This window comes from Copadichromis virginalis, linkage group LG19 (assembly GCF_057382275.1).
Source record: "Copadichromis virginalis isolate Kocher_CV1m ecotype Utaka linkage group LG19, C_Virginalis_male_GT1.1, whole genome shotgun sequence".
Taxonomy (NCBI): domain Eukaryota; kingdom Metazoa; phylum Chordata; class Actinopteri; order Cichliformes; family Cichlidae; genus Copadichromis; species Copadichromis virginalis.
Genome location: NC_140636.1, coordinates 10764205 through 10836293, shown reverse-complemented (window position 1 = coordinate 10836293; position 72089 = coordinate 10764205). Strand labels below are relative to the sequence as shown.

General features: G+C 39.9%; 2 protein-coding genes across 2 annotated transcripts; both read left to right on the top strand.

The window, feature by feature from the left end:
• Positions 1 to 19368: 19368 nt before the first annotated feature.
• LOC146685565 (uncharacterized) lies at positions 19369 to 46267 on the top strand. The gene is made up of 7 exons (XM_085441100.1): positions 19369 to 19668; positions 25406 to 25452; positions 27010 to 27120; positions 27856 to 27969; positions 28092 to 28245; positions 29253 to 29413; positions 29507 to 46267. The coding sequence occupies exons 1-7, from the start codon at positions 19611 to 19613 to the stop codon at positions 45335 to 45337; spliced, it is 16476 nt and encodes a 5491-aa protein (XP_085297226.1). The 5' UTR covers positions 19369 to 19610; the 3' UTR covers positions 45338 to 46267.
• Positions 46268 to 47759: 1492 nt separating this feature from the next.
• On the top strand, positions 47760 to 59563 carry LOC146685564 (protein LBH-like). Its single transcript, XM_085441614.1, has 4 exons — positions 47760 to 47971; positions 55345 to 55423; positions 57315 to 57489; positions 58511 to 59563. The coding sequence occupies exons 2-4, from the start codon at positions 55346 to 55348 to the stop codon at positions 58576 to 58578; spliced, it is 321 nt and encodes a 106-aa protein (XP_085297740.1). The 5' UTR covers positions 47760 to 47971; position 55345; the 3' UTR covers positions 58579 to 59563.
• Positions 59564 to 72089: the final 12526 nt, after the last annotated feature.

Below are 72089 nucleotides of genomic sequence, written 5' to 3'. Positions count from 1 at the left end.
CAGATATTTTTTCAGAAAGAATGCGGTGTCTAGCGGTACATTCCTCATATTGTAATTTTACAGACGTATTAGTCCTATATGTTTTCACTGACTGCACATGCTCACTCTAGCAGAATATTATTATGAAGCTAACTGACTGCTATTTTTACATCAAAGCTCATACACCAGATGATAACTTCAAAAGAAAAAAGTTCTCTATTCTACTTTGTGAATTATACTTTGTATCTAATATGTGAAAAAAGCTTTATTTTTCTCCAGGAGTCACATGGATCAGGACAATTTCAAATCATTTTATTTATACAGCACCCAATCACAACAACAGTCAAAGTGCTTTATATTGTAAGATAGACCCTACAATAATACGTACATAGAAAAACTCAACAATTATATGACCCCTATGAGCAAGCACTTTGGTGACAGTGGGAAGGAAAAACTCCCCTTTAACAGGAAAAAGCCTCCAGCAGAACCAGGCTCAGGTTCAGACAATATAGTAAACATAAAAATGAAATTTAACTCTTTACAGAAGAAATGTAGGCTATCAGTTCTAAATGACATAAGCTGTGAAACAAAAACACGTGTGCCTTGCATATAATTTGGCCCCAAAATTCTCATCAACCACACGTTCCCTCTGGGAATAAGTGAAATAACTAGCACGTATGCTGCATCAGTCCTCTGCACTCTTGTGCACCGTCACGTTCTTTTGCCTTCTCCTTGCTACACCACCGCACATGGTTATTCCCCTTACTCTTCCATCAGCAGACCACTCTTCCAGTTTTGGGGTTACACTTCCTCCTGCTGCTGTGACTACTGGGATCACTGGGACCGCCCACCTCTGCTTTTCTATTTTCTTGTGCTCCTTCTAACTAATGTTGGTATTCCCTGGGGTCTTCCTTGTCAACCACCACTATGTCTGGTTTGTTGGCCAGCAGCTGCTTGTTTGTCTGGAACTCTCTCATTGTGTCTCCCATTGGTACTTGGGACCTTCTAGTCTATTTCTACCACAGATGCACCTGTGCACTACCTCAGCCACTTGGTTGGTTCTTTTAGTGTGTACAGTCCTAGCTTGTATCTTACATCCTACTACTTTGTACTGCATAGTCTCTGGGGCACCAACTTGGGTCCTGTTGGCTGCGGTAGACTCCTGTCTCTATGGATCTGGGGCTTACGGCCTGTTCTTGTGCTTTCATGATCAGAGTCTCTGTGCTGTCCTTTATACTGGCCTCTAGCAACTTCCTATATCTGTTAAATGTACATCCCATGCAGGGGCTTGGTCATAATGATAATTCTTTAAGCTTCCGTGTTCTTGGAGGAGCTCATTTTGGTGGGAGGGGGGATCTGTTAATATTTTCTTGATAAATTTATTGTTTAAAGCATAAAATGCCAGGAAGCAGTGAAAACACTTTGTTTTGACTAATAAACATTCGTAAATCACGTAACTGAAAGCAAAACAGCTAACTCTTAAGAATGGATAATGGAAAATGGATAGTTCTTTTGTTTGCAAAGTGACTTAAACATCCATACACATATTCAAAGACACACAATATGCATGCTTACACATAACACTGCATATTCTTAAACATATTTTTATTTTGGGTAGGAATGTGGGGGATCAGAGTAAATAAGTGATTCGTGTGCTCTGCTTGAGCAATACTTGTTTTGATTCAGCCTTAGTGTTCAGCAGAAGGGACAGACCCAAGTAAGTAAAGTAGTTACACAGGCTAAAGACCAGCCTGCTAAAACTGTATCAAAAAGCTCTTTTATTCAGCTCTAAGGATGTAAAGTAGGTTTGTTAGTCAAAGAAAATATTAGTACAATATTACTACAGCAATTGTTAGCAACTATTAACATTTAGCTACAAGCACCATTGTGCTTACAAAATCAGAGATGTGTGTTACATTGTTAAACCCATTAATAATTATCTCTAAGCAGTTTCAGAGAGTCGGTACTGTTGAACTAACGACTACCTTTTTTCAATAAGACCTTGATTTGGCTCAATACTTAAAGGGATACAGCTGCACATTACACATCTCTACTGCTCAGTCTAATCAGTGCAATGCATTCCACTGAGCAGGAAATGAATTATTTCTTAATGCACACGACATGACTTCATTCTCCAAACACATAAAATCTTAACTGTGGAAAGAAACATGGTCAAACTCCTGCTGTGTCATGCATGATATGGATTGGTATGGCGGTGAAAAAAAGTCAGATGGTTTCCTTTAAGTATTGTTATTTATAATATGGTTTGTAATTAATTAGCAAATAGGATTTCTAGTATCTCAAAATATTATATATTGTCCTAATTTAGTATAATAATCAATGATTTAAAGTTCTATAATAGACTTTTAGCCAAGTCAACATTTTTATCTGTATCAAAGGTGAGCTGGCCACGACCATTTTATACAGATTTGCATTCTGAGAGCAGCATCTTAACTTTTCTAAAAGGAAAACAGTGACTGACATCTTTTTACTTGCCATTACCTCTGCAGGCGATTTGAAAAGGTTAAGCATTTTATGCCGTTATTGTTGACTGCATTCAGGTTTTATTGACAAAGAAAGCTAGACAGGTGCACAGAAAATGGTCCAAATAACTCTTTAACCGCCCCCTAAAGGGTGTAATGACTTCATTTTAACGAGTATAGTCTGAAAAATACTCAACCTGCAGTCACTTTTGTCACCATCTCTCACGTGCCTACTTTATGTTGGTCGGTGACACATGCTGGTAAAAACCCCCAAACATCTGTTATTTGAATGTGTCTCATCTACATGCGACCACTGGCAGACATGGTAATAGCTTCTACTCTGCCTTTAATTACCCACATTTATAATTCATTTGCAGCTAATTAAATTGAACTGAGTAGCGAGTAGCAGGCATGCATGCAGCACAGTATCACTCTTGTTCATAGACTTTGGTTGGTTTCCAGTCAAGACCTTCCATCTTCATCATTATTACTGTCATCATGTGAAAACCATGTAACTTGATTCTTATGGATTCTTATGTTGTAAATTTGAGAAATCCTACAGCTGTTGGTTTAATTAAAATTAAAATATCACAAGTTAAGCGGAAAACAAGTCAATTTAGAGCAAATAATCAAATAAGCGAGTCGCTGACTGAAAGAACATTAACTGGAAACTATTTAATTAACCCTTGAAAATACATCTTCAAACAAAATTACCCCAAATTTGCTTGATAATTTGATTTTTATTTTATTATTTTATAATTAAAAATGAAATAAAACAGCTGACTTGTGAGTTTGTAGTCTTGTAATCATGTTTGAACCTCAGGGCTTTCATGTTGTAGCAGATCCGACCCCATGGGTTCTCCAGGGTTAAATGTAAAACAAGTATAAGTATAATCACCTACAATTAACGTAAATAGTTGGGTAAATGTAAAACATCATAAACTGAAAATCCAACAATAAAGCTGTATTTCTTGATTTTTGTTTGTCGAAATGTAAATACTTTCTGGCAGGAGTCTTAGTGACTGACCGGGTCACTAACTTCTCCTTATTTCCCGCTTTTCAATTAGCTGGTCCACATGGTCTGAGGTCAAAACCTTTCCAAAAATGCCCTGTTACAAATCACCACAATCTGTGCTCTGTCTTACAGTCAGTATGTACTGGTAGTCTAGAAAAACAACATACCAGCAGCTAATTTGTTTCCCCGTGAAAAATGAATGGGGGTCTATTTATTGGGACGATACCCTTTCAAATGAATTTCTACTTAAACAGGAAAGGTCATGTTGCATCTTGGGCCTATGCTTGAATCAGCGCACTGTCCAGAGGACCTTGGCGAATAAGCAAACAAAGCGGAGTTTATCCTTCAGGGACATGAGGTTTGTGGACACATTCACATCGGTCTTCATCTGGAAAGAAGTCAAAAGTGAGGCATTACCAAGCGGGTCACAAGATTTCCGCTGTCACATACGGATACACTTGTTTCATCTCAGACTGGTCACCTGATTAGGTTTTAATGCTTTCCTGTTTTTGATTTTCTGTGATCGTTCAGTGAGTCGCTTTATTCATGTCACATTTGAAACCTTATGTATGTGTGTAAATGGATTTAAACCACATTTAAAAAAGAAAGTGGGGGAACGTTTCTTGAACAATGCATTTCAAAGGTACAGGTGCAAATAAAGGACAATGGGATGAAAACATCTGGAAAACTATTAGTCAATCAACAAACTAAAAGCAAACAAACAAACAAACTACTACATGTGATGCTGGCTTTCTCTGGTATCATCAGGTCTGCATTTCACACTAGCAACATGTTCTTCTCTGGGAACTGAAATGCACTCAGCTTTTCACAAAATTGCTCATTAACTGCATCAAATCCATAAGCACGGCTTCAAAACAAGAATTTGGCATCTTGAATGTGTCATGAGCCCAACAGAATGTGCTATTTTTATTTGTTTTAAATGTTTAAGATTCTAAAGTTGGTACATTTTCAACATTATTGCTTGAGTTTACTTGGAAATACTCTTTTAACTTGCACTTTAAAGCAGCCACAGTCATCAGCATATTAAGCTTATACTATACAAACAAATTTTGGGCCACTGTAACAAGGGCGGCTTTTTACGGCAGGATTTACAGTGAGGCATTTATTTGCCCATATAACTCTACAGCTATGACAATGACTCACACGTCAAGCCTTCTCACAGCACAAACAATCACTCCTTCTAATGACAATTGGCAGCCTTAAATACTCTCAGCTGTTAAGGACTAACCCATTATTTTACTGTCAGGTGAGTTCACCAAATTCTAACCTTCCACCAACATTCTACATCACACCATTTTATTAAATAAATATATACATGCACTTGACCATTTTCATATGATTAAATATTTTACATTTAAACTTACACCTTAACAATTATTTTAAAAACACCAACAACCCCATGCACAGAGATTCCCCCACACTCCCTTAACCCGTGGTTCTCCTGGAACCTTTAAATGGTGTCTGGATCCCTGGGGGGGAAGCATTTGCCCAAACACCCTGGAGAGGGCACAGAAACAACAGGTGAGTAATCACATTTCAACGGCCACTTCTTTGCACCACCTTTACCTCTCGACTTTGCACACTTTCTCCCTAATGGTAAACCTTATTTGCTCCCAGTGTGGAGGTAAGCATCAACGACACAGCTCTCAGTTCTCACTCCTTCTTTATTCGTCTCCAACATCAACTGCGCATATCGCGCCACAAAACACAGGAACACACTTCCTCTACACTGGGTGTGAGTGGAGCCCTCTAGTGGTCCACCACACATGCCCCCCCCCGAACACCCAGCAGAACTAGTCCAGGACCCGGGGCTTAAGCAAACGGCCGGAGCGGCTGAACTGGGGGGGTGGGGAACTGACAGAGGGCAACCCAGCCCGGGAGCGAGGCTGGCACTGGCGGTCAGAAAAAGCTGAAGACGACTCGGACTCCGTTGATTTTGGGTCGCTCCTGGGGGAAAAAACAGAATCCATCAGCCCGGTGGCAGGTGGGCGGCCGCGGCGAGGGGCCTGGGCCGGGACCACCTGATCCTCTTGCATAACATGTGCAGGCTTAAGTCTGTCAACAGAGACAACTTCCTGCCGACCGCCAAAGTCCAAAACGAAATGTTTGTTGCTTGGTTTAAGAACCCTGTATGGCCCGTCATATGGTGGACGCAGCGGAGTCCTATGGGCATCGTGCCTGACGAAAACGAAACGAGCAGAGTCCAATGAACTCGGAACAAAGGTGTCAGGCAGGCAGTGGTGCACAGGACCAGGAACAGGAAATGAGTTTCTTGGGGGGCGAAAAGGCAACAAAGAGGTATCGAAACATGGGGGAGGGCTCTCAGGTAAGAATTCCCCGGGGACCCGGAGAGGCTGGCCGAGGACCAGTTCAGCCGGGGAAACCCCGAGGTCTTCTTTAACCGCGCTACGCAAACCCAGCAAAACCCACGGAAGACGGTCGACCCAGTCGCCACTTGTCAAGGAAGCACGGAGCGCGGCCTTAAGTGACCGGTGAAACCGTTCGCACATCCCATTAGCTTGCGGGTGGTATGCTGTGGTGCGGTGGACCTTGACTCCCAGGCCGTCAGCCATAGCAGACCAAAGCTCGGAAACAAACTGGGGGCCCCTGTCCGAGGTAATGTCAGCAGGGGGGCCGAAACGTGAAACCCACGTTGACAAAAATGCCCTGGCCACCGTCGCCGCTGTCGTGGACGCCAGGGGTACCGCCTCCGGCCACCTGGTTGTGCGGTCCACCACAGTCAAAAGGTGCGTGAAACCCTGTGACTGCGGCAAGGGACCAACCAGGTCCACATGAACGTGATCGAAACGCCTACCCGGGACACGGAAAGGTTCGAGGGGTGCCTGTGTGTGCCAGTGGATTTTCAAGCGTTGGCATGGGATACAAACTGCCGCCCATTCTTTCACCGTCTTGCGAAGGCCCGGCCAAACAAACCTGGCGCTGACCAGCTTGACCGAGGCCCGGACGCCGGGATGAGAGAGGGCATGCACCGAGTCAAAAACACGACGACGCCATGAAAGGGGAACCACCGGGCGGGGGCGGCCGGTGGAAATGTCGCAAAGAAGGTGCGGACCGCCGTCCCACACAGGGGTGTCCTCCAGCACGAGGCCCGTTTTTGTTGACTGAAGGGCAAGGACGTCCGGGTCAGCACGTTGCTCGGCGGCCATGGCAGCGTAGTCGATGCCGACATACACTGGAGAAACCAACACACGTGAGAGACAGTCAGCGACGTGATTGGACTTACCAGCCACATGCTGAATGTCTGTGGTAAACTCAGAAATGGCCGCCAACTGGCGCTGCTGGCGTGCGCTCCATGGGTCAGAGACCTTGGACATCGCAAACGTCAAAGGTTTGTGGTCAACGTACGCAGCAAAGTTGCGACCCTCGAGGAAAAAACGAAAATGCCGTGTCGCGAGGTGCAGGGCCAGCAACTCCCTGTCAAAAACACTGTACTTGCGTTCAGCATCCCGGAGCGTACGACTGAAAAAGGCGAGCGGTTGCCAGAGACCTGAAACCCGCTGTTCCAACACTCCGCCCACTGCCACGTCCGAGGCGTCGGTGGTCAACGCGATCTCCGCCGACGGAAGCGGGTGGGCCAGCAGGGCGGCGTCAGCCAGCGCAGACTTGGCTGCGGAAAACGCACGGACGCGTTCAGGCAGCCAGTCAACCGGATCTTTGGCTGTTTTACCTTTTAAGGCAGCATAGAGTTGGCTGTAGCAGGTGGGCAGCTCTGGGGAGAAAGCGGTTGTAAAAATTTATCATCCCCAAGAACTCCTGCAACGCTTTAACCGACGTGGGACGCGGGAAAGCCGAAACGGCCTGGACTCTGTCGGGCAACGGAACCACACCTTCAGCGGAAATGCGGTGCCCGAGGAAATCCAGAACAGGCAACCCAAACTGGCACTTGGAAGGGTTGATGATCAGGCCGTGCGCTTCCAAACGCTGGAAAACCTGGCGCAGATGGGACTCGTGCTGGCTCACTGAGCAGCTGGCCACCAATATATCGTCCAGATAAACAAAAACGAACGGCAGCCCACGCAAAACGGAGTCGCTGAAAGGTCTGGGCGGCACCTTTCAGGCCAAACGGCATGCGCAAAAACTCGAACAAGCCGAAGGGGGTAATGACAGCAGTTTTAGGAACGTCTTCGGGGCGCACGGGAACCTGGTGATAACCCCGCACCAAGTCAATTGTAGAAAAAATCGACGTTACGGCGAGATTGGCAGAAAAATCCTGAATGTGGGGGATGGGGTAACGGTCATTCTCCGTGGCATTATTTAAACGGCGGAAATCTCCGCATGGCCGCCACCGACCGTCCGATTTGGGCACCATGTGAAGCGGAGAGGCCCATGCACTGTTCGAACGCTGTACAATGCCAAGGCGCTCCATGGCTGCAAACTCTTCCCGAGTGACGGACAGTTTCGTGGGGTCGAGGCGGCGCGCGCGTGCGCGAACACCGGGGGCCCGACCATGGGAATATAATGCTCAACCCCATGCTTCGTTACCGTGCTAGAGAAATTAGGGACAGACAGCGATGGAAACTCTAAAAGCAAACGCTGAAAAGCATCCCCGGAGGTCACTACATTAGCCCGAATCAGGGGCTCGGCGGCCCGAGTAAAACAGGGTAGCGAAGAAAACGAGAGAGCATCGATTAAACGTCTGTTAGCGACATCGACAAGTAGTCCATGAGCACACAGGAAATCAGCACCCAAAATAGGTACAGAGCTAGCAGCAACAACAAAGTTCCACTGGAAATCCTGGCCATGAAAACAAACAGTCACCAACCTTTCCCCAAACGTTTTGATGGGAGAGCCGTTAGCTGCAATGAGCTGCGGCCCACAGTTCGCTGCTAGTCCATCGGCAGCGGTAGGGGGAAGGAGGCTCTTCTGGGAGCCGGAGTCCACGAGAAAACGTCTCCCGGAGCGCGAGTCCTCTATGAAGAGCAGCCTTTCTGTATTGCCAGCGGTCGCGGCTGCTACGGCGCGCTGGCGGGTCCGTTTCCCTGGGCCGTGAAAGCGCAAGGCGGCAGGCAGCGACGCGCTCTGTCGCCAAAACGCTGATGGTAGAAACAGATGCTCTTTCCGCGGTGCCGGCGTGTAGCAATCCCTGCCGTCAGCAAGGGGGCGGATGCTCCGGGGGAGGCAGGTGGAGGCGTGGAAGGTGCCGCCGGCGTGTCCGTAGCCAGGGCGTGAACGTCGAAAGTGCGGCTAGCCAGGAGAATACGATCCGCTTCTTCAGCCAGGGAGCGATAATCCTTCGCAGGCAGAAGCGGAGAGTTCGCGAGGACAGCTCTCACGGCGGCCGGTAGTTGGCGAAGGAAGAGGTGCACGAAGAGGAAACCACCGTCATCCGGCCCGAGCAACGATAGCATGTTCTCCATGAGCTCGAGCGCGGTACCGCCACCCAAGCCTGACAGGTTGAGGAGCTTTTCGGCTCGTTCGGCGTCGGAGAGGGCATAGCGCCGAAGAAGCAGCTCTTTGAGGGCGGCGTATTTCCTTTGGGTGGGTGGGTCCCGGAGGAGCGCCATCGCGCGACGGGTGGCCAGCGGGTCGAGCGAGGCCACCAAGCTGTTAAGGTTCAAAATATTGGGGATGGAGACAAGATAAAAAAAACCCACAATAACAACACTGGTCCGGCCGGGTTGAGTCAAACGATGATTTTAATGAACACACGCGTGGGAGATGGACACTGATGCAGACAGCCTCAAAATCTCAAAATGGTGGAGCATTGCTCAAACTTTTATAGCCTCTGGTGCCTCCACCTTATCATACAAAGCCTAAACATTCACATGCTTTCTCTCACACAGCGCCTGAGCTACGACCTTGGCTCCCTGTTTATCTGCTCCTGCTGAAATGGGGCAGAAAACTCCAGCACACTCTGTTCTCTTCTACTCAGACAAATTAGATTTCTTATAACTCAGCAGTATAATGCATCATAAAACAATATTCATTCACAACAAGTCAGCAGTTTAATGTAATGCAAATCAGTTTAACTAATGTAATAGTTATCAGCTTCTTCTAATTCAGCCGAGATGCCGCGAAGGGCGAACTGAGCCTCCACGTGTACGAACCATGACGGGGGGTCATGGAGCCAAAAGTCCGGCAGTTTCAGCGCCACAGCGAACGTAGCTGCAACAGGAGGCGGAGGTCCGGCGGCCGCTGATGCATCCATAGCGGAGTGTGCGTTATCTACGGCCCGTTGCATGCTCGAGTCAGGGGTCACCAATGTGGAGGCTCAGTTCAGTTAACAATTCTTTCCTCCTCTCAGATGACCACCACATTTCTTGATGAGGAGCACCTGTGCAGGAACTGGAACTAAAGGCTACTTCCTAATTATTAAAATACTCAATAAATATGCAATAAACAATTAAACCTCTAGTGTGCAAATATTATTGATGTGCAAATCTATGCTTAAAGTGCAATGCTAAATAAGTGCTAGTTAAAGTGCTTTTAATAAAGTGCAAAGGTGCTCCTAAAGTGCTGTATAAGTTATAATACAAATAATAGTAGGTAAGGGAGTCCTCTTCCTTACATCACCTGCACATTACACCTGTGGGATCTGATTGGCCATGGAAACCCACACTATGAAGCTCCTGGTGCAGAGTTTTTGTGCTCTTCTGACACCATAGCTCCAAACTCTGACATTAACATCGTCAGAGTTTGGAGCTATGGTGTCAGAAGAGCATTGGTGACTCTGCCCACTATGCGCCTCAGCACTCGGTGATCATGCTCTGTAACTTTACGTGGTCTGTCACTTTGTGGCTCAGTTGCTGTGGTTCCTAAACACTTTAACATTCAGTAACACTACTTCAGTAAAACGTCTTATAAACACTCATCATATGTCTTTTTCTTTTTTTTTTTACAACTTAAGTATTTTTTTTTTTTGTAATATATAAAATACAGTATTTACATTATGTGATTGACCAGTAGCACCTAGACTGCTTATAGGTGTAAATGTGTCTCTCTACGTTTGAGTGACATCATGTCAGAATGCATCTCTTGTTAAAATGTAAGTTCCAGCTTTAACCACGACCTTCTAAAGGATAAGCAGGTGTTTATGTACGGATGACTACAAAATAAACCATCAAACTGCAGATTTATATTTCATTTTTGTCATTTGTGAACAAGGACTGGTAGTTTAGAGAAGTCCCAGTAAATGTAATTTGTTTTGCTTTTTTAAATGTATTTTTGCTGACCTACAGCTTCAGGCTGTTTACATAAAATCAATACTGAGTGTGAATGCTGAAGAGAATTCCAATAAAGTTGAATACTACAATCTGAGTGGTTCATCAGGTAGGGGTTCCTGCAGTTTGCCTGAACAGACAGTTAAACTGTACAGTGCGTAACAAATTTATTAGACTATAATCCAATAAAGCCACAGCTGCCCCAAATTAGCAGCACTGATAATTAGCAAAACCATGTTTATGCTTCTGTGATTATTAGTCCAGCAGTATGCATAAGGACTAAAATATATTCAGTGCTAAAGTATAACCATTGTTGTAATGCACTTATTTTAATAATAATAATAATGATAGTCATGACATTTACTTGCAGTCTTGAACAGGAAAAATAGTTTTAGTGGTCGGGCGTTATGGTTGATTAATTTATGACCAGTGTTGGTCAAGTTACTTGAAAAAAGTAATCAGTAACTAATTACTGATTACTTGAAAAAAGTAATCAGTAACTAATTAGTGATTACTTCCCCCAAAAAGTAATCCCGTTACTTTACTGATTACTTATTTTCAAAAGTAATTAATTACTTAGTTACTTAGTTACTTTTAAAAACACGATTTACAACCTGAGCAGGTGATAAAGCGATAGATCTTTCAGCCCAATTCTACTTTTTCTACATAATCCATCATACAAAATGTAATCAAATGGAAAAGTCTCTTTTTAAAACTTGTTTTATTAGTTTTAATCTTTTAACTTTATGCATCAAGCAAAAATTTAATTATATGCAACATTCTCTGAGTTGAATAAATTAGTTTAACATTTAAACCTATTTTCTGCACATTCCAGCACATAAAATAAAATATTTTTTGTCTTTACGCTCACTCTTTCAAATAGATGCAAGTAAAACACAGCAGAAAATAAATAAAGTCAAAGACTCAGCGGTCCTGTTGCTCTATTTTCACCTGTAAAGCAGGAGCAGGGTAGGCGGAGGTTTACCCTGGTGCAGGTGTGCCGCGGTCAGTTGAAGAATCCGCGAGTTTCTCTGTGAGTTTCCCATTACGTCCTCGGTGCTTGTTTGGAAGTTTAGGGTTTTTTTCGCTGTAAAAAGAAGTTTTCTTCCCACACACGATGGACGCTAATGTTTTTGTCACTTTTTATGGAATCAAACTCAAAGTAAGGTCAGTACTTCCACGCTTTAAACGCTGCACGCTCATACTCTCTCCCACAATCGATATATGATCCATTGTTGATCTGCACACAGCTGTTGTCACTAACGTCGCACTCGCTTACGTCACTGTCGTGAGACATTCTCACAAAAAAATCACGGTTTTAGTAACGTGGTAACGCAGCGTTCCTACGGGAAAGTAACGGTAATCTAATTACAGTTTTTGCAATAGTAATCCCTTACTTTACTCGTTACTCGAAAAAAGTAATCAGATTACGCGTTACTGCCCATCTCTGTTGTTGACTAATTTATCGTTCCGTCTTTTGCTGCTAAAACCTGGCTGTCCTGTTGACCCCTGAAGATGTGCTGTGGTATCAACACCAAGATGCTAGCAACAGATCCTTTAAGTCCTGTAAGTTGTGAGATGAGCCTCCGTGGATCAGACTTGTTTGTCCAGCACGTCCCACAGATGCTTGCTTGGACTGAGATTTGGGGAATTCAGAGACCAAGTCAACACCGTGATTCATCAGACCAGACAATGGTCTGATTCCCTTATATTGGGAGTCAGCTGAAAAAAATGCAACACAAAAAATCAGCTGGACCAGGAATCAATGAGTCCCCTTGTACATTATAATGTTATGCTTAAAATAAGAATTGGGATGAATTGTAAAGGTCTGATGTGTTATGTAAAAAATGACATGGTCTGACTCTCATCTTTATGTCTCATGTAGCATACTTGAGATGTATACTAATACATATCTAGAAAATAGACAATAATCCTGAATGTGGGGGCTCACTTTCAAATGACAAAGAAGACTGCAGCTGTTTAGCTTGTGGTGAAGTTTTTTTTTCATCTTCTCTGCAACCAGAAATTGATTTAGGTTTGGAAATGTTTTTTTGAACCTGAGCCAAAGCTAAATGCTGTGTCATTTTGGCTGCTCATAGCCAAGAACACAGAAAAGAGATGCAGAAAGATTATTCCTCTGTCTGAACTTGCCCTGACTCGACTGTAGATTCAGATTTAAAGAATAAAAAAAAAGATAAAATGATGAAATAAAAAGAAACCTAAGCTACAATCAGGAAAGGGGAACTGTATCAGATACTTCCCTATTAAATTAGTTTTAGTGACCAGTGCTAAGTGGGATAAATTAATGGCAATTATTGTTGCTCAATCGATTCATTGCCAGGTGAAGTAAATGCTTTCAAAGTGAGCAAAGATTAAGTCTGCACCTAAAAATATTTGTCCTGATACCTGATATCTTTGTTCCTTTGCTGGAGGAGACATGCCTATCCAGACCTGTAGACACTGGAAGCATGATCTGGAAAAATTACTGCAGTCTTCGTTTTCTACTTGTTTTTTCAAACTATTCCTTTTCAGCTATTTTGCACATATGTAAAGCTTTGGCAATGCACATGAAAAATCACATATCTGACACAGGACCCGGACAACCTAAGAAACCTGATACCTGCACTGCCAGTCACACAATAGTGCTGCCTTGCATTTCTGTAATATTGATCTGACTGCTTGTTCCAACAAGGCTAATGCACCACTACCTTCACTCTCAGGTCCAAATGTCACTTAGTGTTGACGATCAAGCACAAAAGCACCCAAGCAAGGGGTAAACGCAGAAGTCCTTTGGTCATATTTGTATGATACTGGCCAGCAGGCAGGTGAAACGTCCAAAGAGTCCTCGTAAAAACCTGATGCTGACACAGGGGATGTGTGCAAATTGAGGGATGTCAACCTCTGACGCACTACCTGGGAAAATATATGACCACATTAGCAACAACCTCCTTCTCCTAAGGGTAAGGATTTCTGGACAGCAGCCATGTCTTAATTGCCTCGTTTTAAAAAGCTCTTAACCTGTGTCTTCTACTGATGTAATATCTCAATCTCAGTCACAAAAGGGACTCCTGTTTCAGTCTATATCAGGGTGCGACTTTGTGCTCTAATGGTTAACTGAACATCTGTCCTATGCTACAACCCCTCCCCAAAACAATGCAACACTAGCAAAAAACCAGGAAGTGTTTCTGCTATCTGATTTGTTCTATACAGTGGATAAGTGACATTAAATAACATCTTCATTATTTATTAATCTGGTGATTGTTTTCCAAATTTAATGACATAAGATGGTATGAAAAAGTGATAATGCCAAACTTTCCTTCAGCCTAAGGTGATTTATTACAACCTGCTATGAGCCACCAATCCAACATTTTTCACCTCAAAAAATGAATTATACCAGCGATAAAAATGCCATGATAGCATAACATCACAAAGTTGTTTAATAGCAACTGTGGACAAAGTAAGCAACTTAAAATTCAAACTACAGTTAGTTTTGTAAGAGTGAGATGTTTTTATATTGTCATTGATGCTTAGAAACATATAATCATGAGGGTCCAGTATAAAACGCTGCAATTGAAAAAAGAGAAGGGAGGGAGAGCTTTGCCGTGCTTACAAGATTACTACTACGCCGCACAACTGAAGCCCCTGGTAAACTGGTGTTCCCCAAACTATGAAGCTAAATGGAAAAATATGGAAATTACACAATTAGACTTCCCATTACAGTCTCTTTTAGGAAATAAGAACCAAGCTGAAAAATTTTACAAAGATTTGAACCATTTGACCCGGTTCACCCTGAAACTATGGTTCAGGGTTGTGGGGAAACTACAAATAGAAAAGCAGGCTAAGACCTTGAATTGGATAGCTTATGACCCGGAGTTTGTACCTGCCAGGCTGGATGGGACCTTTAAACAGTGGACTCTGAGAGGAATTACTTCTTTTTGTTCACTAGCAACAAATGGGGGATTCCAAAGCTATAAAACCATCTCAGATACATACGGATTGGCAAAGCACGACTTCTTTAGATACTTGCAGGTCAGAGACTATTACAACAAGATGTTGCTAATCAGAGATGAAAACGAATACAACCTAATTCATATCTTTCAAGAGGCATACAAGAGAAATGACTCTAAAAAGATGGTCTCGAAAATATATGGTAGTATACAAACCATTTTCATGTCTTCTGGGCCTGCCCAAGGATTCAGCCATATTGGGGGGAGGTGGCCCTTGAGATAAACAAAATAATTGGGATTAAAATAGACTATTCATTTGATACGTTGTATCTTGGCAAATTGCCTACGGCACTCCCACATAAAGATATTTATTTATTGAAAATACTTTTGGCTGGCTGCATGAAGGCCATAACCCGTAGGTGGCTAAAGGCAGACCCTCCAACTCAGGCCCAATGGCGTGGGATAGTGGAAGAAATTTTTGGAATGGAAAGGCTTACCTTTGTCCTTAGACTCGAGCTCGAGAAATTTAAGAAGCTCTGGGAAAAATGGGTTGTGTACTCCCCTTTGTACTGAATAAATGAATATTACCATGATGTAAGTAGATGCTATTACTGGAACTGTGAATGTCTCCCATGCTGACCTTAAGTTTTGTATTCCCATACTGTAAAATGATAAATAAAAAGTTATAAAAAAAAGAAAAAAAGAAACATATAATCATTGATGCTTAGAAACATATAATCATTGATGCTTAGAAATATATAATCATCTGTATGCTGATAAAAAATCATATCCTTATTAGGTCTGATAAGATTCTGTGTGCACTTGTGTACCATGAGGTGAGAGGAAGCAGCCTCGACGTTATAATTTCCATTATAGCTTTAGGAAATACACTGCTCTGTTCTAAAAGCGCAGTTTCACAACATTAAATGTTCGACTGAGACATGACCTATTGCAAGTTCCTGTTCTTATCATTTAGCGAGACGCTTACTTCTGGTTTTCTGCATACCTCATACACACAGTTTAAGTTCATTGAAAGGTTGTATGTCTATGTATGGTATAGCTGGAAATACACACACACACATGCACCTGCACACACACCCCCGCACACAGAATATAGACACTGATGTTGTTCAGATATGCCTGCTTAAGAATGTCACATGTATTTGTAATTGCATATTGATGAATGATTGCTTGCTGACAATAAAAAGGGCTGTAGCGTAGGAATCAGTCGAAGTTGGCTAAGTACAGGTGAAGGCCTGGGCTGACTTCCCTCACGAGCCACAAAGCTCTTTGTCTTTGTGGCTCGCGAGGGAAGTCAGCCCGTGCAGTTATTGAGTGTCTCGTGTTCCAGCGGGGTTTGTGCCTAGATAAACCCAACAAGTTTCCTTCCTAATTTATGTAATTCTCATGCTTTTGCACTGTCATCCTTATAATTAATAATAGAGATGGCACAATACCACTTTTTTATGTCCGATACCGATACCGATATCATAAATTTGGATATCTGCCGATACCGATATGAATCCGATATAATGTTTTTTAATCAACAAAACTGTTTTTTAAATATCTTGCTGCATTTTGTATAAGTTCATACTCAAGTTTAAAACAACAACTACACTAAAGCTATTCTGTTATACCTATATGCAAAAAAAAAATATTTCATAGTTCAGCAATACTGATCAATCTAATAAACTTAAACCTACACCATCCTCCCTATTCTGGTATTTTAAAGAGTACTTAGCGTAAATATTAAGCAACCTAACTAATAGGGTTCCAACTCCCAGCAACAACAAAAATAAATAAATAAAAAATAGGGAACCACCCCTCACGCGCCACCTCATGATGCTTAATCAACGTAATCAACCTTAATTTGATGCATTAAAAGGTAGACATTTTAAATGAGAATAAGAAAGAAAAGTATGTCTTTGTGCCCCCTTTTCCCTGTTCATGCCCTATCGGCCCCCCTGGCTAAACTTTGCTAGATCCGCCCCTGCACAGTTACCAGCGTCAGCTACATAGAAAAAGATCCTGGTGTAGAAAGTAATATTAAATACATTCTAACAACAGCTGATCAAGCTTAAACGTGCTGCTGTTGTTCAGCCGCTGGTTTCCTCTTTCTGGTGCAAAGTGGGCCAAAAACAAACCAGAGAGACGGACTCGCGACAGAAAAGCCGATCAGCTGATCGTTAAGCAGTTTCATGATTGAAGTAGCAGCAAGAAGAGGCAGTCGCTCCATATATCGTTTGGTAAGCTTAACGCAGGAATGCTTTACAAACATTCAGAGATGGACTTACACACTTGCTTTACTTCTCTCGGGGATAACTTTGTCGGAGATGAAATGCCGGGTTGCTAGCGAAGCTCCAAATGCTATCCAGACCACCGACAGGTCCCGCATGCCACAGCTGCTCTATCACGTGATGCATACTGCTCCGATGTGCTAACGTTCTGAGGTGAGTTACGGTGTGTTGCAAGTTTTGTGAGGTGCTTTCGTGATATTTAATGGATCGGATTAAATTTTTTATTTTTCTCCGATATCCGATCCAGTAATTTAGGTCAGTATCGGACCGATACCGATACGTAATATCGGATCGGTCCATCTCTAATTAATAACATGACAAATGATAAAGGGGGGCTTTATATTTCCAGAGCTCACATTTTTCAATCTTAAAACATTTTAGAAACATCAATCAGAGGATGCTCAAAGTCCTCCAAGAACAAGTTTTACATTGGTAGTTATTTTGAAGCATGAACCTCATTAGGTGCAATTCCAGTAGTCACCAGGACATAAGCGCTGCATGTATAGCATCACCAGTCTGATAAGAACTGGTTCAAAGGTTTGCCAGTTTGGCTCAAGATAAGGTTTTAAAAAGGATTTTCTCCTTTCACTCTGCTTTTGTTTCCATGCATTTCAATTCCAGATTCTTACAGCCACATCTCATTCCTATCATTTCTGGAATGTGTGCTTAGTTATTATTATAAGTTGACTAGGGACTCGATGTTGTACAAAAATAAAATACAGAAAAGGTCTTGAGCCAATCCTTATTTATTTTCTAGAAAAATGGGAAACAGATGCAGCAGTTTATTGAAACGTGAAAATATACATGCAAATACAGTATGAAAGGCAAAAACAGAGTTTGTGAAATTCTAACGATCATGAAAGTGAATATTAGGTATGAGCAGCTTTATTTTTAGGCAGCTTTCTTGTCATTTCTTGTCATTTTCTTTTCAGCATGATACTTTTTTGCATTCATGATTTCATAAATTTTGACAAGATCCCAAACACCAAAATTTCAAGTTTGGATTTATCACTCCATAAGACCCGTTGTCACTGGTTTTCAGTGATTTACAGTTCTTGTATAATTTTGCATACCTTAGCCTTTTCTCAGTGTTTCCCTTCCTTTAAGACTGGCCTCATTTGAAGCTACACTTCAACTGAGGCCATTTCTGATGAGGCTTTAGTAAACAGTGGCTCGATCAACTACAGGTCCTGTGTCAGTGCTTTCCTGGATTTCTTTCCTTATATTGTTTTTCTAGGTGTCCTCTGTTTTTCTAGATTCCTCAGGACACACTGCACATAATGCCAAGTTTCCAGCTAATAGCTTTTTGGGAAAACTGTGTTACCTTTGATATCCTTCACAGATTCTACTAAAGAAATGGGAACAAATTGTGTTTTTATGACAGGCTGCAAGTAACAAAGTATTTAAAGATACAATTTAAAATTGTTTCTTTGCTAAGTTGTCTGGCTAAAGGAGTGAGCCGAACAACAAGGAGTGCCATTAGGTGCCAGTTTTTATGCTCGAATGACTCATGGGTCAGTGCTAAGTGGCTTAATAAAAAAAATCCCCAAAACATTAATCTGAAAATAGTCAGTTACAAAAACTGATGAGTGAAAAATGAGTGGAAAGTATTTATAAAACCTTGAAAAAGATCAGAGAACTATTACTCAAGACCAGTGGAAAATATAAGAAATAAATTTAGACGTTTTTTATAATCGCTTTGTTGTTTGAATCAATTAAAGTCACACTACACAAACCAAGCCTCCGTATTTATTTGTGTTTGGATGTTCTGAGCAGACAGCTGGGACTTCCACTCAGCCTGACCCCTAGTGGTTGAACGATTTCTCAAGACCACTTTTAAAAAATAAGAAATAAAGTCTGTCTCCTTATAAGCAAAATATAAAGAAATGAGGTTTGACTCAGTGCTTTTGCACAATATTATACTAAGAAATCACAAGAAAAAAATAGTAGCTGCACAGCTAGTGATTGAATTTGTCTCATATTCAATTCTTAATTGAATTTATCACTTGAATAATCAGTCCTGTAAATGCCTCCTGTGATCTATTTACAGCTTGTTCCGACCTCTCATCCACAGTTTATCAGCCTGGCAGACCAACATGACAGACTTTGGCTACATGCTACTATGTTCTGCTTTAAACTCTACAGTTTCCTGTCCACAAAAAAGGGTTTTAATTCAGTTATGGCTCCCTGGCAACTGTATGACCCCCCCTGTTATTGCTGGAACCAGAAACTAACATCGTGATGGTCCTTGTCAGATTAGGCCAATCAATGACACACTGACCAGAGGACAGCGGAAAAAGAGAAAGAGGAAGAGGAGGAGTAGAAGGAGAACCGAGGGATGCGCGTGGATGTGTGTTTGTTGAGGGAGGGGGGCAGCTCCTCCCATAATTAAGTTAGTGTGCTGCGCTGGAGGTCCATGTTTACGGGGCAGACGAAGTAGTTTCCTTCACTCTGTGGAGACTGCAGGAGAAGCTCTCTCACTCTCTTCTGTCTCTGGTTATTTCTGCAACTCATCCCTCACTGCGCTGCGACTGGCTGACCTACACGAGGACAAGACGGGGGGTGAAGAAGCAGCAGCAACACCTGCCTAATCCTTCACTGCTGCCGCCATCCCTCCGTCCGTTCCCACTTCCTGCCCAGTCTTGGACCTCGTCTCCGCCGATCTCTCCGCCACCCCCGCTGCCATCATGTGCGACTGTTTCCACCTGGCCTTTCCCAACTGGCACGCTGCCTCCTCTGGGACGAGTGGGTATCGTTATCTTTACGCTCTCTGCTCTCCTCCCCCCCTTGTTTTTTCTCCGTATGACTTAGCCCGTTCTCCCCAGAGCAATTCGCCGATTGAGCAGCAGGGTTCAGTAGTGCAGTGGGAGAGATTTTGTTTGCGTGCGTGCGTGTGATGGAGAGAGGCAGTGAGCGAGTGTAAGGCGGTTGGTGCTGATGCTGAGCTGTGTTGCTGGGTGTGTCTGCAGAGCGCAGGGGAGTGTTTGAAGATGTCATCATCGAGAGGATGTCAGGCAGCTCTGCGTTTCTCTCCTGCTCTGTTTGAAGCGCAGCCTGAAAGGCAAACAGACCTGATATTTTTACCGTGGCAGTTCAGCAAATCAGGGTTAAAAATAGAAACATGACAACTTAGACTGAAATAAAAAAACGAACAAACACTGAAATGTGTACAAAAACCATGCCCAAAATTCCCAGGAATATCTGTGATGAAAAATGAATCCAACAGCTCTGTATAATTTAATCTTGCATCCTTTTTCCAACTAACTTTGTTACCATTTGGAGTTTAAATGAACCAGATATAAATTTGTTTGGGTCAGGGTTAGTGGGCTTGGACCATATATAGTTTATGTGCACATGTGAAATATTTTTAAATTAACATTTTGTAGGAAATAACCCTGTTACACATTTGCAACATGTATGAGTCATTCTGTGTTTTGAGTTGAGTGGATGTTTTCTGGTGCACGGACTTTCTTCTTAAAATGTGCCTTACAAGCATAATTAGGGAAGGTGTTCTTACCAAGGCTGCAAAAAGTCAAACAGTGTAATGAGTTTCAGCAACATAAAAGGCTGATCAGATATTCAGGGTCAGGAGAAAACGATAAGCACGCTTATCTGAAGTTTCTATCGGCCTAATTATGAAAAATGTGTTTATAATAAACAGGAAATCTGTGTTTTTCATTAGTGGACATCCACGATTACACGGTGAAGACATTCCTTACTGTCTTGAAAAATGATGAGTTAAGGGCTCAGCTGATGCTTGCTGTAAAAAGGAGCATGAAACATCACATTACTGCTCCCCCTTTCTATTTCCCACAGTTCTCCTCATTTACTTCCATCTCTACTCTGAATTAAATCTCCCTCAAAATGATGCGAGGTTTGTTTTGCTTTGAGAAGCTTCAGGCAACGCTCAAGGTCAAAGAGAGAGAGAAATAAAAAAAGAGAGACAGGGAGGAAGTTATCCGGATAAGTGGCTGATCAACAAGACACTGGAAGCCAAAACGAACAATCCTGATCCATTATGGAGTATCACGCCTGAGTTGGACAAATTCATTTTTAATATGTGTGGACTGTTCCCATGTTTATTTTTGTTTAACAGCATGTCGTGGGAACACGGGCAGATTAGGATGCAAATTCCAGAGCTGTGACGAAACTCGCTGTAAGTTTGAAGCAGATTAATAGATTGAAAGCATGCGCTTTGGAGTCTCATGTTAATATAATCCATGCAGAAAATCTAATTCAGCTTTTTTTCCCTCCCTTGACTAAAATCCTATTATATTTTGGATCCCAGCAAACTGCTTCCAACTAAAAGGAGCTTGTGTCTGACTGTTGCACAGGAAAAAAACAAACAAAAACGGAGAGGAATCCAAATCCACGAGCACAAATAATGAGCTGTATTACTTTATATTAGTTTAGTGAAGACTTCAGGGAGCTTTTAAAACAGGAAACACAAAGTAGAGCAGAGGGTGGTTATGTAAGAGATGAGCTGAGGACAATACAACACGATACAGTTAGGATTTGCAATGCAATTCTACAGTTTAGATTTTTGTTTACGATCTTATTTGAATCTTTACCCACATAAACAAGAATATGTAGGTTTATATGCCATTGCATTGCATTATTTAGTTTAAGTGCTCACACATCAGTGTTGCTTGAAAGCAGACACGCCGGCCTGAGCCCGCAGAGATCAGCCACACCCAAATCCAGCACCAAATCATGCAGGTTCTGCACCACAAACGGCTTACTCATCTATGGAGGGTGCTTTGAATCTGAAAAATATAATAGAAAGTCAGATTGAAACATTAGGCTTTGCTTTCCTCTAACTTCTGATAAGTCAAACAAAAAATAAAAACTGTGCTCTCTGATTTTATTTTGACATGTTTAGTTGCAAATGTTCGGTGAATATGTGGGAAAGGAGTTTCTAAGAGTGCAGTGCCCGTAGCAGAGGCGGGAATAAAGAACATCCACCTTAAGTGGTGAATAACATAAGGAATGTATCAATCTGTCATTTCAGTCCCCCCGTAGTGTACAATGCACAAACACATCGCACACCATCCACAGTGAGTTACAGTTTTAACTGTGGATGAAAATCCAGATCAAATACTCCACAACACCATCACTGTGTTTCTGTATAATAACAGCACCAGGGTCTAGCCATGCTGGCACCTACAGGCTGTATATTAAGGATGTAAGTTAAGGATGTGTATAAAGCTTACTTCTAGTGTAACACATGATGCTCACAAAGACAATTAGATGATGATGCTAAGCAAGCATCCTCTGTTTACCATCCCAGTTTTACATGTTTGTGTGCTATCATCTGTTGATTAGCACTACAATTAAACTGCAGTCAAGGTTAAAAGGCAGTCCTTCTATTAGCTGTTCAGAAAGTATCAGACCTAAACTGGTTGCCCGATGATGGATGGCACTAGATGGAAACTTCAGGTACTGCAAAACTTAAAATTAGCTGTGCCACAGCAATGGGAGCTCTTTTATGTCTTTACCCAAAAATCTGTTTACAGAGGCTTCAGTGATTAATGGATCTTTAATGTGTTTGTGCTTAGGTTTGTTTACAGAAAAGACTCAATAAGAACTTATCAAGAATCTACTTAGTAACTCTTTTAACTACTTTAACTAATTCTTCTGATTTGTCAGTTTTTTTTTTAACCCACAGCTCTGACCAAACTGAACTTACACCTTGCAGTTTAATACTTATCACTGTTATTAATTTATTTACAATTTCTACCTGCGTAATGTGCTCTTACATATTTACAGAATTGTGATTTTTTTTGTATACATCATGCAGTGTCAATAAACAAATCTTAATCTTCAGGATCTATTTCGTAGCTCTTCGATGATTAGCAATGAAACGTAAATTAAGTTTATTAAAGTACAAATGGTCTACATAGAGTTAGTGCATTACATATTCTCAAAATCTCCTTTTTTCTCTGAGTAACATGCAAAGAGTTAAATCTCTGAACCAAAGTTGTCTTGGGGGTTCTTGGAAAACAATATAGAGTGACACAACTTGAGGAAAGGTGTGACTGCGACCTTAAAGTGTCCCGCCTCCTTTGTCCGTCTTAGGCTGAAGAAATCATTTTATCCACTTCAGCAGCCACACTCACACCAGGAATGGTTAAGAGCAGTTTGGAGCTTTTCTTACTGACACAGTTTACGTTCAGGAGTTCAGCAAACAGCAGCTTAAGGTAGGTCAGCTGCTTGCTGTAACATCATGGGAAAATCTTTACTATTTTTGCCAGTCAGACCTGGTCTGAAAGAGAAGGATGTTGATGAGTGCATGAGAAGGATTCTTCTCTTTCACTCGCTATTTCAGGTAATGGTGTAGGCGGCTGTAAGGACTCTCACATTTTTATGTTTTTTAACATGTCTAGACTGTGTTGTGCTCACTCACTGAGTTCACAGAGAAAATCTTTTGAGATGAATAGATATATGTTGATAAATGTCCTCTTATGCTATTTCTAATCACATGAATCCACAATGACTTTATCAGACGTGAAAAAAAGCTGAGCTGGATTGTCTTTTCATTGCTCTTAAACTGTCTTGAAGGCTTAACCTTGAGGCAGCAACACATCCTGATGCAGTAAGAGGTTTTTAAACCATCACTCTCTTGCCCGAACTTTCTTCTAATGCACTTACACAGGCTGTGAGAGCTCTTCACATGACATACATTACTGTAATGCAGCGGGTGGGGTGTCAGTGTGATGGTGAGTTGAGAAACTATATGGATCTACCATATACACAGGCCAAATGTTGCACATATTTCTGTTATTTTAAGTCATTCTGTTTTTCATTGATGGCTTTAAAAGAAAACTTACTACAATAATTTGTTTTTGCTTCAAATAAGACTTTTGCTTGTAAATTACGATGCGGTGTTTGCACTAATGAAGTTGACACTTTCATTATGGTTTTTTGAGCTCCAAATTTAGCCACAGTTTAGTGTTTTTTGAGGTTTTGTCCTGCAACATATCAGCTATGCCCAAATAAAACACCTAAAGCACCTAGACCAGCGTTATTCCTGCAATGAAAATGATTTGTTTGTCCATGTAGCATTAATTTATTCAACTTTAAGTTCTACTGACAGTACTTTTTTTTTATCAGTACTTATATTTTTTAGTCAACAATACTATAAAACTACAGAAATCATACTGTATGCCTGTGTAATTCTCCACTCGACAAGCCTTGTTTTAAATGTACAACATCCCTGAAACAAAGGAACTCTCAAAATAACGTTAACGAATGGTTTATTTAAAAAGGAATTAACTTGAATAGAGCAGGTAATAATTATAATCTGGTAACTTGATTAATTTGGAGTCAGACTTTCCCTTTTTGGCAGCCTTGATGGGCTAAGCTGAGAGGTTGCAAAGTCCAATCTGTGGGTCAATACAGTGGATCACTTAACAGAGGCAGCAGCTCCCTGGAGGGAATTATTGCCAGGAAGAACTCTAAATAGTCTAATCATCGGCTCCAGAGTCTCCGAGCCTCAAAACAACTGCCAGGGGTCAGACTGGGTGGAAGTCTTATGCTTTGTCTTTGTGCAAATCATTTCTGTATTTTTTTTTATTCATACAACAAAAGGATTATAAAACACAAGTGTGAGCTACTTTTACATGGTGTCGTTTTCATACGAATAGAGGACAGAGGACAAAGGACAGTGATCCCTCTTGAATCATCCCTATTTTTTTATATTTTTCATTTTTATGTTTTTATATCTGAACATTTTCAGGGGCGTGTCTTTTAATTGTCTTTTAACATGTCTTTTAAAGCCACTTAACACTGACCTATGACTTATTCAATTATGAAAAGGGACCCAACTCAAGAGATGAACCAGTGTCTTGATACTTAGCAAAGAATCAGTTCTTTAGGCACTTTGTTACAAAAACACATCATGTTTTTCTGACACCTGTCAGAGGATATTTCAAGCTATGTTTAAGAGTAAAGGTGGTCATCCCAAATATTCATATGCATTAGGATTGTACACACATCTGTTTTTTCCTTTTATACTGTATTTCCAATATATGTTTATACAAGTTTCAATGGATCTCTGCAGCTATTTCACATGTTCCTATCAAAATGTAAAGAAATGAAAGGTGGCTCAAGACTTTTGCACATTACTGTATAATCTGCTACAATTAAATAAATTTCAATATTATGAATCGTGTTCAGTGCATTTTATTTGCTGTTTTTGTAAACGGAGGAGTGTGATTTTTTTGCCAGGTGCCTTTTTGCATGACATATTTGAGGTTTTGTAGTAACAGGACAGACTTTGTTTAGCTGCTGTGTGACCGGACTAAAATCACTTAATGCGATTTTCTATTTATTTAGGGATTAATATGCAAAATATTTACGCAATAAACTTGTGCATGCAGAAAATGAAGCATTAGAGGTCAACAGTTTACGTTTAAAGTATTGCAATACACAGATGTCATATCAGATACTATGTTGTTGTGGTTTTTTTTTTTCTGAACAGGACCTGGGCGACGGTTGCAAGGCCCAGAGCCTGCCACAGAGGACTCAGTAAGTGAATTTACTGTGACACAAAGTGACATGCTTGTTTTTTCTTCATTTCATTTCTTTGTTAGTTACTGTAAGTTTTGTGCTGTGACTTCATTTCATTCATTATTAATTTGAGCCATCTGCAGCTGGTGATATTGTCCACTTTAGTGCAGCTTTATATAATGATGTTGATTTTTTCAACATGAATACCGACATCTTTCCATGTGTCAGTATTCCTTCAAATTTTTGAAACCGGAGGGAAAAACTGTCACAACATAACATAACATAACATAACATAACATAACATAACATGAGGGCATTATATTGTGTAAGTAAATGTGTCACTGTGAATGAGTGACAAGGGAGTAGGTGGTCCTACTGGGTCATCAACACTGTGGAATAATAACATTAAAGCTGTTAAATCAATAGTTCATATACTTCAGACTATAAAATTTTACATTTACAGATGTGTGTATTATGTCCTTACTGTTTTTGTCCTGTTTTTATATTTTTCTTTTCATTTTAATCCCCCTTTTCCATATTTAGCACATTTTCACCAACAAACAGCTGAAATGTTTCATTCCATAGAAGGAAATCTACTGTACGTTCTCAACGTTGTCATATGTTTTTAGGATTTTGTATTATACAGTGACAACAGACTGTATGAAGTAACGCGTCTAGATCACCAAAGTGATCAACAGTTCAGTTTCTGTTTGAAGGCGGTCACATATTCCTGTGCCTTAAAACTGGATCCACCATGTTTGATTGATAGATTATGATGTTGATGTTGGAGTCTGAGCTAATAAATACTGAACAACAGTTATTTTAACTTTACAGCAAAGCAAATAGAGACAAGACTTAGTGCTAATGGAGACTTTGCACAGATAGGCAAATAACAACAACCCATTACAACTTACACTTTTTATCAGAGAAGAAATTTGTACAAATCAGTGTATAGTATTTATACAGATTGGCTGACTAATATTTGTGCTGCACTGAAAAATGATCACATCAGTCTAATATAAACAAGGCTGTCACCGATCATGGGCTAGCAGCTGAAAAACAACAACTTTTGGTTAATTCTGGTTTGGATGACGGATGATGAAAATGAGAATCTACACACACACACACACACACACACACACACACACACACACACACACACACACACACACACACACACACACACACACACACACACAAAGTACACATGCACACAGTATTTTGCTCAAAGTGTTGGCCTGACAGACTAGCCAACGCTGCCATCTCAGGAAACACACCAATAATGTGACAGTTTTTAAATGCCAAATAGCTAAACACCCAGTCAGTGATGCTTTTGGCTAAACAAGGTGCTATCGCACTATCTGGGATCCAATTTTCCTCCATATCTTTTTTTTTTTGTTGTTTATGCTGCAGGTGCAGCTGCATGAGTTTTAATAAGAAAACATTTTATATGCAGCTCAAGAAAATAGATGCTTTCTAGGCTTGATAATATCCAAATGAAATGATATGAAATTTCTTAGGGGTGATGATGAAAACAGGTTTGTTTTCATGTTTACTGACCTTATGTCCATGCAGATGTGTGATGAGCCATCTCAGTTCGCAGAGAGTGAGAGACCACGCCCACAAGGGTCATCTCCAGTTGAGGAGTATCCTGAGACTGAAAAATACAGTGACAGTGATAAAGAGGTACAGAGAAACACCACACATATTTTAAGTTACGTGTGCGCTTCATGTTTTAAGGTCCTACAACATCACTCGATCCCATATGAGTAAGCACTTGGCATGAACCAAGCTCAGCCCCCCCCCCCAAACTTTTAGCTTGTTTAGTCTTGAAAATCCAGTTAAGACAATAGAACAGAACATTGTTTACAATACAACCATGTCCAAAAAAATCAGGCTTCTCTGGCAGAAATAACTGGCTTTCTTTTAATTCTTCACCTCAGCTGGGAAATTATAACGCTGCTACTTCACTGCATGTAAACTCACAGTTATTGAATAGTCTGCGTGTAAGTCAACGGTCTATTTTTCAGGCCAAAAAATAAATGAAGTTAGAAAAACAAACTTGTGACTGAAAGAAAGAAGTTTGTGTATTCGACTCAGTTATACTCACACGGCTGCATGTCCTGAAATGACAAAAAAAAAAGGTGAAACTGAAGAAGACTGTTTCTGGACAGCATCCACATGAAAATGTAGAAACTGTGAAAGATAACATTGTGTTTTTATTAGTTGTTCTATTACTTACTTTCTATTACTTATTTCTCTTTACAGATTTGTGTGCTAATGTGTGGTCCAAGATGAGCTCTGCATTGTATAATATTGCAATAACTTGGCTACTCCCCTGTATAAATGAATGTACCCTCCTGATCTGAGTATTATAAGATTACTTTTTAAACCCCTTTGCTCCTCTTAAACTCCTTTTAGTGTGAAGCAGAGCATGACCCACGCCACAAAGGTGGGACTGGAAAGAAAACTAAAAAGTCTGGGCTTGGGTCCATGTTTGAAAAGCGCTCTACTCCAAAGATGAGTAAACTCAAGGTGAGACATTTCTAGCTTTTCCTCTGTGTACTGCATTTGTAAATCCTTTCAAGCTATGCAACTGCAGAAAAAAAAAAATCAGTGCTAAAGGTAAAATGACTGTCCTTTTTTTGCACTGGCAGGAAGCTGAGAGCCCTGAATCTGAGGTGATAGTGAAAACGGCCAAAGATGGATGTGCAGAGGGTCTCATTTATGGTGGAGGGGGAAAAGAAGGGATTTTCATTAAGGAAGTAGTGCCAGAGTCACCAGCCTCCAAAAATCTAAAACTGAAAGAAGGTAAACCTGCGGCTAAAAATTTGTCTCATTAAAATTATTATAGGTTTAAAGTCTCTATATTATTACATTACATTACTATGTATTATTACATTCTGTATTCTACTTGATTTTATGTTATGCTATTGTAGAATTTTTAATTTGCAATATTCAATTGACAATTACACTGCTCAAAAAATTAAAGGAACACTTTTAATAAGAGTAAAACATCAAGTCAGTCAAACTGCTGGGATACTGACGTGGTCAGATATGTAGCAGAGGGGCTTGCTAATCAGTTTCAGCTGCTTTGGTGCTAATGAAATCAACAACAGGTACACTAGAAGGGCAATGGTGCGACAAAACAGGAATGTTTTACAGGTTGAGGCAACCGAGATCCTGGGTTCCTCCTTGTAGGCAATGGTACCTGGAGGATGAATGAATTGATACCATTGACTGGTTCCTACACTCATCTGACCTAAATTCAACAGAACACCTCTGGGATGTTATGTTTCGGTCCATACAATGCTACCCCGTTGTAGGAACCTGGTAATGCCTTGGTCCAGATTTGGAAGGAGATCCCCCAGGACACCATCTGTTGTCTCACTGGAAGCATTGCCTGAATTTGTCATGCATGAATTCAAGCACAAAATGACACCCAACTACAACTGGCTGTCATTTTGAGCTGCTGCAATGAAATTTTGGCAAAATGGACTAGTCTGCTTTTTGAATTCAGCCCCCTGTAAGTTGATAATTTTTATTTCAATCAAATGATGAGGCCATTCATTCCTAACACATTACCCAGTTCTTATCAGCGTCGATATCCAGCATGATTTTTTTCCTCCCATTGAGATCTTATGTGTTTTCAAAGTGTTACTATAATTTTTTAGCACTGTACGTTGAACACAAGCAAATGTTAATGTTATTCTTTATTTGATTTTTTTATTGAACACTTCAATTTTTATCAACTAAAAATGGGACTTAAAAGTCTGCTCATCAAAGTCCTTTTGAAATATTTTGTCTTGTCTACACAGGTGATCAGATTTTGAGTGCCACTGTGTATTTTGACAACATGTCATATGAGGATGCCATTCAGATTCTGGAGCATGCTCAGGCATATAAACTGAAGCTTTGCTTGAAGCGCAAGCCAGAGATCACAGAGACCGAACCAGCCATCGAATCTGACGTTATACCTGTAACTATTCTCAAAGTTGTCTGCTCAAACTCTTTGTTAGTTATTTTTATTTGTTAGTAACGACTTACCTTTAATTTTTATGCTTCTTAACAGGAAGAAGACCTCCACACTCCACAGATGAGAGAACAAGGAAAAACTAAAAGACGCGGAGAAGCTCGCATTTCGTGGCCCAAGTTTTCATCCTTTGGAAAAGGGCGAAAATCACGTTTTACAAGGTCTCACAGTTCCTCAGAGGCTGAGGAACAAAGAAAGCTTGAACTCAGCCCAACAACAAGCGACACAGAGTCACCAATAAAAACTCAGGATGCTCTCAAATACAAGAAAAAGCATAAAATAAAACTACCTGGTCTGACAAAGAGAGGCCGGATAAGTTCATCTGAGGAGCAGGACACAGATGTGCAAACTGGACAGATCAGTGGTGACACTCACCACACACAAGAATCTGATATGCTTTCACCTGAGTGCCTTGAAAGCCCCTCAGGAGAAATGCCTGAAGCCTATGTGAAAAAAGATCTGAAAGTAATGAAAGATGTGCAACTTGAAGAAACCAATCTAACGGTCCGTGAAGCTCAACCTATTCAACATAAGGTGGAACTTATCAGTATAGATAGCACTTTGAAAACAGCAGATTTAACTGTGGCTCTAGCAGATCAAGAAAGCCCCTCTCTTATCAAGTCCCCTGAGGGGAAAAAAAAGAAGAAAGAAAGGTCTGAATTAAAAATGAAAATTCTGGGGAAGGATAAATCACACAAGAAAGAAGCAAAAGCAAAATCGTCACCAAAAAGGCTAAAAACACTAGGGGCAAGTTTTGACTTAGCTGATCATCCTGAAAATGAAAAATCTGACTTAATCCCAAACTTTGAGTCACACACAGAAGAAATCCAAGAAAAACACGAAGACAGAAGAACAGGGGAAACTGTCAAACTGACGAAACTCAGTTTGGGTGACGTTGGTGCTGAGGAAATCACAGATGATCCTTATAAGAGACTGGCAAAAAGCAGTGATTTCAGAACCCAACTTCCCAAACGGGAAGAGATTGAGATACCAGGTATGGAGGATAAGTCTGTGAAGACGAGAGCAAAAAGAATTAAAGAACCTAAGGTAAATTATACAGGACAGAATGGAGAATTTCAAGCGGAAACTGTGCAACTGTCAATTGATGTTGACAGTGTGAAAGAGGCAGTTTCTAAATTGCCTGGATATAAGCTGCCTAAAGTTGATACATCTGGCATGCCTATTCCAGAAGAAATTACTGTGATAGATGCAAATGCTCAAAGAATATCAGTGAAAACGCCTACAAAAGTGGTAGACACCAAAACAAAGCATGGAGCAAGTCTTACAAAGTTTGACACAACTTCTTCTCTAGAAATTTCCAAGACTACAGTTAAGCTGTCACAGATCACAACCGGGCAATTAACCTCAGAGGATCTTTTAACTGAAACAACAGTAAAAACTTATAAGGAACATGAAACTAAGAAAAAACAAAGCAGCAAAGAGATTAAAACTGGGACCTATAAAAGAGAAGATATTATAATACCAGGAAAGGAAAGTTTAGAGAAAGTATCTAGTCTTCAGGCACATGTGGCTGATGAAACACGAGGAACAGAGGGTATCAACTCTGAATATGAATCAGATAAGAAATCAAAGAAGGCAAAGATGACAGTGCCTAGCTTTGGGATAGCAAAGCCAGACATAAGAATCCCTAATATTGGAATTGTCTTGCCAAAACAAAATATCTTTCAGCAAAAAGGGGACACAACAAAAGGAGAAAAAGCTGAATTCCTCCGAGAAGTAACGACATCAAAAGATGAAATTAAAAAAGAAAAGGGGCAGAGTGAAGGAGTTGTATGTGAGGTTGTGATTCCTGAACTCGATAGCATTGAATACATTGACTCAGTAGATGGTTCACCAGCCAAAAAGGACAATGGCATTAGGCTTACAGGTTTTGATGTAAATCTTGAGTCAAAAACAAACGTGGATATTTCCCTGGCAAAAAGTGCAGAAACTGAAGAGCATGCAGTTAAATTGCCTCAATTTGGAGCTATTACTACATACATCAGTGTAAATGTGCCCGATGGAGATAAGCCTATAAACACTGATGAAGCTGAGACAAAAACTCTTGAAAGAGAGGGAAAGGGTAGCAAGTTTAAAGTGCCAAATGTTGGTATCTCCATGCCAAGGGCGAAAGGAATAAAAACGGATTCAAGTCTATCAAAGAAAGGTGTAGCTGTGACACCACCGCCTGAGACCGACGTTACACCTGGAAGTGTAGATGTTTGTATTGCAGAACGAATAATGGAGGCAGAAAAATATGACCAGGAAATAAAACATCCTCGGGCAGAAGGTGATTTTGATAGGCAAGGAGGCAAGTTCAAGATGCCAAAGTTAGGAATTGCAATGCCGAAAATAAAAGGGTCTGAATTTGACTTCAGTGCATCAGAGAAAAATGAAGATATGAAACTGTCAGAAACAAAACGGAAGGTGAAACCCTCTGATGCCGAAATTAGAGCTCCTGAAATGAAAGTTGTAGAAAAGTATGTAGACGAATCACCATCAAAATTTAAGATGCCAACGTTCAAGCTACCTAAATTTGGATCTCCTGTGGCCAACACCAGTCATGAAGTACATGATAAATTAAAAGACATTGAAATTTGTGAAACACAGCTGAAATCAACTGAAGGTGTCAATGTTAACATTCCAACACCAAATACTGATATTGTGGGATCATCTATTGATGTGAAAACAGTTGATGTCAAACCACAGACTGGAATTAAAACTAAAATCGATGTAAGTCTTGGGAGTGCAGAAGCTTTCTTTCCCCAGGAAAAGACTGGAGATGAAACCGAAGTACATGAAAGCAAGTTCAAATTGCCAAAATTTGGAATAACAATGCCAAAAGTAAAAGGACCAGAAGTTGATTTTAACTTATTGAAGAGAGATGTAGATGAAACACTTGAAGAAGCCAAAACTGATGCTGAACGTAAAAAACCCTCTGCTCAAATGGAAACCGAAGATCCTGATATTGAAGATCTGACAAAGGACAATGAGAACTCACTTTCAAAATTTAAGATGCCCACATTCAAACTACCAAAATTTGGAGTTGGTATCCCAAGTGCCACAACAGAAATACCTGATTTGGACACAGGTATCAAAATAGAAGGTGCTGATATTAGTATCCCTGAACAGGTTCTTGAAGTGAACATAGCAGCACCCAGCATTGAATTAAAAGAACATGAAGGCAAAGGAAGTAAGTTCAAATTGCCAAGTCTTGGATTTTCTGTCCCTCAAACAAAAGGACCGGACTTTGATTTAAATTCTTCAAAGAAAAGCATAGATATTACTCTTCCAGAAGCTGAAGTCAAACTCCCTGATGTTGAAGTTGAAAAAAATTCTGCTGAGGTTGAAATGAAAATTGAGACTAAGGAAAAAAAAGAATCACTATCAAAGGTTAAGATGCCAACATTCCACTTACCAAAACTTGGCATTGGTATCACAAGTGCAACAGCAAAAGTACCGGATATGGACAAATGTATCAAAATAGATGGTGCTGATATTAGTATCCCCGAAGAGGTTCTTGAAGTTAACATAGCAGCACCCAGCACTGAATTGAAAGAGCCTTCAATCTCCTTGAAAACCAGTGGATATGAACATGAAGTAAAAGGAAGTAAGTTCAAACTGCCAAGTCTTGGATTTTCTGTCCATCAAGACAAAGCGCCTGACATTGATTTAAGCTCATCAAAGCAAGACGTACATATTACACTTCCAGAAGCTACAGCTGAAGTCAAGCTCCATGATGTCGAAGTAGAGAAACCTTCTGTTGAAACTGAAATTGAAGCTCCTGAGTTCAAAGTTGAGACAAAAGACAAGAAAGGATCACCATCAAAGTTTAAGATGCCTCCATTCCAATTACCCAAATTTGGCATTGGTATCACAAGTGCAACAGCAGAGGTACCGGATATGGAGAAAGGTATCAAAATAGAAGGTGCTGATATTGAGATTCCTGAAGAGGTTCTTGAAGTTAACATTGCAGCACCCAGCACTGAATTGAAAGAACTTCCAATCTCCTTGGAAACCAGTGAATCTGAATATGATGGAAAAGGAAGTAAGTTCAAGCTGCCAAGTCTTGGATTGTCTGTCCCAAAAAGAAAAGGGCCTGACACTGATTTAAGCTTATCAAAGAAAGATGTAGATGTTACACTTCCAGAAGCTAAAGCTAAAGTCACACTCCCTGATATGGAAGTGGAAACTGAAGCTCCTGAGTTCAAAGTTGAGACAAAAGACAAAAAAGGATCACCATCAAAGTTTAAGATGCCAACATTCAAATTACCCAAATTTGGTGCCCGTGACACAAGTGCAACAGCAGAGGTACCGGATATGGACAAAGGCATAAAAATAGATGGTGGTGATATTAGTATCCCTGAAGAGGTTCTTGAAGTTAACATAGCAGCACCCAGCACTGAATTCAAAGAACCTTCACTCACCCTGAAAACTACAGGAGCTGAACGTGAAGGCAAAGGAAGTAAGTTCAAACTGCCAAGTCTTGGATTGTCTGTCCCTGAAACCAAAGTACCTGACATTGATTTAAGCTTATCGAAGAAAGACGTAGATGTTACATATCCAGAAGCCAAAGCTGAAGCCAAACTCCCTGATTTTGAAGTAGAGAAACCTTCTGTTGAAGTGGAAACTGAAGCTCCTGAGTTCAAAGTTGAGACAAAAGATAAAAAAGGATCACCATCAAAATTTAAGATGCCTACATTCAAATTACCCAAATTTGGCATTGGTATCCCAAGTGCCACAGCAAAAGTACCTGATTTGGACACAGATGTTAAAGTAGATGGTGGTGATATTAGTATCCCTGAGGAGGTTCTTGAAGTTAACATTGCAGCACCCAGCACTGAATTCAAAGAACCTTCACTCACCCTGAAAACTGCAGGAGCTGAACATGAAGGCAAAGGAAGTAAGTTCAAACTGCCAAGTCTTGGATTGTCTGTCCCTCAAGCCAAGGGACCTGACATTGATTTAAGTTTATCAGAGAAAGACGTAGAAGTTACACTTCCAGAAGCCAACGCTGAAGTCAAACTCCGTGATGTTGAAATTGAAAAATCTTCTGTTGAAGTGGAAATTGAAGCTCCTGAGATAAAGATTGAAACAAAGGGAAAGAAAGGATCACCATCAAAGTTTAAGATGCCAACATTCCAACTGCCAAAATTTGGAGTGGGTATCACAAGTACAACAGCAGAGGTACCGGATATGGAGAAAGGCATAAAAATAGATGGTGCTGATATTGAGATTCCTGAAGAGGTTCTTGAAGTTAACATAGCAGCACCCAGCACTGAATTAAAAGAACCTTCACTCACCCTGAAAACTGCAGGAGCTGAACATGAAGGAAAAGGAAGTAAGTTCAAACTGCCAAGTCTTGGATTGTCTGTCCCAAAAACAAAAGGGTCTGACATTGATTTAAGCTTATCGAAGAAAGACGTAAAAGTTACACTTCAAGAAGATAAAGCTGAAGTCAAACTCCCTGATGTTGAAGTAGAGAAACCTTCTGTTGAAGTGGAAATTGAAGCTCCTGAGATAAAGATTGAAACAAAGGGAAAGAAAGGATCACCATCAAAGTTTAAGATGCCAACATTCCAAATTCCAAAATTTGGAGTGGGTGTCACAAGTGCAACAGCAGAGGTACCGGATATGGACAAAGGCATAAAAATAGATGGTGCTGATATTAAGATTCCTGAAGAGGTTCTTGAAGTTGGCGTTGCAGCACCCAGCACTGAATTAAAAGAACCTTCAATCTCCTTGAAAACCAGTGGATATGAACATGAAGTAAAAGGAAGTAAGTTCAAACTGCCAAGTCTTGGATTGTCTGTCCCAAAAACCAAAGGGCCTGACATTGATTTAAGCTTATCGAAGAAAGACGTGCATGTTACACTTCCAGAAGCCAAAGCTGAAGTCAAACTCCCTGATGTTGAAGTAGAGAAACCTTCTGTTGAAGTGGAAATTGAAGCTCCTGAGTTCAAAGTTGAGACAAAAGATAAAAAAGGATCACCATCAAAATTTAAGATGCCTACATTCAAATTACCCAGATTTGGCATTGGTATCCCAAGTGGTACAGCAAAAGTACCTGATTTGGACACAGATGTTAAAGTAGAAGGAGCTGATATTAGTATACCTAAAGAGGTTCTTGAAGTTAACATAGCAGCACCCAGCACTGAATTCAAAGAACCTTCACTCACCCTGAAAACTACAGGAGCTGAACATGAAGGAAAAGGAAGTAAGTTCAAACTGCCAAGTCTTGGATTGTCTGTCCCTCAAGCCAAAGGACCAGATATCAATTTAAGTTTATCAAAGAAAGATGTAGATATTACACTTCCAGAAGCCAAAGCTGAAGTCAAGCTCCCTGATGTTGAAGTTGAAAAACCTTCTGTTGAAGTGGAAATTGAAGCTCCTGAGATAAAGATTGAAACAAAGGGAAAGAAAGGATCACCATCAAAGTTTAAGATGCCAACATTCCAATTGCCAAAATTTGGAGTGGGTGTCACAAGTGCAACAGCAGAGGTACCGGATATGGACAAAGGCATAAAAATAGATGGTGCTGATATTGAGATTCCTGAAGAGGTTCTTGAAGTTAACATTGCAGCACCCAGCACTGAATTAAAAGAACCTTCAATCTCCTTGAAAACCAGTGGATCTGAACATGAAGGAAAAGGAAGTAAGTTCAAACTGCCAAGTCTTGGATTGTCTGTCACAAAAACCAAAGGGCCTGACATTGATTTAAGCTTATCAAAGAAAGATGTAGATGCTGCACTTCCAGAAGCTAAAGCTGAAATCAAACTCCCTGATGTTGAAGTAGAGAAACCTTCTGTTGAAGTGGAAATTGAAGCTCCTGAGTTCAAAGTTGAGACAAAAGACAAAAAAGGATCACCATCAAAGTTTAAGATGCCTACATTCAAATTACCCAGATTTGGCATTGGTATCCCAAGTGCCACAGCAAAAGTACCTGATTTGGACACGGATGTTAAAGTAGATGGTGGTGATATGAGTATCCCTGAAGAGGTTCTTAAAGTTAACATAGCAGCACCCAGCACTGAATTCAAAGAACCTTCACTCACCCTGAAAACTACAGGAGCTGAACATGAAGGAAAAGGAAGTAAGTTCAAACTGCCAAGTCTTGGATTGTCTGTCCCTCAAGCCAAAGGACCAGATATCAATTTAAGTTTATCAAAGAAAGATGTTGATGTTACACTTCCAGAAGCCAAAGCTGAAGTCAAACTCCGTGATGTTGAAATTGAAAAACCTTCTGTTGAAGTGGAAATTGAAGCTCCTGAGATAAAGATTGAAACAAAGGGAAAGAAAGGATCACCATCAAAGTTTAAGATGCCAACATTCCAAATTCCAAAATTTGGAGTGGGTGTCACAAGTGCAACAGCAGAGGTACCGGATATGGACAAAGGCATAAAAATAGATGGTGCTGATATTGAGATTCCTGAAGAGGTTCTTGAAGTTGGCGTTGCAGCACCCAGCACTGAATTAAAAGAACCTTCAATCTCCTTGAAAACCAGTGGATCTGAACATGAAGGAAAAGGAAGTAAGTTCAAACTGCCAAGTCTTGGATTGTCTGTCGCAAAAACCAAAGGGCCTGACATTGATTTAAGCTTAACGAAGAAAGATGTAGATGCTGCACTTCCAGAAGCTAAAGCTGAAGTCAAACTCCCTGATGTTGAAGTAGAGAAACCTTCTGTTGAAATTGAAGCTCCTGAGTTCAAAGTTGAGACAAAAGATAAAAAAGGATCACCATCAAAATTTAAGATGCCTACATTCAAATTACCCAGATTTGGCATTGGTATCCCAAGTGGTACAGCAAAAGTACCTGATTTGGACACAGATGTTAAAGTAGATGGTGGTGATATTAGTATCCCTGAAGAGGTTCTTGAAGTCAACATAGCAGCACCCAGCACTGAATTCAAAGAACCTTCACTCACCCTGAAAACTGCAGGAGCTGAACATGAAGGAAAAGGAAGTAAGTTCAAACTGCCAAGTCTTGGATTGTCTGTCCCTCAAGCCAAAGGACCAGATATCGATTTAAGTTTATCGAAGAAAGATGTTGATGTTACACTTCCAGAAGCCAAAGCTGAAGTCAAGCTCCCTGATGTTGAAGTTGAAAAACCTTCTGTTGAAGTGGAAATTGAAGCTCCTGAGATAAAGATTGAAACAAAGGGAAAGAAAGGATCACCATCAAAGTTTAAGATGCCAACATTCCAATTGCCAAAATTTGGAGTGGGTGTCACAAGTGCAACAGCAGAGGTACCGGATATGGACAAAGGCATAAAAATAGATGGTGCTGATATTGAGATTCCTGAAGAGGTTCTTGAAGTTAACATTGCAGCACCCAGCACTGAATTAAAAGAACCTTCAATCTCCTTGAAAACCAGTGGATCTGAACATGAAGGAAAAGGAAGTAAGTTCAAACTGCCAAGTCTTGGATTGTCTGTCACAAAAACCAAAGGGCCTGACATTGATTTAAGCTTATCAAAGAAAGATGTAGATGCTGCACTTCCAGAAGCTAAAGCTGAAATCAAACTCCCTGATGTTGAAGTAGAGAAACCTTCTGTTGAAGTGGAAATTGAAGCTCCTGAGTTCAAAGTTGAGACAAAAGACAAAAAAGGATCACCATCAAAGTTTAAGATGCCTACATTCAAATTACCCAGATTTGGCATTGGTATCCCAAGTGCCACAGCAAAAGTACCTGATTTGGACACGGATGTTAAAGTAGATGGTGGTGATATGAGTATCCCTGAAGAGGTTCTTAAAGTTAACATAGCAGCACCCAGCACTGAATTCAAAGAACCTTCACTCACCCTGAAAACTACAGGAGCTGAACATGAAGGAAAAGGAAGTAAGTTCAAACTGCCAAGTCTTGGATTGTCTGTCCCTCAAGCCAAAGGACCAGATATCAATTTAAGTTTATCAAAGAAAGATGTTGATGTTACACTTCCAGAAGCCAAAGCTGAAGTCAAACTCCGTGATGTTGAAATTGAAAAACCTTCTGTTGAAGTGGAAATTGAAGCTCCTGAGATAAAGATTGAAACAAAGGGAAAGAAAGGATCACCATCAAAGTTTAAGATGCCAACATTCCAAATTCCAAAATTTGGAGTGGGTGTCACAAGTGCAACAGCAGAGGTACCGGATATGGACAAAGGCATAAAAATAGATGGTGCTGATATTGAGATTCCTGAAGAGGTTCTTGAAGTTGGCGTTGCAGCACCCAGCACTGAATTAAAAGAACCTTCAATCTCCTTGAAAACCAGTGGATCTGAACATGAAGGAAAAGGAAGTAAGTTCAAACTGCCAAGTCTTGGATTGTCTGTCGCAAAAACCAAAGGGCCTGACATTGATTTAAGCTTAACGAAGAAAGATGTAGATGCTGCACTTCCAGAAGCTAAAGCTGAAGTCAAACTCCCTGATGTTGAAGTAGAGAAACCTTCTGTTGAAATTGAAGCTCCTGAGTTCAAAGTTGAGACAAAAGATAAAAAAGGATCACCATCAAAATTTAAGATGCCTACATTCAAATTACCCAGATTTGGCATTGGTATCCCAAGTGGTACAGCAAAAGTACCTGATTTGGACACAGATGTTAAAGTAGATGGTGGTGATATTAGTATCCCTGAAGAGGTTCTTGAAGTCAACATAGCAGCACCCAGCACTGAATTCAAAGAACCTTCACTCACCCTGAAAACTGCAGGAGCTGAACATGAAGGAAAAGGAAGTAAGTTCAAACTGCCAAGTCTTGGATTGTCTGTCCCTCAAGCCAAAGGACCAGATATCGATTTAAGTTTATCGAAGAAAGATGTTGATGTTACACTTCCAGAAGCCAAAGCTGAAGTCAAACTCCGTGATGTTGAAATTGAAAAACCTTGTGTTGAAGTGGAAATTGAAGCTCCTGAGATAAAGACAGAAACAAAGGGAAAGAAAGGATCACCATCAAAGTTTAAGATGCCAACATTCCAAATTCCAAAATTTGGAGTGGGTGTCACAAGTTCAACAGCAGAGGTACCGGATATGGACAAAGGCATAAAAATAGATGGTGCTGATATTAAGATTCCTGAAGAGGTTCTTGAAGTTGGCGTTGCAACACCCAGCACTGAATTAAAAGAACCTTCAATCTCCTTGAAAACCAGTGGATATGAACATGAAGTAAAAGGAAGTAAGTTCAAACTGCCAAGTCTTGGATTGTCTGTCCCTCAAGCCAAAGGACCAGATATCAATTTAAGTTTATCAAAGAAAGATGTAGATATTACACTTCCAGAAGCCAAAGTTGAAGTCAAGCTCCCTGATGTTGAAGTTGAAAAACCTTCTGTTGAAGTGGAAATTGAAGCTCCTGAGATAAAGATTGAAACAAAGGGAAAGAAAGGATCACCATCAAAGTTTAAGATGCCAACATTCCAATTGCCAAAATTTGGAGTGGGTGTCACAAGTGCAACAGCAGAGGTACCGGATATGGACAAAGGCATAAAAATAGATGGTGCTGATATTGAGATTCCTGAAGAGGTTCTTGAAGTTAACATTGCAGCACCCAGCACTGAATTAAAAGAACCTTCAATCTCCTTGAAAACCAGTGGATCTGAACATGAAGGAAAAGGAAGTAAGTTCAAACTGCCAAGTCTTGGATTGTCTGTCCCAAAAACCAAAGGGCCTGACATTGATTTAAGCTTATCAAAGAAAGATGTAGATGCTGCACTTCCAGAAGCTAAAGCTGAAATCAAACTCCCTGATGTTGAAGTAGAGAAACCTTCTGTTGAAGTGGAAATTGAAGCTCCTGAGTTCAAAGTTGAGACAAAAGACAAAAAAGAATCACCATCAAAGTTTAAGATGCCTACATTCAAATTACCCAGATTTGGCATTGGTATCCCAAGTGCCACAGCAAAAGTACCTGATTTGGACACGGATGTTAAAGTAGATGGTGGTGATATGAGTATCCCTGAAGAGGTTCTTAAAGTTAACATAGCAGCACCCAGCACTGAATTCAAAGAACCTTCACTCACCCTGAAAACTACAGGAGCTGAACATGAAGGAAAAGGAAGTAAGTTCAAACTGCCAAGTCTTGGATTGTCTGTCCCTCAAGCCAAAGGACCAGATATCAATTTAAGTTTATCAAAGAAAGATGTTGATGTTACACTTCCAGAAGCCAAAGCTGAAGTCAAACTCCGTGATGTTGAAATTGAAAAACCTTCTGTTGAAGTGGAAATTGAAGCTCCTGAGATAAAGATTGAAACAAAGGGAAAGAAAGGATCACCATCAAAGTTTAAGATGCCAACATTCCAAATTCCAAAATTTGGAGTGGGTGTCACAAGTGCAACAGCAGAGGTACCGGATATGGACAAAGGCATAAAAATAGATGGTGCTGATATTGAGATTCCTGAAGAGGTTCTTGAAGTTGGCGTTGCAGCACCCAGCACTGAATTAAAAGAACCTTCAATCTCCTTGAAAACCAGTGGATCTGAACATGAAGGAAAAGGAAGTAAGTTCAAACTGCCAAGTCTTGGATTGTCTGTCGCAAAAACCAAAGGGCCTGACATTGATTTAAGCTTAACGAAGAAAGATGTAGATGCTGCACTTCCAGAAGCTAAAGCTGAAGTCAAACTCCCTGATGTTGAAGTAGAGAAACCTTCTGTTGAAATTGAAGCTCCTGAGTTCAAAGTTGAGACAAAAGATAAAAAAGGATCACCATCAAAATTTAAGATGCCTACATTCAAATTACCCAGATTTGGCATTGGTATCCCAAGTGGTACAGCAAAAGTACCTGATTTGGACACAGATGTTAAAGTAGATGGTGGTGATATTAGTATCCCTGAAGAGGTTCTTGAAGTCAACATTGCAGCACCCAGCACTGAATTCAAAGAACCTTCACTCACCCTGAAAACTGCAGGAGCTGAACATGAAGGAAAAGGAAGTAAGTTCAAACTGCCAAGTCTTGGATTGTCTGTCCCTCAAACAAAAGGGCCTGACATTGATTTAAGTTTATCAAAGAAAGATGTAGATGTTACACTTCCAGAAGCCAAAGCTGAAGTCAAACTCCGTGATGTTGAAATTGAAAAACCTTGTGTTGAAGTGGAAATTGAAGCTCCTGAGATAAAGACAGAAACAAAGGGAAAGAAAGGATCACCATCAAAGTTTAAGATGCCAACATTCCAAATTCCAAAATTTGGAGTGGGTGTCACAAGTGCAACAGCAGAGGTACCGGATATGGACAAAGGCATAAAAATAGATGGTGCTGATATTAAGATTCCTGAAGAGGTTCTTGAAGTTGGCGTTGCAGCACCCAGCACTGAATTAAAAGAACCTTCAATCTCCTTGAAAACCAGTGGATCTGAACATGAAGGAAAAGGAAGTAAGTTCACACTGCCAAGTCTTGGATTGTCTGTCGCAAAAACCAAAGGGCCTGACATTGATTTAAGCTTATCGAAGAAAGATGTGCATGTTACACTTCCAGAAGCTAAAGCTGAAGTCAAACTCCCTGATGTTGAAGTAGAGAAACCTTCTGTTGAAGTGGAAATTGAAGCTCCTGAGTTCAAAGTTGAGACAAAAGATAAAAAAGGATCACCATCAAAATTTAAGATGCCTACATTCAAATTACCCAGATTTGGCATTGGTATCCCAAGTGGTACAGCAAAAGTACCTGATTTGGACACGGATGTTAAAGTAGATGGTGGTGATATTAGTATCCCTGAAGAGGTTCTTGAAGTCAACATTGCAGCACCCAGCACTGAATTCAAAGAACCTTCACTCACCCTGAAAACTGCAGGAGCTGAACATGAAGGAAAAGGAAGTAAGTTCAAACTGCCAAGTCTTGGATTGTCTGTCCCTCAAACAAAAGGGCCTGACATTGATTTAAGTTTATCAAAGAAAGATGTAGATGTTACACTTCCAGAAGCCAAAGCTGAAGTCAAGCTCCCTGATGTTGAAATTGAAAAACCTTCTGTTGAAGTTGGAATTGAAGCTCCTGAGATAAAGATTGAAACAAAGGGAAAGAAAGGATCACCATCAAAGTTTAAGATGCCAACATTCCAAATTCCAAAATTTGGAGTTGGTGTCACAAGTTCAACAGCAGAGGCACCGGATATGGACAAAGGTATGAAAATAGATGGTGCTGATATTGAGATTCCTGAAGAGGTTCTTGAAGTTGGCGTTGCAGTACCCAGCACTGAATTAAAAGAACCTTCAATCTCCTTGAAAACCAGTGGATATGAACATGAAGTAAAAGGAAGTAAGTTCAAACTGCCAAGTCTTGGATTGTCTTTCCCTCAAACAAAAGGGCCTGACATTGATTTAAGCTTATCGAAGAAAGATGTAGATGTTACAGTTCCAAAAGCCAAAGCTGACAAAGCTGGTAAGGCCCCTGAGGAAGACATCAGCATTGATGTTCCCGGAGTTGATGTCATACTACCAGAAGTCAAAACAGATGTACATCTTCCAGATACCGACCTTAAAGAATCCTCACATATTATCATAGAGGGGGGAACCGATACAAACCTTGAGGCTAAATTGAAAAAGCCAAGATTTTCATTGCCAAAATTTTCATTTTCCAAGCAAAGTGTAAAAGACCCTGAAGTCGATATCAGTCTCCCAAAAACTGATGTTATTTTTCTGCAAGGTGATATAGTCAAACAACCTGACAATGAGTTCAGTATGGAAGTAAGTGATGTGAATAAAGGAATTAAAATTGATGCAGCACCCGGCATTGACTCTGAAGGTTTAGCTGTAGATGTGAAAGCTAAAGGAGGTGAGATATCTGGAAGCAAGTTTAAAATGCCAAATCTGGCCATCTCAATGACCAAAGTTAAAAGTCCTGAAACAGATTTAAGTTTATCAAAGAAAGATGTTGATATTTCCTTACCAGAGGTAACAGCTGACATCAAACTACTCCATATTGAAGGCAAAGAAACTGAGGGTTCTACTTCATTACCGGAAACACCTACAATTGAGGCCGAAGTCAAGTCAAAACGACCAAGTTGGACATTTCCAAAATTTTCCTTTTCAAGGACAGCCGATAAGGCCCCAGCTATTGATGTCAAAATTGAAACACCCAAAGCTGAGATTATATCAAGCAAAACAGAAGTCTGTCTAGCAGAAGCTGAAATCAAAGGACCTTCAATGGAAGAACCACCTGCTGAAGAAACTGAAACAAACTTGAAAAAACCTAAATTTTCACTTCCGAGATTTTCTTTTTCAAAGTCAAGTATTAAAGAATCGGAGTTAAGTGATGAGCTTCCACAAGCTGATGTTTCTGTTTCAGAGGGAGAAATAAAAGTTAAACAACCTGAAATGGAAATTAAAGCTCCTGAGAAAGAAGCTGGGCAAGGAAGCCCATTTAAGTTCCCAAATTTAGGCATTGTACAAACAAAACCAAAAGGACCTGAAGTGGATTTAAAATCATCAATAAACAATGTTGACAGCAAACGGCCAGAAATAAAAGCAGAGGTCAAAATCTCAGAAGAAGTCAAACAATCGTCATCTAGTTTGGGAATCAAGTCTTCTGAGACAAAAGCAAAATCAAAAGATGCTGAAGGATCCCCTTTAAAAGAAAAAATTTCACCACTGAAAATGCCAAAATTTAGCAGTGCTTCCTTTGACGTTACCATGGAAGCACCCAAAACAGGAAAAGTAATTGACATTCATGGATCTAAACCTAAGGAGGATATTTCTGTCACCGACAAAGATTCGATTGTTAATATTAAAATGGATTATTCCAAAGGTATAATATCAGAATCCGAAACACCCAAGACTGAGACTGATGTTGTGGGTCTTCCATCACCAAGTAAATTCAAACTACCATCTTTTAAAATGCCCAGGCTTAGCTTCTCAAAGTCTAAACCTGAAGAGGAACAGCTTCCTGCTGAAATAGAAGATAAAGAAGCTCAACTGGAAATGGAAGTTGAAACAAAAGGAGAAAGTAAATCACCAAAAATGATTCTGACATCATTTGGTGAGATCCTAAAGACTATTGATGTTGAATTTGATGTTCCAAAAGCAGACCAAGTTGAAGAAAATCTTGTAGTCTCAAAAGAAGTTCAAGAAATAGGCGAACATGCTGGAAAGCAATTAGAAGCAAAGGAAAAAGGAGCAAGTACCATACAAGATATTTCCAAGAGTCCCGAGAGGACAGGTTGGTTTAAATTTCCTAAGTTTGGCCTGTCTTCCCCTTCAGAAGCCCCCAGTGCTCCTGAGAAATGTGAACAAAAGGATGAAAAGAGTCCAGTAGGGGGAATGGGGGACGAGGAAATTAGCCCCACCTTTTCTGTCCAATCATCGGATGCCTTCGCTGATATAAGTTCTGCAGTCACAAGTGAGCATGTTGGCCCATCCATATCTTCCCCAACAAAGGTAACTGTCAAATATTCTGATCCAAATGTTGCTACTGAGCTTGAAGAGACACACAGTAACATCTTTACTTCGGCCACGAGGACTGAACTGATCTCAGTTCAGCCTAACTTACCGGAGAAAATCACTATTCTGTCCTCTGGAATATCATCGTCATCAGAAGACACGTGCAGATTGGAATCGAGAAAACTACACGTCATTACAACAAATATACAAGCAACCCCAGAAGCACAGCATGCCCAGTTACTAACTGATATTGAAGCTGAATTAGCTGAAGGCCTTCCCTTAAAATCAGAAGCTAATGAAACTACATCATGGACTGTGGAAGGCTCAGACAGTGGCAACAGAGCGGTGTTTGAGAGGCACTTAGTGACGAAAACCTCAACTGAAAGAAGTGAAAGCAGAGAGACAATTGTTATAACCAAACAAATTACTCATGTATTTGACTCTTCTGAGCCCATCTCTGGTGAGACAGCGTCATCTATACAGCGACTGAGAGACTCTGTGCACTCTGAGAAAATGAGGTTCTTTGACGATGCTGAGAAGTGAGGCAACTGGAAATAATTCATGTGTAAAGATACTATTTCTCTTTGCCTAGACCTGAATGTCAGAGGAGACAAGTGAATGAAAACATGCTGGAAACTGGGAAAGGAAGTTAGCATGTTTAACTTACCGATCACAGAGAACAATCTGTCAGTGTTCAGGCATTACAACATGATGGTGATGTGCTGTGCTATGATGCTGACCTACAAAAGAAATATGCATTCCTGTAATTCACGCTGACAGTCTGTTGAAGATACTAACAATGTGTATAACTGTGTCCTTACTTCAAATTGTAGCAAGGCCTTAGCAAATATCCTTGCTCAAGATGCAGAATGTTTGACTTTTGCTTACCAAAATCTCTAAAACTCATTTTGCAGTTTTTCACTATTGACTAATTTACTTGTGTGTGTACTTTACAAAATGATAATCACCAGTGCCGTCAACTAAAATTTCTGACTGTTTGAGACTGATGCAAAAATCAATTTATTTTACTGACATTCCAAATTGTGTTTACAGTAATTTCACTATAACGCTTACAGTATATACAAACTACAATAGCATAATGCAGTTAAGATAGAACAAAGAATATGTACGTATTGCACCAAGATACTGTTGTCGCTGTAGCTAAAATGTAAAGAGACAATAGCAATGCAAAGCTGAAATGAAAAGCGTATGATCAAACAGAGCAAATGTACTGCTAAAACTATATTTTTTATTAATACTTTGCTACTTTGAACCTAATTTGCCACACTAGAAATCTGTCTGGACTCTGTTTTCTTTCCATATCTCTGTACAAAGTGGGGCTATTGAACCGGCTATATAAATAGCTTTTAATGACCTTTGAAATTTTATTGGATAACTGCTCGTGTTTGTATTCTGATAGGCTTTAACTTAACTTGTTTGCATAGTTATAGACAATAAATGCTATTATATCCAAAACTATGTTTGTGTGTGTGTTTGTGTGTCTATAGTGAAATTAATAAAAAGCACAGTTTTCAATCTGTAGTCAATATGTTTGCACACTAGATGGAGACAAAGTTCATAACTATGGTAACATATCATCACGAATATGCTTCATGTTATATACAGATAATTCACAGTTTACTGTGTGAATAAGTCCCTGTGCACAGTGTGAAACTTCTGTGTTAGCTTAACTACAGATTTCCTTGTTATGGCCTTTTTTACAGCAATTGAAATTCCTTCACAAACCTCATTTAAATATCATGAAATATACAGAACAAGAAAAAAAAAGCTTCTTCCATTCCAACTTTGAAAATGTAAAACGTATCAGTATACCTTACAATTACACCATAGCGTGCCAACTATCAAGCACTCACTCGTTGTCTACGCTCACCGAATTGTTATGTGCTGCCTTCAAGAGCGTCCCGTCACTTCCTTCTTTCTTCCGGAAACGATGTTAAAATTATTGCTGGTGCAGGTTTCTCGCGTCCTGTGTTTCACAGAGAAACTGCATGTGTATAAAATTAGACCCTAATCACACATTGGCCATAAATGTGTCTCACAGCATCAAAATATTCATCAACTCTAATTAAAACATAGTTTGTCAAATGGAAATATCCAACAGACTCTTGTAGGAAATTTGAAACGAATGTGTCTTGCAAGTCGTTTTTCTTTGTCATCTAAGAAACATCAACTACACGTATGTGGACATGTGTATCAATAATATGTACATCATAAAGTTGTTTCCAAATTTATTTTAAAACCATGTTCTTTTAAAAGAACTTACTGGTGTCTATCTTTCATCTAGACACTGAACCTATTTGCAGTGACTATTTAAGTCTCAGAAACATTAAACCATCTACATCAGGAATGCCAAACTTATTTTATATCCTGGGTGTCTCAAACATAATAAATATAGCAGAGAGTAAAAAAGGGTAAAAACCCTTTCTGCTATTTTATCTAATATTTAACTACTACGGCAATGCATGGCGATGGGGGACATCTGCATCAATAGGAAAAGCTGTTAAACTATAATACAGTTAAGTTCAATCTCTTTGACATTTTCCAAAAGCTTTCCAGTTGCTTGGATTGGAGTCTTTCCCTGGCTGATTCTGGCCCGTGGGCCTTATGTTTGGCATCCCTAATTTTGATTACCCCCCCCCCCCCCCCCCCATCCCCACCCAAAAACAAAACAAAAACAAAAAGCTACACATTCTGTGGAATAATACTAATTTTGGGTATTTTAAAAGTTATTATTATCATTATTATTATTATTATTACTTAGATACAGTAGTTATTTATTGCTATTCAGTTATTTTCAGGAATGTAATAACCAAAAAATAGAAACATAAAATGTAAAGCAGAGGTGCCCACGTACTTTTTGACATACAGTCTTGAACGAGATTCTCTCGATAGCCCGCCTTTTCCCGACAGGCTTTGAAGGCAGCACTAGCTCCGCTTCAATGCGCAGGCTCTGAACACTTGACTGCGAGTGGTAACTTTACCACAGAGCCTTGCGTGCCCCTCCGCCTGTCGCCCACAACAGTCAGCATCATCATCGTCATCATCATCATCACCATCATCATCATCAGCAGCAGCATCAGGAGCAATATCAGTGTGATGAGGCAGCTGAGGACGGAGAGCCTCCTGCTCTGAGACACTGGATCAGCCTGCAGACAGGTACGAAGCTTTCATCCGCATTTTAGCCAACTTGGACGCGTTAAGCCCCATTCATTCTTTATTTCCTTACTAGAAGTAGCTTAATTCACTTTTCCTAAAAGTAACTAAATTACTGTTTATGTAACTAATCTAAAGTGCACCTCGGAGGTTTAGGAAAATCACAAAACCTGTTTTGCAGAGACTTTCTGAACTGGAGTTTGGGGTTGCGGGCAGAAAAGCGCAAATCAGCCCGTTTCCGTGTAGGACGAGCTGTTTTAATCGTGTAAATCTACTACCTACCTGTTGTATATCATGCAGATGAACCTCTGCTCCAATACAGCACAATGTGTATATTTTAAATACCAGTTTTATTTAAATAATAATAATAATAATAATAATATTAATAACAATAATTAAAGCATCAGCTGAGTGCGCCTTAAAAACTAGAACAGGAAATGTGAATTAGGGCAGCAAACACTGGAGAAATCACATTGATTTCCAACTGAAACTGAGCAGTGGAGTGTTTTTAGTAAGCTGTATGAGAGAGAGAGAGAGAGAGCATCACTATTTTTGACCGCGGGTTGGATTTTTCCTCTTTCCTTGGGTTGTGAAAACTTGCTGGATTTCTGCAGCAAACCTGCATTTGAGGAGGTGCTGCTGCTTCTGGCTCTGATTTAATAGCAGAAATGGAAAAGGTGTTTGAAGTGAAGCTGGCGCGATGAGAGAGGAGAGCGCGGAGAAGCCATTCCACCTTAATACACCTTTATATCTGCAAAAATGAAATTGTGGAGTTCAAGTGACTGCTGCTGAACAGCCTCTGGGAAAAGACAGTTTGGACAGTCTTCACCACGATGAATCTACTGATGGACATGAGCGAGAGGAATTTTTATCCCTGACATCAGACGTATCCGTTTCACCCAAAACGTAAATGGAAATGATAAAACAGGAGACAGTGGCTCTTGTCTTTCTTAAGATGTTGGGTCTAGTCCACATTGAAATCAGGCATTTAAAATATACTAGGAGGTGGGAACATCAGGCTCCAAACCTTATTCTGTTATTTTAACGCTAATGAAGAGGATTTCTTTCTGGAGTAGAGGCTCACTGAGCCTTCCAAGTGACGAAATCTACATAACTGCTACATGAAATGCAGCATCCTACCCAATGTGGTGACGGTGAGGTAGAGCCAGCCGGTAGGAGATTGAGCCATTATTAGTAGAGAATAGTAAAAAATCCTGAAACTGAGAACAAACGCGAGACTTGGGGAAAATTACAAAATTATCCTTTTTTTAATGCAGTCTGTTGCTTTACATTTCTTTTACGGTTGTATTCATGTGCACTGGTAACAATTGTGGCAATAGTCATTATGTAATGGGGTTGTCATCCATCCATACCTGTATCCATCCATCTTTTCCCATTTTTTGTCTTGAAAGCCATAAAGGAATCTTTATTTGCGACCACCCCTATGTGCACTTACCTGATGAAAATTTGGTGGTCAGAGGTTTTTTTTTAACCTTACAAAATATATTTTTCATATAAGTAACAGCAACGAAATTTCACACTGACTGACTGAGAGTGTAAAACAAAGTGACATTTTACATCCAAAAGGTCAAAGGTCAATTCTGAACAGAGACAGATGAAAACTGCATCTTGACTTTTTGGTGGAAGTACACAACCATCATGTAGTAATGATACTGTTGATGCCGCCTGCAGAATGGTGCCATTTTTACTTGACAGAATTGCAATAGCTGGTAGTGACTTTGCAAATCCAGATTTTTCTAAATCCATCCATTCATCTATTTTCTGCTGCTCATCTGAGTCTGGGATGAGGGGGCAGGAGTCTAAGGAGAGAAACCCTGACCTCCCTCTCACCAGTCACCTCCTCCAGCTCGTGCAGAGGAAGTCACTGAGATGTTCCCAAGCCAACCAAGGGGTATAAATTCTTCAGTGTGTCCCTAGGTCTGCCCTGGAGCCTCTTCCTGGAGAGGTCATGCTGGAACACCTTGTGTAGGAGGCATCCAAGAGGCATCCTAGTCAGATGTGCTAACCCACCTCAACTGGCTCCTTTTGATGTGGAACAGTAGCATCTCTACTCTTGAGTCCCTTCAGAATGAACTCCTCACCCTATCGCTAAAGGATAGCCTAGCCAGCTTTCGGAGGAAACTGTTCCACTTGTATGCACTTGTATCTACAGTTTCATTCTTTGAGTCACGACCCAGAGCTCTTGACCGTAGTTGAGAGTAGGAACGTAGATCGACTGGTAAATCGAACTTTCTTTTCACGCTAAGCTCTCACTTCACCACAACGAAGCGGTCCATCGCCTACATTGATTGAGACATGGCACAATGACACTCATGAACAAGACCCACCTGGGGTAGCAACTTATTCTTGACCCAGAGTGGATGGTCCACCCTTTTCCTACTAAAATTCATGGCTTCAGACTCTGAAGTGCTAATTCTTATTCCTGTTGCAGCAAACTACACCAGTGTGAGGTGGAAGTTGCCAACTGATAAAGGCAACAGAGTCACATCATCTGCAAAAAGTAGAAAAGAGATCCTGCAACCACCAAAGGGGAGACCCTCTCTTACATGGCCTAGAAACTTTGTCTATAAACATTATGAACAGAATCAGTGACAAAGGGCAGCTCTGGAGGAGTCCAACACAAACAAGAATGATCCTGAACTGTTGTTGCCAATATGGACCAAACTCTCACTGTGGTTGTACAGCAACCTAATGGGCTGTAACAATGGGTCAGATACCCCATCCTTCCAAAGTAGCCCCACAGGATCCCCAGGAGAATTCGCTCTCCAAGTCCACAATGTGCATGTAGACTGGTTAGGCAAATTCCCATCAACCTTTAATATCCTACAGAAGATAAAGAGCTGGTAAAAGATTTTTCTACACCTAGGAAATTCTGGACTAATTCCTTTAAGTAAATGATCTGGATAAATCTTAGACCTTTATGATTTTTGTGGCAAGAATTAAACTTGCACCCCACTCAAGACAATTATTATTTCCAGTAATGACGTAATAGTAAAAAAATACCTTAATTCTTTCATTTAAACAGTCTAACCAGCTATCCAGAAACATTTAGATTTACTGTCATCTATGATGAGGAAATGCACTAAATAGATTTTTTGCTTGACTCGTGATAATAGTGACTTTTTTGCATAATCAAAAGTTTTTCTTATATTTCTGTTTATTAGTAAGGCAACATATCACTGCAGCTCCATCTCCAACAGAGGCAGTAAAATCAGAACATATTAATACTGCTTAATTTTATAGATTTAAACTTTCTTGTATTTAAATAATGTAAATCACATCAAATATTTAGAAATAAACTTTAATTTTAGCCCTAATTGTTTCTTAATACTTGTTTTTTTCTTTTGTTGCATAAATTGAAAAGCATCTTAACAGTTCATGTCTCTGCTGAGGCAGAAGTGAGGTAGCTTCCTGTGAACAAAGACATTAACACATGGATAATCCTGTTCAGACCTAATGACTCAAATAAGAAATAATTATTCCGCTACCAAAAAAAAGGCATGACTGAAGCGTCACGCCTGGCAGCAACATTTAAATTCTTGTGTCTGTTACGCTTCACATCCCTGCAGAGTGAGTGCACTTCTCGAAACAAGATCAGACTGAAATCATGCGCAGAGCTCCACAGGCCTCTCCAGTTGATACCTAGAGAGCAACACAGCTTTTTTTTTTGGTTTTTTAACATAAGACTGACTGGAGTGACCGCACAGATTCCCTCCAGAGGAACAATAGGAGCCTCAGAGGAGGAATAAAGGCTGCATTGTCTCTTCACGGAAACGATGATGAAGGGCAGCAGCAATTCCAGGTTTAACAGAGAAGTCTCACAAACTGCACAACCCCGTCCTGATGGTGGTAATTGCTGCATAACGGCACACATGAATACCCCCAAATCAGCCCTCAGCCTTGTGTGCAAAGTGCACTACTCAGACAATCAGAGGAATAAAATCTCAATCGCTCGTCCCCATGGCAACAGGAACTGCCGGTCTGATTGTATGGAAAGTGGTGTTTCTGATAACTTATCACACGTAAAGTCTGCCCTTCACCACCAACCAGAACGCTGTACTTGGATGTTATTAAATGGATAAGGAGTGATGTCTTAATATCTCCATAAAAACAGAATCAGGCTTGCATTATAGTCTGTAATCAGGTGTTTCAACTTAACAAAATCATAGATGCGGCAGAGGTGAAGGGTGGTATAATTTTGCATTGTGGTCTGCTGCTCATAACAGCGGTTAAACCAGATATAACATATGTATAAGTATCAAATTCCAGCTTTCGGAGCTTGATTGTAAGTTTTAGCTCATTGCTCGTCTGGCTACAGCTTTTCTGGTTTGGTTCATGCTCACTGCACTCAAAGCACCAATTTTGCTGTGGCCTTTGCCATCCTGGTGTTTTGAAACTAGAAGTATTGAGCGAGGGGTGGATCTGACTCAGTAACCAGGTGACACTGCGCACTCTTATGTTATTGACTTTTCAAGGTAGCCTAACCTGCTTTGCCATCTGTTCTGTTCTAAATGGGGCCATTAAAACAAAGAGAGCATCATATTCTGGTAAGAAAGAACTGAACACATGAAAACATGTTGGTAGCTGGTTGATGCAGTTATAAGTAGTAGTGTTGAAGCGGTGTGTGGTGAATACTAAACATCAGTCTTCATTTCTCCTGTTTTTGGACCATACCTCCAAAAGGTTCTGCTGAAGCCGTCGTTAACCTCCTAACATCCTAACGTTTTATTGAGAAGACGACGAGATGGGAAGTCATTTTTTTGTTGAACCCTTGCAGGGGAAGAAAATACTTCTTTTACACCCCTCTTACAAAATAAGGAACTAACTGTGCTATCTTGAAATAGTTTACACCGCTGAATCATAAGGCTTACATTCAAACTATGCCACTGTAGCAGAACTTTCACTCGTAGTGTTTTTGGCCCAACAGTTGTGAAGTATTGGTAGGCCAAAATATTTATAATGGAATATATTGGGTAGTTTCTTGCAGTAGAGTTACTAATACTTGCAATATTGCAAGTATAAAAACAGGTATACTCTAAACAAACCTGGCTTATCAGAGTTATTACTCCTTGACTCCATGACAGTGAAGAAAAAGAAACTCACCTCAGGGTTAGGGGAGAGAGCTAGTTTAATGAACTGGTAAAGTACACTGGATAAATATTAAACACCTGCTTTTCAGAGCTACCTTTTCCTTCACTTAAACACATTATTTATTGTTTTTAAATAATAGATGTTTATCTTGTGTTCTATTAATTGAAGCAGAATAGCTGTACCATGTTATTATGGGGAGCATATTACAATTTTATCATCATACTTATATTACAAGTTACTCCTACACCTGGTGTCCTAGTGTTAATCAAATTTAATTAGACACACTATATAGATAAAAGTACTTGGCCACCTACATATTAAACTTACAAGAGCTGCACAGTGATGGAAACCCATGTCATGAAGCTCCCAGCACACAGTTTTTGTGCTGATGTTAATGTCAGAGGAGGTTTGGAATACTCTGAAGTGCTGTCAGCCTTCGAGTGTTGAGATGACAGAGTGTTGGCAACTGTTACATATTAAGCACCTCTGTGACTTTACATGGTCTGACATGAGTCGCTGAGGTTCCTAAACACCTGCACTTTGCAATAATACCACTAAGAGCTGATTGTAGAATATCTGGGAGGGGAAACAATTATTAACTGACCCAGAAATGTAACTTTGTTCATCTAGTCGAGAAACATTTCCTCACTCATCCAAGTGACTTCTTCATACTTAGCTGACTGCACCTTTACCCACCTTATCAGCAGTAAATTTGCATAATGACCAAAACTAGCATGATGGGCTGTGACGTCAGTGACTTGATCAGTTATATAAAAATTGTCATGACTATAGATTAATGGCCATTAGTGCCATTCAAAGAGAGTCAGGGAATGGCTGCAGTCACAGCACTGTAAGACGGTAAAAGATGTATCCTTAGGTTCCCGGCTCTGTTCAGAGACGATCTTTCCCTTTTCACATGAATGGATCCCTTGACCTCCTGCTCGAACTGGGAACTGGTCTTTAGGTATAAATAGAGTCGTTGCCTGACAAGGTATCTCTTCTGTGTTGTGCCATCTGCTTAGCCAGAGTTTGTTTAATCCTCCAATCCCCCTAGCACTTGACAGCATACATTATATTACTGTTTGTACCCCGGGAACCCAATCCTTGGGGTGCACATATTTTTGGTGTTTCTGTTTTAGGGTTAGAAAGCCACAGAGATGCGTTGTATTGAAAAAAGTGCATCTCAGCTTTTCTAATATGCCTGACTCATAAGTGGTCACTAAAGGCTTTTGTTTAGGTGGCAACAGTTGTCCTTGTTCTCTTCTGGCTTGCCTGGAACATTCTTTAGGTGCCTTGCCAGCTTTGACGACTACCCAGCTGGGATACCCACATTTACAAAGGGCCTTTTTGATATGATGCTCTTTCGCTTCCTTGGCTTCCGTTTGTGTGGCGATGGTGTTTGCTCTGTTTTGTTGTGTCCTGATGAAACCCAGTTTGCTCTTCGGTGGATTACGAGAGTCAAACCCTAACTCCTAATACAGTTACATTCGTTCACGGCACACATCAACTTTCAAATATCCTGCAATAGTGATGGGAACTTCACAGTCTAAGAAAGCTAACCTTTTATTTTCTTATCCTCCTTCATATATACTAAGTCAAGTTCCTGGTGAACTTGAAGTGTTAATCAGTGAATTGTGGTTAGGGAATGATGCTAGTTTTGGTCATTATTCAAATGTACTGTTTATAAAGCTGGAGAAAGCTGCAGTCAGTTGAAACTGAGGAAGTCATTTGCATGCGTGACGAAATGCCACTGAAAACGCTACATGAAACCTCCATAGCCGTTGTTTTAGAAATAAAACATGTTGGTCCTAGTTTACCAGAAGTACGGAAAGTACATCAGACTGTATTGGATAGTGTTATACATGTTACACATCGAGTTGCTAGTCAGCCGTTGCTGTCAGCCTTCATTGTTGAGCATTTGTTAATCACCACTGCCTGACTTTTTTTTAGTGTTTGTGACCATTAACACTAATTGCCCATTACTGTTAGCCAGTTAGTGCCAGAAATAGGGGCGAATCAACCTAGAACAAACTTCTGTATTACCAGAAACACTGTTAGTCCTATTAGTCCTATAAATAATCTCCTAAGCTAAAATTCGACATAAGTAACTATCGTGAAAAATGCCGTTTTAACGCAGAGGGTGCAAGTAAAATCAGAGAACCTTGAACAGACAGTGTGTCACATAACCCAGCTTAAGACAAAAAAGGAAGGAAAGAGCAGAGAAACAAAGTGAAGACAGTTTATTGACTTGTGATTTTCTCCAGGATGACTGAGGTGATGAACTCTCTGGAGCCGGGGACAGAGGACTTCAGCGGGGGAGGAGCAGGAGGAGATCAGGCCACAGTATCCTTTGCTTTGTGTGTGCGAATATGTGCAATTAGACAATTTCAAACCAGTCTCGTTTCATTTGAGCAGAAAGCAGAAAGCAGAAAGCATACAGCGGTGAGTCACAGAAGTGATGAGCAACCATAAAATGCTGGTTGATATGACAAAGGTCATTAGCTGGACTCAGTGCTGCTTTGAACAAATGGTAAATGGCGTATCCAACAAATGGACAGCTAAATTATTGACTGTATAATATCAACAGTTTAAATAACATATTTTGTCATAATGTGTTTCATTAACTATTACTTGTGGTTAGATTTATGGCTGAGTCAGTGAATACATGTTATTAGCTCCTCCCTGTGTTATTTAAATTACTAGCCATATTAGCAGCATAGCTAATAACAATGTTTGTTTGATCCACATTGAAATATCTGAAAAGTAATACATGAAGTCCCACGAAGAAGTTACACACTAAATATGAACATTACACCCTTTCAAATACCTAGAGAATGGCTAATTTATTCCACTGGAAATAAAAAAAAAAAAAAAAAGAGGCGCCACCTTTTTTGTTTCAAGTTCAGACGCTGTCATCAAGACGTCACCTTTTGGTTTGTTGACCATTTTGGAACCACGTTGTTTTTGTATGTAGATGTTTTTCTTTTTGATCTTTTTATTTTTAAGTTAAGTCATAGGAGAGGTTAGACCTGAGAAGTTGTCATTTAAGGCCAGCACTAGCTAACTAGCTGTGTTAGCTAGCTAGAGCAATATTAAACGGCATGCTGACAATGGATAAATAAAGCATGTTTAAAATTATCAACTCTTTAGACTGTCTTTTAGCAAAACTAAACTGAACAAGAAAAAACAACATCCATACCCCTAATTATTCATCACTTTAGGCCTTAATATCATTTAAATGCATTTAGTTGTCAGAAAGGGGGGAGATTAGCTGTAAACCCGTTTCAGACATCTCCGTTAATCTGATGATGAATGTGTCGAGTTCACGTGTGGATGAGCACCCTGGTCAGCTTTCCATTCTGGACCTGCAAACATTAATCCTTCACTTTCCGCACAACACAAGCCTGAATGAACGCTGTTAAGTTTGAGGTTAGGTGGTTAGGTGCAAACAGGATTGCAACTGCACATGTTGCATTCTTTCTGAATTTCTATAAATTGCCCAGATCGCTAGAAGACTGACTGTCTTTGAAGCCTTTTGAAATAAAAAAAGAAACAACAATTTTTTTGGCAGAAGATATCTGCTGTGCTAGTTGTGGTTAAAAATAAACTAAACAGTTTATAAGTTATAGCTTAATAATTTTGTCTGATGCATTTCCTAAGAACTCTCTAAGTATAGGATTAAAGTATCAAGAGTAGATCAAGTAAAATACAGCCATGACACATTTATGTAAAAAATAGCCTGTATCTGAATGACTGAAGGCCAACACTTGAATAGACTAACAGCTGTTCAGTGGCATTTGAGAAACTGCAGTTTTGGCAGTTTTGCATTGCAAGTGGAAGAAAACCTCAAAGACCTGCTGGCTCTTTAGAAGAACCAGTGTTACAATGTTACAGGGTTGCTTTTCTATTCGTGCATTGGCGTTACCAGGTAACCAATTCCTTGTTTTCTCTAAGCCAGACGACCAGTCAGAGCAGACTGACCTTCATCTACCATTTACCATTCATCATGTTTTTTATGTTAAATCCAAGCATGTACCTATGAAACTTCAACTGAGTGTCATGCAAAGACTTTACACGAAGTCTGTCTCAAATCTTCCATCTGATGCAGACAGTTTCTGTTTTTTTAATCCAATTTTTACCGCATTATTGTTCTTTCACATGTGGTACCCACAGTGACCTTTTCATCCCCACAAATATGAAGCCCTCGTTTTAACCTTACATAAACTTTAAACAGATCTTCCCAGATACCCATGAAAGGTATCCAAAGTTGTCCAAGAGGCTTCCCTCTATAGTCGTGGAGCCAACAGACGGAAGTGAGGTGGAGAGTGGAGAACTCCGCTGGCCCCCGGATGATCCGAGCTCTGCAGACGCCCAGACTGAGAGAAAGCGTACGGATGAGCAAACTGAAGGTGAAAAGGAAAGAGAAACTAACATTGCCTTGGCTTTTTGGCACAGTTAGATTCGAAGTGGTCTGATAAGAAGTTGTGTAAATAAAAGTCACATGCACGTAATTAGAAGACCAGAAGGTATTTGGCTGTTGGCAAAAGTGTACATATACTGAAACTTCACTTAAAGAAAAGTACCACTACAACAAATTGAAATGACTCCAAGTCAAAATGAAAGTTGTCATTTAATATCCTACTCAGGTCAATCATAGTGTGACAGCAGTATTTTTACACCTTACTGAGGTGCCAAAAGTACAAATACACCAAATATATATAAGTTAAAGATTCTTCAACTTATATATAGCACTGAAGGGCATATAGCCCTACAAGCAGCTGAGACATGTGAGTTATTTGCATAGTTTCCCCTGACTTGCCTTAAGAAATGAACATCAGTTGCTTATAGCATCACTATAAAAGGTTACTTCCTGTAATGGCTTCCTGTCATTGGTTCTTTATGCTAAGTGTACACTTTGCAGTCATTCCTACTTCATGAGCAGAACAAAAATGAGGAAACACTCAAGAGCAGACATGCAGTGATATGCGCCACCATAATATCGTGATTATATGCATCAGTGAGGTGAAAAACGAATGCCGTTATCGACTCTGTCTTATCAGCTGGCTCCTGGACAAAGCACGAATTCATACAATTCAGGATAACAGCACATTTTTTCCACTTACAGCGAGTCATTTGAAGGGATAGTTTTTTACCTCAGTTTATGCCACTGAGTATGGACCTACCTCTGGTTGGTTACCTCTTGTCAGTAGCACTTGATGTTGTAAAATGAAAGCAGAAGAGCAGCATTAAACCTCATGGCGATGACAAGACTACATGTGTTCCAGGCTGCTGGCGAGCGCACCATAGCGATAGTAATCCTCTCATCTAATTCTATCTTAAACCTTTAGCTTCAAATGCACAGAAACACAGAAATGAAAGTAGCCTGTTAGAAAAACTGATGAAAAATCCTCTATGTGTTTTTTTTTCCAGATGAGGAGCAGTCCAGTGAAGGTGGAGCTGAAGAAGCTTCAGGAGTGGAAATGCAGGACTCCAACTGAACAAACTCGCTTCCTGTGATATAAACTGTTACTATGAGTGTATCCAGACTTGGAATGAATGAAAATGAGTCAGATAGAGGAGTGCAATGTGCGGATAGAAAGATCAGAGAGACAGAGTAGGAAGGGTAGAAAACAGATTCCCAAACCCCAGCTCACGGGCTTGGAGCCAGTTACTTCAGCACCTTAAGAATAAAGACGCCGAAGGCGCTTTTTTGTTTTTTTGTTTTTCCCCAAATCTGTATCTTTCCATTACATCTGTAATGATGGAGCTTGTTTTGACATGTGTAAACTAAGATTTATGGGGACAAAGATGGCATGTTGAAGCATTTTTCAAGAAAAAAAAGTTTTGGCAATAGGTTTTAATTTGAGAATTCCCAGGTCTAAAATGACTGTTTTGACATTTCCAGCTTTGTAAATATAGATTTTGAATTAAGTTAACAAATTTCCTCTCTCTGGCTCCAAGCCCTCACCATCCAGATGCCCACGGAATCATCTGCACATGTGATCTGGACAGATGTTTCTAAATGCTGTATTAAGTATTTAGCTCATGTGTGCCATACTACTACTAATAAAGGTAGCTACTGTATTTACATTTAGGTGCAGATTACATCACTGTTTGTTCGGTGCCGACTGCTGTAGTTTGGGTGATCTTGGTCTCACTATTAACTTTGTAATATTAGCTTTGAGTATTTGAGAATTTCACAACAGATCCATTGCTTTATTAGATGTTACAATATTCATTAAAATATTAAAGTATGTAATCACTGTCTTCTTAGTTTTAAAGGGAATGTAACTGTTGTTTTATTTAAGATATTGGAGCAATATGGTCCCAAGAAATCAAAGGCAGTCCATTTTGTTACAGACTACAGAAGTAAAAAGAACCAGTGTATTTTAGATGTGTGTTGCTTGTCACAGGCATATTTTTTAAAAATACTGGAAGCCTAAATTATTGCACAAGTAATAAACCTTTTGAAATGTTCTTTAATTTGTGGTCCCAGTGGTTTTACTGCTTATGGGGAAAGTGAAGTTTACGTTACTTTCTCAAAAATATTTATGCATTTTTGAAATGTAAGATGTTTTTGATAGATCTAGATGACCTTTTGCATCCCTGCACAAAGTCTCTCAGCTCAAAGTTAAATTGATGGAAAGAGGAAAGTAGAAGGAGGAAAAAGCACAAAAGGTTTCAACAGATATAATTGGTTGTCAGATTCAACTCTCCATCTCTCTGTGTGGATATGATGCAGGTCTCCCAAAATGAGCGAATTGCTGCTCCTTGGACTCTTGCTGTCTGGATTTTCCCCACTACATTAGTGGAGACTGCAAGCTGGCAGATGCTCTTGTAACATGGTTTACAGTCAAAAACACCTGTGAGTCTGGGCCCAACTCCCTATCAGATGACTGTATACCCATTACCTCTTCCTATTTCCACTTTATGCTCGCTGTTTTTATTTAGAACTGGCAATACTTAAAGTTCAACTAAATCCCACTTAAGGGGATACAGTTGTTTTATAGAATTGCAGTTTTTTGTTGGTTGAGCAGCCCTAGGAAGTACACTATTAATAGTGCAGACTTACACTGGATACATTGTTACAAGAATACATTTTTGGTCATACTCATAAAAAACGGAACAACCAGCAAACAAGAGCAGTCCCAAGACTGTGTGTCTTGAGCAAGGCTAAAAATTCTCTCTGGATCATGCAGGAACTGACACACTGGATCAAGAAGGATAACCGGATTCTGCATAGTTTGTGATACTTTTGTGGGATACAGTGTCTCTCTTTTTTATTGTCAGTTTGAGATGTATTTCTGAAAGAAATGACCATGACCATAAATCAAAGTAAAATATGAGCATACTAGCTAGTCATTCTATCCAAAACGGTACTAGGCATGCAACAACATCAAAGCAACAAGGTGTGCAGTTCCCTGGGGACTTCCTCAGTCAATACTTACCCGGAGGTAGTCTCCAGAAATGTTTTTTTGTGTTCTACATTACTGCTGAAAAAGTCTCTAGTGCCTCAAGACAATTTAGGATCCAAAAGTGCTACCTGCAGCACAACAAAAACCATTTAAATGGTAGGTAGAAGACATGAAAAATCCCCTCTAAAGCTAGGTTTAAGTTTATGTAAACCCTGATTTAATGCCTTCGTCATGACACATACCGTGGAGAGGGAAAACTGTGGTAAATCCAGTTGCCCTCTTGCTTGATGTTGCACACATTTCTCTCTTGTATATTTCTTTGTGGGCCTCTGCTTCCCTTTTGCAAGACGTGGCAAAACCCAAAGCAAGATCAAAAAGACCTTTGCAGTGTTGGATTTACAAAGGCTTCCTTTGACTGTGCTTTTTTGACACAGAGCGTTCGATGCCTGTCAGCAATTTCAGTGTTGTTCAAAACTGTGAAGCAATAAACTGGTAGGTGAAAGCCTCACATTTCTGTTTCTCAAGAAACCAGAGTGTCAAACTCTGCGAAGAACAACACCATCAAGGCTTTGCAGGTACATTGTACTTATGCCCCAGTTCATCTGAACACAATAATAAAGGAGGCAAAACTAAGATAAACAAGAAGGAGAGGTGCCAAACCACAATGTGACTAAAAATGATTAAATTAAAACAGGAAATCAACAGAAACCCAACATCATGACGATATTTCACTAAGGTGCAAAAGTACGTGAATGTCAAGGATTAGCAGTAAATATGAACGTGTTAAATTCAGATGAAGGTTTAGGTCGTATATAAAAAATTCACAAGAAGGAAGAATATTTTTTTGGCACCTGTATGTGCAGATGGGTATGGTGATTGGGATTCGGTCAGTCAGAATTTATCCAGCTCCTTATTTTCCAAAGAAATAGAAAGCAGAGGTGAATAGCGCAAATTTAGTAAGAACAGCTGCATTAGTAGCCAGAATGCCACTTTGAGACACCACTGTGGGCTCTGCTGTGGACATTTTGTTGCTTTTTGCTGATTAAGAAAATGCATTATTCCAAATATTAAATGAATTTTATTGCAGCTCTAAAAATCTCAATCTTGAGAGTGACTTGGAAAAAACAGTAGCTATAAAACTGCACATTGACTTTATTAAGTCATAGAAAGTTTTTGTGTAGCTCTGCAGTGTTTATTCTCTTTTTTACAGTGAAAGAAGCTCAGGTGTGTTTATTCTTCCTTGGAGCTGGAGGCTGTTCCATGAATACCCCGTTCTCATTTTAGGATCTGATTTATGTTTCTTGCCTCATAGTTATTCAAAGAATGTAGACTCAACAACTACCTTACCCGCTGCTGCATTTCACATCCAGAACAGGATGCTGTTTTCATGTATTACTTATGGGACTACATCCAGTCCAAAAAATTCTGATAAAAGTCAACAGCTAACAAATAGCACGGCTCACCTTTAGACATTAAACTTTTTCAGTGCATCTCACAGGATTGTAAAGAAAGGTTGTTTATACGTTTTAATGATAGGGAAGTTTGTTTTACTGCTTACACCTTTACAGCAATGTGACCCAACAGCAGTCAGCACCTTGCTCTGACTGTGTGACAGAACACAAAAACTATTATCTTATGCCATCATAAAGGGCATAAAATATGTAATTAGAAATGTGTTAGATACATGTGTAGTTTTTTGCGTGTGAGCCATTGAGGATTAGACAAGGACATAAATGATAGCTCTGTCCTTTTTAAATTTTTTGAAACAAATTCCCGCAGTGAAACCTTTTCGCTGTCAGTTTCACAGAGTAAACAGATGAGACGTGTTAAATGAACCCCTGTGTGCTGTTTCTCATGTTTATCAAAAGTAAAAAGATGCGATTTATCATCGTTTTAACCACAGACTCCTCAGCTTTCACCGATTTTGTGTGAAGGACGTATAAAATAACACATTTTCAGTGGCTTCACACTATAACCCACTCCCACACTTTCATTTCACACATGTGGTGTTCGTGTCCCCTGGACCCACAGGTCATAAAAGTGTGGAGGTGCCGTGTCCCCACTCTGTCCTCCTCTTACATGGCCTGCTGTTAGTGTGTGTGTATGTATTGTCTTTTTGCCCCTTGTTTTCCTGCAGAAGGTTCCAGCACTGTTACATTTAAAGCACCTACGCCTGCCTGCTTCCACATTACTGCACATTTGACCCACATTTGTCTTTTAGTAACTGTTCTATATTATCTGCAAACCAGCGGTAGAACAAACATCAATAGCCTATCCAGTGCGGCTGCTTATACAATACAATACAATACAACTTTATTTATATAGCACATTTAAAACCGAAGGTACACCAGAGTGCCGACATAAGATATAAGACAAAAGGCTATAACAGATTATAGATCTAGATGGCGAAAAGATTCTTTGCTCAGTGATTTTAAAAGAGGTAGATGACAAGATCTCAGAACATGAGTCCTTATTGGATGGAGGAGGGTGGAGGGATAGTTAGGGAGAAGGCCACACAGGAAATGGTCCGGTTCAAGCTATTGTCATCTATGCATCTGATGTGAATTCTGTTCTCTAGGACCTGTAAAAATAAAAAGAAGAGCTGCAGTTTGTGTGGAGGCTAGAAAGATGTGATAGATGTGTTTCAAGTGCAAGTAATACATATGCAACATACACAGGAAAACACATGGTATATGCTGACAACAGCCTCAACAGGGCTCTTTTGCACATTTGCAATAGCAATGTTATTTTTGTGTGTGTGATGGAGACATTATCAACACTTTTTGGTTAATTTAAGAATCAAAGAAAATAATCAGAGGAAAAGTTAATAACCCGATAATTTATTTAAATATAGTAAATGCACTGGTTCTTATATAGTGCTTTTCTACTCAAGCACTCAAAGCACTTTATACAACATGCTCATTCACCCATTCACACAAGCACTTTTTTCCACGCTGAAATGCTTTCTGCCTGCTCAGCATCCTGAGTTACGGCCATCACAATCTTAGTCTGTCCAGATTCTCAGTTTGTGAGGATTTACTGGTTTTATATGAGTGCTGACTGGAGATTTTGGGCTCGTGATCAGACTCATAAAGCAATTTGAAGATGTCACCTGTGGCTCCTAAAAGCTGTGATTGCCATTTATTGTACAGTAACTTAAAGGTGTTTTCAGCCGCTCCCTTTTTTCTCAAGGGGTTGCCATAGTAGATGGATCCACACATTTCACAGATGTCTTTCCTGAAACAACCCTCATGTTTATCCATTTATTAGCTTTGTTGTGAACTCTAATAATTTCATGCTGTTGTCCAACAACTCGATTCAGCCGGAGGATAAGATTTGCATATATTTACTTTTATGAAAATTCACATGACAGCCAAGTTCTAATCACGCGTTGTTGAACATCAGAAGCGCTGTCATTAAAAAGCTTTCTGAGTATCTGTTTCTCTTTCTTTTTGTCTTGTATACACACTCAGGCGAACAGGCAACACGAGCAGCACTCCCACATGCACTTTGACAGCTTGTTGAAGCTGATATAATGTTAAAGGTCAGGCTGGTGTCTTGATCCAGACAGCGAGATGGATGACGGGATCTCCATCTTATTTCTTCTACGGCCCCTTCTCTCTCCAGACCTGACCTTTTGGATGACAACCTCGTGAAGAGCACTTCACGGGAGCGCGCCGGGTCACTCCTGGGAAAATGAAGGGCTACAGGGAAAGAGGCTGTGAGGGCTGGAAAAAAAATGCAGCGTCAATTATCTCTCAAATGTCACAAGCTGCTTTTCAGAGGAGGGAAAACTTGCACTTTCGTCTGCTCTTAAGGATGGCTTGCACTCACAGATTGTGCCATATTTTACATATAATTCACACAAAGGTGGAAGCTTTTAACACTCGCTTTCTTTTTTATTACAAATCGGCACAAACAAGATTTGCTGATGCAACATTTACATGCCACTTGATACAAATGTGTCTGCCTTTGTGATGAATTTCAAATACACTGTGCTACAGTTTGGGACATTTTAAAACAGACTCAAGGTCCTTTTAGCCCTCTAATCCCAAGTGTATCATATCTGACTTTTTGCGACGTCTAAACCTTCAGTGTGATAAACAGCACAATAATGTTTTATGAACAAATGAAAACTCATATTTGCAAAAATTTGTTAGAACAATAAATTAAAAAAGTGGATTTTCTGGCATTTGTTTCATGGTTGAGGCTTTACAGGGTTAAAACAGCACATGTACTCAGTACACCTGCAGTACAGTACACCTTTCCTTCTGTGGATGTAGTCTCGGTGTCATCGTGTCTCTTCAGACTGGCTCTGTGGCCCCAGCATTTCTTGCCAGACTGATTCCTATTCTTATGGTTGAACATAACTCTTTTTTAACAGAACAAGAGATTTTTAACAAAGGACTAGTTTTCTTCAGAAAGCCTAAATTATTTCTATTTGCACACAATAACAGAATTATTTCAGAAAAAACTAAAATGACTAGGCTCAGTAGTATTGGCCCCATGAAAAATATAACACAAACCATTGCTTTCCAATGATGCACTTTAAATGGACTGGTTCTTATGGTGAATGAACTGGTTCTTATACAGCGCTTTTCTACTCTGAGTACTCAAAGCGCTTTATACAACTTGTTCATTCACCCAATCACACAAGCACTTTTCTAGACTTTCAGTGCTTCCTAACTAACATGGATGCATCGGAGAGCAACCTGGGGTTAGTATCTTGCCCAAGGATAATTGCAGACTGGAGCAGACTGGGATCAAACCAAGAACTTTCCAGTTAGTAGGTGACCCGCTCTACTACCTGAGCTACAGCCACCTACTTTAACCATGTAATGGTCAAATCTTGTAAAGTCAAGGTAAAGCTATACACTCTGTAGATAACAAGCTTCAGGCTGTTAGCCAGCAAAAGGACACATAATCGATAGGGGTGCAACGATATTCGTATCGATATTGAACCGTTCGATACAGTGCTTTCGGTTCGGTATGCATATGTATCGAACAATACAACATTTGTAATTTATTTTATCAACTTTCCTTCTGACGATGCTCTCTGTGTTGAGCGCTCAGTGAATCTGCGTTCGACTACTCCGCCTAGGCTGCACTGTCGAGCGCAGATCCACTGAGCGCTCAACACAGACAGCATAGTCAGAAGGAAGAGCGCAGGGCAAGCTAGCGAGACAGAAGTTAAGCTCTCCTTGCAAGATGGACCTCCCCCACTCTCATTCAGATCTGGCGGTTGGAATTATTTTGGTTTTCATGTGACGTATGACCCTGAAGGTAAGCGAGTCATGGACTAAAGTAAAACAGTATGTTGGATGTGCCATGCAATGCTTAATTACATTGGTGTGAACTAGTGTGTTAGCGCAGTTAGCTCGTTAACGTGTTGGCCGTCTAGCCCCATGCACGGGGCGATCGGCGGTAGCTCGTTAACAGAGATTTGCCGTGTTGTGGCGTTAAGGTCATTTCAACGAGATTAACCTGAAAGCACTAGTGGGAACACAACGAATATGACTGCACATTTACGCCGACATCGTCCTAGTGCAAAGACAAAAACAACAAGCATGCTACTAACTTTAGCCGAGTCATTTAGACAGCTGTTAGCACGTGATTCTCCTTATGCTGCTGAGAATATAGCCCAGAAGAAGCGGATAGTATAGCTTTTATTTTGGAAAGAGACATTTCTCTGTAATAAACTCTCTTTTACAAAGATGAGTGATTCCTCAATCAGATACAGGGCTCGCAATATCGCTAGCCCGACGTCCCGGGGCTAGCGATCTTTCCAGTCGGGCTACAAAAATCTCTCTGCCCTGCCCGTCGGGCTATTGTAGGAAAAATATATGTCAATGCTTTTGCATTCTTTCAGAAATGTAGCTGGGTAATTATGTCATTGGCATCGGTGAGCCACTGTCAATATGTGACATATTGAAATCGCGTTTGAATTTGCGCTTGTTTTTTTGCTTTCACTTTGCAATCGTGCGAACTGTGTATAGAGAGCGACAGCACTGATTGGTGAGTGATGATAATTTGTGCACCAATTCCTCTGACATCGTCTTATTAATCGTTAGCTTACTATGCAAACATGACAAGTGAAATCTCCCGCAGCTTAAACATGTGAGAGGTTGATCGCGCAGAGAATCGCTGAGCTTATGTGAGTCCGTGTGTAAAAGTAGCAGGATATATATTTTAGTTCTGCTGAGCCAAATAAGACAGGTCAGGGTGAAGAAGTGACAGCCAAAGAAAAGCTTACCACAAAACGGAGAAGTTATGACAAATGAGACTATAAGGCAAAACGAAAGTGCAGCTTTATGGTTTCATGGACAAAAGAATTTCTGTGGCTGCAATATGACGAGCTAAATAACCAGGGCTGCACATAAGTGGTCCGCAGGTGCGCATTCGCTGTCAAAATAAAAAACGCGCACAAGGGTTAGGGTTAAATTTAAAAACTGTACTTTTGAGTTAAAATATATATTTATAATTTTAATAAATGACAAATTAAAAATGCATGAACATTTTTTTGTATCGAAAAAATATCGAACCGTGACACCAAAGTATCGAACCGAACCGAACCGTGAATTTTGTGTATCGTTGCACCCCTAATAATCGACTAGTACTGGAGAGGCTCATAGTTTTGACCCTGGTAGTTTTTGGCTTCTCTGAATAAATTCTGTGTGCAAAGTAATATATATATATATATATATATATAAAATAAAGCTAGGATGTTTGGAAAAGCTGTGTTAAAAAGTCCTTATTCTATTTAACAGCACTCTGTAATTACTTAAAAAATTCTTTTCATTCACTCAAAAAACAAAAAAACTGCCCCAAATATTGACTTTACCTAATTTTATTTTGTTACATAAATACAATCTAAAATGTTACATTTGATGGAATCTGGTCAAATGAAATTTGACCAGATTGTTATATAAGCGTTGTACTTGAACAAAAAAACCCTTTGATTTTATATATTTAAGTTGCATTTCCCTCAGAATTATTCCTAATGTTTTTTGAGGGTGATGAATCATGTGGGCTAAAAATACCGTCCTCATCTGTAAGTCAGTATAGATGTTTGAGCGCATTGTCATGCTGCGGCGTGCATCTCATGCCTCATGAATCACATGATAGATGGGAACAAAATGTCTGCAGCGCCTTAAACCTTCACAGCGATCAACCGCTGACAGGTGAGGAGACAGAGCTATTGTGTTTTGTTGGAAATCTTCACAGGATTTAGGAATAAACGTAATGATGGATGTTTATGTAAACGCTAGGGTCCACAGTTTTGTTGATTTTGTTAATATACATCGACCTCTCTGGCAGTTTGATGTTCATTTTCTCTGATCTGTTGCCTGTTCTTCTGTAATTTGATCCTTTCTGACTTCCTTCCACATTTTCTCCCAACTTTTGCTTTTATTTCCTTCCCTCCTCATTTCTACTTCTTGTTATATTTCCCCACTTCTGTTATTCCCTTATCCTGTCCACCCCACTTACCATTTGCTCGCTTTCCCTTTTGGCTTCCTTCTCCTATATTTTGCCACATTTCACATATTTCAATTTTACTTCAGATAAAAAACATTTATAAATAATTAAATACATAAAATATTTATCTTTTTGCCCAGATGCTAACTTTCACTCAACATAAATAAGGGTTACTTTGCTGTACGTCCTCTGGCTGTGCTCCTCTTTTATTATGTTGCATTCATTCATGTTCATTTTGTAACAAAGAGTGCATAAATCATGCCAGCAGCCACTTGTAAATCTGTGTATTTAAAAGTACCTTTTAACACAGCCATTAGAGCAGCTGAGTGTTGTGAGGGAGTTGTGTTTTGATGATGTCAAAGTGTGCTGTGCCAGGACTTTCATCTCCCACTCCTGCTGGCTTCAAACGGATCTTTTAAATGTTTCCGTGATAGGCCAAGGTAACGCACACCCGCCCTCTTGCTTCAGCCCAGCGCTGTCCTCTCACAGCTCAATACGATGAGATAACAAAGTCTTTATTTATGGCTGCCAAGCCAGAAGTATCACAGACAAAAAGCTGAACTTTAATCTGGTCAATTCCATTTATCAAACACATTTTAAAAACAGCAAACGTTACTAAATGGCCATACGTTAGGTTCCTTAGTTTGACTGTTAGAGTCAAATAAAAGAGTCAGATAAAAACCCAGCACACATCCAAATAGATGATGAGAGAACCAGGTGACATGATAAGATAAAGTGTTTTTGACAACACAATACCAAAAAATACAGGAGCATAAAAAAGGCAACAGTAAATGCTGCACTGTTGCAAATAAGAAAAGAGATTAATGCTGCAGAACATGATTAGTCTTGGGATTTAGTTCACAGAGCGGTGAAGTAAACATTTTAATTTGAGTTAATTAGTTTAACACTGAGGGCACTCTGCTGTTTATCCAACATGACAGATGCACATTAGAGCTCTGAAAATTCAAATTGGATGCATTTAAACATTAAATGCTACTATCCCATCGACTAAAAGAGGAGACAAGAAAATTGTTTTAGTTTGTCAGCAGATGAAAGTGAAATTCATTTTATTGATTGATAGACATTCTGTGTGCTAATAGCTGCAATTCTAACAGTGTTGAAGTGACGTAGCAGCAGATTAGGGTTAGTACAAAAACATCTGTAGATTTTCTGCATCACCAACCAATTACATGTAGATACAGTAATAATGCTTTACAACTGGGCTTCCAATGTGATATTACTAAGGTATAGCTTTCTATATTGTATTTAAAACATGCTGTAAATAAAAGAATGAATGAAAACATGGCCTTTCCAAAGCATTAAAAAGGATCCTTAACAAAGGATATAACTGGTAAATAGTAAAATTCAACACATTACGTTAAAACGTAAAGATAAATGTCTGTAAAAAATAATGTAGAAAATTCCTTCATGCTAAAATCATATGTTTTTCTGTATTTTTACTTTATTATTAACTTAACTCTCAACCGGGTTACGCAATCAGCACAAGTTACAGTGATTTATCCAGGTAATTCAGAGCCATTGTCATGACTATATCTAATTGCAGCCTCAGTACAGCTTATTAGGCCATTAATCTCGCTTTGCAGTACATCCATCAGAAAGATACACTGCTGTTAGTGGATAAAAAGTATACTATAAAAAAACTATAATGAAACTCAAACAACATAAAAACTGAACACAGACAGCTTCTTGCTACTAAACTTTATTTTTTGTGTGTATTAGACATAAATTGCTCAAGCTGAGTTTTGTAAGCACAAAAAAAGAAATTGGGTGGTTGTTACATTTACAATTTATAATCTGAATAAAATTATTGTATGTTTCTATGGTGAATGTAATTAAATCATGTAGGATCTGCATGAAATTCAAGAACCTATTTGTTCTTGTTGTGATGACATGAACCCAGCAAGAGGGGCTAGTTGCTTGGACTTGAGATGTTACAAGATCACGCGAGATTTCAAACCACAGGAGTAGCATGCACGTGGTGTGTGTATGCTATTGCTATTTATTGTGGTTTAACCTGTCAAGGAAAAAATGTAAAGAAAATTCTGTGTAAAGCCTTGTAATCATAACTTTCCTATTTTCAGCATGGATTGGCAGCTCGGTGGTCGCGGTGTTCAGCACGGTTGCATCACAGCAAGAAGGTCCTGAGGCCATCATCCACCATCAGCCTTTCTGTGTGGAGATTGCATGTTCTCCCTGTGTTTGTGTGGTTTCTCTCCGGGTACTCCTAGGCAAACAATTACAGCTGACTCTCAGTATTCGTGGGGGTGAGGGACCACAAATGCCTTTAAAAAGCTGAAATACATGAATACATGAGAAACCCTTAAAAAATTCTTATAACTGCCTATGTTAATAGTTTAAATATACCTTAAACTATTATCCTAAAACACTTTGCAAACGCCAGCCTGTCAGCAGCGTGTCTATTAAGAATTCTGCCTATACGTAGTTCAGCTTCCCAAGCATCATTTTCTTTCTGAGGAGCTTTGCTTTTGTAATTTTAGCATCATTGGTGATTGTCTTTTAAGAAAAACAAACAAACATTTTATTATTATTTTGTTGTGTTTATACTAATATTAATATTTGATTTAGCAAATCATTTTTTTCTTATAAAAATTCATGTAAAAATAATGAAAATAAATGAAAATAATGAGGAAATATTCTAGATTTCCTCTGCAAACAGGTGAATTTTCTGTGAATAATTTGAAGTTGTGTTCCACAGAAAAATCAGTGAATATGTTAATCCATGAATGCTGAACTGCAAATAGGCGGGGGTCGACTGTACTTTGTTACTTCACCTAGCTATATAAAAATCTAATGTGCCTTTAAAAAAAAATAAATTCCTGAGCACTTTACTTTTAAACGGCCAACTTAAGTTTGTGCACAGAAAGGATGAAAAATGGCAGCGCGATCTACAGCCAATGAGGAGTGGAGATAGACATGGTTCTTTTTCTTATTCCACAAAAGTGCTATAACCTGATGATAAGGGGCAGTCTGCACCCAGAGTGATTATTCACTGCTGGAAACACCACAGAGTCTTTGCAATAACAGCATGGCCAGAATGATGTTCACGGTAAGTGTATGACAACTCAAACCAGAAGCAGGGAACAAAAGCAGTGATGGTTTCTAACCTCCATCTGTAGCTTCACGTGTTTCTACAGTAGAATCAGTGTGGCAATCACTGTGAAGTGCTGAAACGCCGGTTTAGAGCTTTGCATTAATACTTAAACACTAAGTAGTAGCAACCCAAGTAGTGTAACAAATGACACTCTCCAGAGATTAATTAAGAAATGCAATGCAGTCCTTGTAAAACAACAATGTGGTGTTTAATACATCACTTTTCTAAAGTAACATCTTCCAAAAGTAGTTATCTGCCCAACTTTGTTAACTGTAAGCCAATGAAAGCACCTGTTTTATAAACACTGCTGCCTTTACTGCAAGAGTTTATGTTCTGCTTTGAATGAAGCGAACCTTTTCAAAACAAAGGTTTGGTCTCATTATTTAGAACTGAATTTGATAATGTGCCAAAAAATCATTAAGAGACAAGAGCTGTCTTTAAAAGCTGATCTGATGAAAAGCGGCCTGAATTTGATGTAACACTTGGATGTGCACTGACTAAATTAAAGAGCAGCGAGATGCAGCGTGTTTGATTGTATGAAGAGCTCTTACTGTATGGACGGCAGCCAGCGAGGAGCTTCGTCTCCTGTGAGCCCTCTCATCCTTCTAGTTGGACGCCCACACAGTACAAAAACACCTCCGTACTAAACTCATCGTGGCTGCCCAGCACGGCAGTGCGACTGGAAATGTTTAGCAGAAAATTGATGTAAACACTTAATTGTTAAACTTGCAATAAAAAAACATATTTTTAGGTGACTTAAAGTGGAAGATGTACGTATAGTACAATTATTTGTTCACATCTCATTTTTTATTTTGTTATTATGATTGTTATTGGATATTTGTAACAGTGGTGAACCTTCCCAGGAATGGTTGGCCTTACAAAAAATTACTCCAAGTGCATCACTACTCATTCAGGAGGTCACAAAAGATGCCAGAACAACATCCAAATAATTTCAGGCCTCACTTGACTCAGTTAAAGTCAGAGT

Excerpts from the sequence above, each read along its gene's own strand:
- LOC146685564 (XM_085441614.1), top strand. The coding sequence starts at position 55,346 with ATGACTGAGGTGATGAACTCTCTGGAGCCGGGGACAGAGGACTTCAGC. Across the intron at positions 55,424-57,314 it reads CAGGAGGAGATCAGGCCACA|ATCTTCCCAGATACCCATGA; the intron begins GTATCCTTTGCT and ends AACTTTAAACAG. Across the intron at positions 57,490-58,510 it reads TACGGATGAGCAAACTGAAG|ATGAGGAGCAGTCCAGTGAA; the intron begins GTGAAAAGGAAA and ends TTTTTTTTCCAG.
- LOC146685565 (XM_085441100.1), top strand. The coding sequence starts at position 19,611 with ATGTGCGACTGTTTCCACCTGGCCTTTCCCAACTGGCACGCTGCCTCC. Across the intron at positions 27,121-27,855 it reads ACAGTGACAGTGATAAAGAG|TGTGAAGCAGAGCATGACCC; the intron begins GTACAGAGAAAC and ends AACTCCTTTTAG. Across the intron at positions 27,970-28,091 it reads CAAAGATGAGTAAACTCAAG|GAAGCTGAGAGCCCTGAATC; the intron begins GTGAGACATTTC and ends TTGCACTGGCAG.